This window comes from Durio zibethinus, chromosome 25, assembly GCF_047325235.1.
Source record: "Durio zibethinus cultivar Kanyao isolate XHJ-2024 chromosome 25, ASM4732523v1, whole genome shotgun sequence".
NCBI lineage: Eukaryota > Viridiplantae > Streptophyta > Magnoliopsida > Malvales > Malvaceae > Durio > Durio zibethinus.
The window spans coordinates 11,966,006-12,038,094 of NC_143186.1; the positions used below are offsets into that span (position 1 = coordinate 11,966,006).

Below are 72,089 nucleotides of genomic sequence, written 5' to 3' on the forward strand. Positions count from 1 at the left end.
AATTAATATAATAAATAAATTTTATTACTTAATAATTTAATAATTATAAAATTTTAAATTATTTATTGATTTTATAAATTTTAAATAATTTAAAATTTTTATTACATATATATTTTAATTTAATGTCTTTAATGATAATTTTTTTCTTATTATAATTCACTTGATCGTCACTGTTGTATTTACATCTAAATATATATTTTTATTATTAATTTTAATTTTATTATTATAATAATTAATATCATATTTATCATTATTTTTAATTTTATTAAAATTAATTTAATCATTTATCCAATTGGATCCCAATAGCGGTTGATGAATGATCAGTTATCTACTGGCCAATTTTAGTTCAATTTATGATTGGTTAGTAAATTTTTTTTTTTATCTTTTAGATTTTATGATTATTTTGAAAATATCCTTATACTATTTTTTATTTTAAAATTTTAAAATAATTTTGTTAATTTAATATAATAAATAAAATTTATTATTTAATATATTAATAAATAATTTGAATAAATTTTATTTATTAATAAATTTTATAAAATAAATAATTTTTATAATTTTTAAATAATTTAAATTTTTATTATATATAATTTTTAATTTAATATTTTTTACAATTTTTTTCATTATAATTTATTTTATATTTATATTTAAACAAATATTTTATTCTTAATTTAATTTCACCGTTTTAATAATTTATTTATTTTTATCGTTATTCTCACCGACATTTATATTAAACACTCAATCAAATGGAAGCTGTGTACGATTAGGTCGCATTAGCAAGTGGCCTACAGTTTCCAGGCTTTAAAAGCGTGAAAGAGCAACCTTTTAAGTACTAGCTGTCATTGACAAGGAAAGAATTGATCCAATACCACTAATCTTTCATACGTTACTCGTTGACTTGAAAAACAAAAAGGAAACAAAAATGAACAAGAATTTCTCCCATATTAATATGTAAATGATATTATAACAATAAGAATAAATTAAATTTATATCTCATAGTTTTTGAGTTGATTGTATAAAAATAAAAAAAAAATCATATTAAATCATAATTTTAAATAATTTTATATAATTTATTTTTATCAATAATAATATTTTAATTTATTTTTTAATCAAATTTCAAATCTTGATTAGTCAAAACAAACAAAAAAAATTACTCCAAATCAATCAAGAATTACAATTAATGAAATTTGGTTCATGCAAAGCCTATTCTTGCCCAAATTCATCTCATCTTCTCAAATCTAAAAATATAATTTTAAATAAAAAATTATTTCATTTATTGTTAGTACCTCTGCATTAAAAACTTCACCTAAACTAAATATAACATGATTCTAATAGAAGGTTTTTTTTTTTTTTTTTTTTTTTTTTCATTTATTGTAAGTACATCCACATTTAAAAACTTCACCTAAACTAAATATGATATGATTTCAACATTCTCTTTGTCTCATTTTTTTTTTTTGAAATGTTCTAAAATTATTTTTTTTAACATCTAAATTTTTTATTTTTTTATATTTTAAAATTATTTTTAGTTTTTATATTAAAAATTATGAAATTTTAATTTTATAAAAAAATTTAATTTTAATATTAAATATATTAAAATTAAAATTTTTATCTTAAATTTCATGAAAATGAATACTTTCGTAACATTTTGAAATTTAAGGAGTAAAAAATTTTAAACTATATGGTTTATAAAAAAGTTAATTCTCTTAATAAATAAGTAATTAAAAAATCAATTAACACATATCAATATTTTATTAGTTAGTATGCTTCTCAAATCTAAAATAATAATTTTAAATAAAAATTATTTCACCCTACATTTTTATTTAAAAATTTCACCGCTAAAATTAAATCTAACATGATTCTAATGAGTTTTTTAAACTGCAGGAAAGTTTATTACAATTTAATTCTTTTAATAAAAATGTAACATGTCAACATCCCATTGGCTAGCATTCCTAATCTTAGTATAATCACCCAATTAAAACTTTATTTCTCATAAGATCAATGTAGTCGCAACCTCAGCAAATCATAAACATTTTTGTCCGACACTTTTTTTTTAATTCCCAGCTAACCCTTACCTCTATTGTCGACTCAAGAAATGTATATCACGTTAATAAGGGTACTTCTGTCATTTAGTTTAATTCCATGGCTCCCCTTAACTGTCTCCAGTATTTTACAGAGCTATATGTACATACGTATACATGAAGTCTTCATAATTTCCCTCTCCCTCCAAGCTTTTCTCCTTCTCATAAATCTCTGTCTCTCGTTCTCTTTCTCAAGCCTTCTCTCTCTAGATTTGTGTGCTTCTCTTTTTATATCGGGATTTTGATTGTTTTCTCTTCATCTTGTAAGTCGAAGTTTTTTCATTTTTGGTGTGATTTGCTGCAAGATCAAATGTGATCGATGATTGTGTTTCTTTCAAACTTTGGTGTTTTTTTGGATTAATTGAGGCTATTTTATGATCTGGGTATTTCTTAATTTTCTTAGATCTGTTCTAAAATGTGAGAAAATTTCATGTCTTGGTTTGCTTTTTTAGCCGTTAATTTGACTACATTTATTTGCTTTATTAATTGGATCTGGATCTCCTTCTCTTATAATAGAAATGAAATGAAATTTAAAAGATCTTATCTTTTTCTCACATTTTGAAAGTAATTTTTTATTTACATTGGATCTGGTAATTATGGTGGATCTTGTTGATAAGGTCATGGATCATTTTCTTTGTTGGTTGAACTTTGATTGCAAACATTGACTTGAGGAAAGAAAAGATAAATGGGAGCTTTAGATAGTTTATTGGTCAATTTCTGTGGAAAACGAGATGCTAGAATAGATTGTAGGATAAATTCAAGTTTAATTTGATGAACCAAAGTAAATAAAAAAAAAAAAAAAATGAGGTAACGTCATTTGATTACATTGGATGGCATGATCCACCTATGTCACCAGCAGATCTGTTTTTAATGTTTCTTTTTCTTCTTATTTTGTTTATATAGAATGAGATCTGGTGGAATCTTCTGTTGAGATTGAATTTTGCTAACTCAATTTGTCGGTGCTTTATTGTTTGTTTGTCTTTATTTGCTTTTGGATTTTTACATGTTTATTTTAGGTTTGATCCTGGATTCTGTGTTTACCTTTTATGTATTTGTTTATGCAAGTTGGTGCTGATTTTTATTACCTTTTACCATACTTCTGAAGGTAGGTTGTGTTGTTTCTTATTTTTGTAGAATTGGTTTCACTATGGCTGCTTATACCCCCAAGAACATCCTCATAACTGGGGCTGCTGGGTTTATTGCATCACATGTCGCCAATCGGCTCATTCGGAATTACCCAGACTACAAGATTGTTGTGCTTGACAAGCTTGATTACTGCTCGAACCTGAAAAACCTCCTTCCATCCAAGTCATCTCCAAATTTTAAGTTTGTGAAGGGGGACATCGGCAGTGCTGATCTTGTTAACTACCTTCTCATCACTGAGTCTATTGACACAATAATGCACTTCGCAGCCCAAACTCACGTTGATAACTCATTTGGGAACAGCTTTGAGTTTACTAAGAACAATATCTATGGCACTCATGTCCTGCTTGAAGCCTGCAAAGTCACTGGCCAGATCAGGAGGTTCATCCATGTGAGCACAGATGAGGTTTATGGGGAGACAGATGAGGATGCTGTTGTAGGAAACCATGAGGCTTCCCAACTTCTCCCAACAAATCCTTACTCTGCAACAAAAGCTGGTGCTGAAATGCTTGTTATGGCATATGGTAGGTCATATGGATTACCTGTGATTACAACCCGTGGAAACAATGTTTATGGTCCCAACCAGTTCCCTGAAAAATTAATTCCAAAGTTTATCCTCTTAGCAATGAGGGGGAAGACACTTCCAATTCATGGGGATGGTTCTAATGTGAGGAGTTATCTATACTGTGAGGATGTGGCTGAGGCATTTGAAGTCATTCTTCACAAGGGTGAAGTTGGCCATGTTTATAATATTGGAACAAAGAAGGAAAGGAGAGTGATTGATGTAGCCAAAGATATATGCAAACTTTTCTCAATGGATCCAGAGACAAGCATCAAGTTTGTTGAAAACAGACCATTCAATGACCAGAGGTATTTTCTTGATGATCAGAAACTCAAGAACTTGGGATGGTCTGAGCGAACTGTATGGGAAGAGGGGCTGAAGAAGACCATAGAATGGTACACCCAAAATCCTGATTGGTGGGGTGATGTGTCTGGCGCACTGCTTCCACACCCAAGAATGCTGATGATGCCTGGTGGTAGACACTTTGATTCTGAAGAGGGAAAAAGTACATCATATATAAGTGGTCCTAATCAGACCCGAATGGTCGTTCCAACTTCCAAAAGTAGTGGCTCTCCCCAAAAACCAGCCTTTAAGTTCTTGATCTATGGCAGGACTGGCTGGATTGGAGGTCTACTTGGTCAGTTATGTGAGAAACAAGGTATTACCTTTGAATATGGAAGAGGACGCTTGGAAGATCGTTCATCACTTATGCAAGATATTCAAAGTATAAAGCCAACCCATGTTTTCAATGCTGCTGGTGTGACTGGTAGACCCAATGTTGATTGGTGTGAATCTCACAAAACAGAAACAATTCGCACCAATGTGGCTGGAACCTTGACCTTGGCAGATGTTTGCAGAGAGCATGGGCTTTTGATGATGAATTTCGCGACTGGGTGTATATTTGAGTATGATGCAGGACACCCTGACGGTTCTGGCATTGGGTTTAAAGAGGAAGACAAACCCAATTTCACGGGTTCATTCTATTCAAAAACCAAGGCTATGGTAACTACTTTGGATATCTTTAATTTGATTCCCATTGTCTGTTAATTTATGTCCTAAGTGCGCATAAATTGCCTCTATTTTTTGTTTCAGGTTGAAGAGCTGTTGAAAGAGTATGACAATGTATGCACCCTCAGAGTTCGAATGCCAATCTCATCTGACCTGAACAACCCACGCAACTTCATCACCAAGATTTCACGCTACAACAAGGTGGTAAATATTCCCAACAGCATGACAATCTTGGATGAACTTCTACCAATTTCTATTGAGATGGCAAAGAGGAACTTGAGGGGTATATGGAATTTCACTAACCCTGGGGTTGTGAGCCACAATGAGATCCTGGAGATGTACAAGACTTACATTGACCCCAAATTTCAGTGGGTGAACTTCACATTGGAAGAACAAGCCAAGGTAATAGTTGCCCCTCGAAGCAATAATGAGATGGATGCATCCAAGTTGAAGAAAGAGTTCCCTGAGTTGTTACCAATCAAGGAATCACTGATTAAGTATGTCTTTGAACCCAACAAGAGAACCTGAGCCTTATAAGCATGTTTCAGCTATAGAACCTCAGTATTGACCTCTTCTTTCTGCATTTAGTATTATGGCTAGGAATATTTTCAGTTTGATTCATTTGTTATCGCTGTCTTCCTCCTCATTAATTTTACTCAAACTATAAGGTATTAGGCTTTTCATCTTTCTTACTATCTGCACAAGAATTGTATCCTAGTTTGCTTAGCGTTCCTTCTTTGAAGAAACTTTCTATAGCTACATTACATTTTGTGTCATCTGCAGGCTGGCAGGTGTATTATTTTTGCATTTCATTAGTTGAATATTATGGCTTCAACACTCATGTACTAGTCTTTAATGGAAGAAATTGCATTTATCTCCTATTCAAATGAATGAATAATAATGGATTTGAGTCTTTCAATTGTCTTTTGTGCAGTTAGAACTGAAGTACGGCTTCCTGCTTAACTAGGAAAAAAAATCTTGAAGTACAACATATTAATGAACTCAGTATACTGCACTCCTTTCCCTCTGAAAAAAAAAAAATACACCTTTTTTCCTATTTAAACTTTCATTTGCAAGCCTCTTCCATTTGTTACAATTTATCCTTCTTTCTTTTTCTGCCCACCTTCTTCAACTTTGGTTATAATTTACAAATGGAAGGATATCATAAAGAACAAAGGGAACCGTGTTAACTCTAGAATAAGTAGAAGTAATATGAACTTGAACATTATTGATGCCCATGCAACTTCATTAATTTTGGTTGAAAGTTATTTTCTTCTACTTTTACATCTAAACATTACCACTTTTTAGTTTCAATTTGTTAAACCAAGAGAGCAAAGGAAGACAACCTTTTAACTTTGTCAAATAACACTACTTATCTCCTTTTTACTAAAATTAATTTGCTTAGTCATAGTACTATTTGGTTTAGGCAATGGAAGATATATATGATTGGGTAGCGTTAATGAGTGGCCTACCTGTTTCCAGGCTTTAAAAGCTTGAAAGAGTAACCTTTTAAGTACTAGCTGCCATTGACAACGAAGGAACCGATCCAATGCCAATAATCTTTCATACATTACTCGTTAACTTGAAAAACAAAAAGGAAACAAAAATGAACTAGAATCTGATCAGGCTGTACACAAATACTACATTGATGTTTCATTTTGTTTTCCTTTTTGATGAGATGTTTATCAATAAAAATAAGGCCTTAAACTTATTAAATTAAATACTATGTTGCACATATATATATTATATTCACTTTTAATATATTAAATTTTTTTAATTTCACAATCGAAATTAAGAGACTAATGCATGTTTTATTTTTTAATTTTTAATATACCTTAAAAGTATGTGTCATTTTATTAAATTCGTTTGAATCATCTTACTAGTTTGTAGAGTCTAAAAAGTTTTATGAAATAATTTCTCCTATATTAATATGTATATGATACTACCACAATTATTTTCTATTGCATTTTGGTAGTTGTTTTTTTATTTCAGAGGGATAAAAAAAAAGTAAAGATTAGACAAAAAAAAAAAAAAAAAAAAGAACACACACACACACACACACACATATTTGATTTAAACTAAATGAATGATTAAAATTTAAAACAATTTAATACAACACTTCTACATATAAGTGAAATAAATGTATTAAAACTAAAAGTTTTATCCTACTTCATATTTTTGAGAATAAAAAGCAAGCACTACTCAATTAGCTTTTGAACTTAGAAAAAGCATCATTTCATTTACATAATCAGAGTTTATCATGCATAATTGATTTAGATTGTTAAAATTTTCAACATTTTGGCAGGTGCAGGGAATAGGTCAATTATTTTGACAATTCGAGAAATATTTTGTATTCATCACATCTATGGTAAAAGGGAAAGGGAAAGGATAACCCTATTTTCATGCTCAATTTTTCTCTCATGTAAATAAATCACATTTACTTACATGAAAGTCCCACCTGCCTACTCACATAATAACTTATATTTGTGCAAAAATAGCCAAATTATGCATGGGAAATAAGCTCATCCAAAGGAAAAACTTTCAAACTTTGGATCTTAAATTCAAATCCCCTTAATAAAAACTTCAAGGTTGCTTAGCATCATTTGCTCTAACTGTAGAAGGAACATCAAGATATCAGAATACTAAATGACGCTAAATTATTTCTAGCAGAACAGTAATTAAAATTTAAAATTAAAAAAAAAAATCAAAGTTGTACAAAGGTAAACATTCTCCTTTTTTCAGATAAACCATGCTGATATCATGACATGCTACATATTATATGCTTCTATAAATCTGCTGAAGATCAAATCATTCATTGGCTATAGTTTGATGCCATGCAAATCCCTTTGAACCATGTCTCCATAGGCAGATATGTATAATTACTCACATTAGGCATCAAAATCATTAAAGGTTTTCAATTCCATTGAAGAATTGTACTTGTACACAAGGGAAAGAATTTGCAAAGGTCTTCTTGCCTAATATCAGTTTTACTTGCGTTTAGCACAGTCTTCAGCTCGCGTAAGTGCATCTGTAAGAACATCAATTGTCCAATTCTTCAAGTCCTCCTACATACAAGAAGACAATCAGCAATACAAGCATTTTGGGGTCCCTCTGTTGCAGCTTATTAGCTAATGCAATATTTTGAAAATCATCTTGATGCATTCAATGCAGGCATAAAAAGCTCTTGCAACAACATGCCATAGTCTATCTAGTTGCCATTAAACAAAAGGCATGGACAAAAGCATTATCCAAGGAAAACTTGATGATGCCCGATGCTTATGACTAAGAGTAAAGCTCTCTGGTAGGATATGGCGCGCGCACACACACACACACAGATAAAAAGAAACATCGATACAGTGACAAACATGTACCAATGCGTTGTCAAGGGCTAACATTTCTGTTGAGCTGAGGAGCTGCACCTAAATGCGTGATGTTCGCAAGTGTTCAATGTAAGGGATGTCTACCTATAGCTTTAGACAGTGTAAAGCTTTCACTTTCCTATCACAAATTTGCACTAAGCAGTTGTGTTAAAAGTATGATGTAAAAATTTGATTAGAAAAATCTAAAGCCTGCAACCAATTTCAAACTAAGACTCATAAAAGGTGGAAGAATATGATCAATATGACAGGAAATACAAGCTCAGAGTGTTGTTTATACACAGGTTTCTGAGAAGAACAGAATATCAAATTCACAAGGAAGAATCAGGTTATGAAATCATATCAAGCAGAGACATCATCATCTTGGATAAATGTATTATTTGTGGCCACATATTAGGGGAAAATGTTGAAATTAAGTAGCCATACAACAATTAACAACATAATAAATAAGGTATTTGATAGTACCATCAATAAGAAAAGAGAACAGATTCATAGATTCATCCATAAACAAATTAAGTACCAAACACTTCTTGGCTTACCATATGCAATGGTTCTCCAGTTCTTATTCGTGCATTTGGACGAGCAAGCTTGGATTCAAAAGGAGTTCTTGGTCTCACTTCTCTAATTTCCTCCCACTCCTCACGAGTAAGCATCCTCACAGTGCCTTGACCAGGAGGAGCATTCTTTATTTTTCGCTCAATCATTTCCTGGGACTTTGACTCGTCATGCTGTCAGTGGACAAAATATCAATCAATAATTTCTTTACTTCGTAGTAAGTACTAAAAGAGAGCAGTCCTTGAGACATGTTTCCAGTCAGAAGAAGAAGCATAAACCCTCAAAACAGATAAATTGAAGTGTTATGATGAGTGATTTTGCGAGGCTTACATCCTGCTTCATTTAGGCAAGAGCACTATGTGACTAAAAATACCACATAAATAAAAATCCATTTCTATAATTGGTGTATAATTTCTGGATCCATATTTTTTTTTGCTTGATACCCTCCATTCAGTCATTATGCAGAATGAAGTTATGAAGTCTGGAGGTTTAGCTAGACTGACAACATAATCAATATGAATCTTTGAACTATGAATCAAGAAAAATTTTCCAGAATTAAATGCTTTTAAAATCTGTTATTTAACTCTAAACTGCATTATCCATCTATAACAATATATATTTATATTCAACTTTGCACCTTTAGGGCTGCCAATTGAATCTGAAAATCTTATGAAACATGACTAAGACTAACTAGAAGCAGTCATCAAATTACCAACAATGGGAAGTAAACAAAGAGAATTCCAGTTAAACAGAGAATGAAAGAACAAACCATCATAAGCAGCTTTGCAAAAAGTGCAACTCCAGCTACAGTAAGAACCATTTGCAGTGATGCCGTATCAAGAAAGGATCTCGACTCCGGAACCTCCACAAACAATTGATCCTTCTTGGGATTCCTCTTTTTCTTCCTCTTCTCCATTTCAGCAACCTTTTTCTTCAAGATTTCGGAAGGGCCATCACGGGATAATGCATGCAACAATCTTCGAAACAAGAGCGAATTTTGACTAACCTTGTACATGTTACTAGAAAAACACTACAAAGCTTTATCCCAAATTGAAAAAAAAAAAAAAAAGAATGAAAGTTCACGCATAATAGTCTCAACTCATTGCCACGGAAATTACCCTTCTGTCACTAAAAACCACCTGCAATTGAAAAGCAAGAAATTTTAAAAGTATTTTCTTAATTGTAAATGAATAAAATTATAAAAACCCCATTGCAACATAGCATGATTACAATCTTTGCCAATCAGTCAAGACTCTAAAACTAAAGAATGCAAACTTGAGTAAAGGTTGATCATTTCCACTCTTTGGAAGCAACAGAAACAACCCAATACCCAGCTTTTTTTTTTTTTTTTAACAAATGGGAAAGTGGAAAGTAGGCAAAAAAGGTTAAAAAAAAAGAAAAGAAATACCTGCACAGCTGCACTGCATCCCACCGGTGCTGGTTTCTCGAATAGTTGAGGCGATGGAGAAAATTCTTTGTTTGATGAAGGAAGATTAGCCCACAAACCCGCTATATATTGGGTAGGCTGGCAGGCTTGGATTTCTCTTTATAAATGTATTTGGGTCGGGCTTGGATAGAGAAAAACTAAACTGATAAATCCAACAAAATATTAAACTCAAATTTAAATCCTGATAATTATAAAAGGGATAATGTCCCATATAATCCCTCAACTATTGTATTTGTTTTAATGTAGTATCTAAATTAAAAAAATTTCTAATTTGGTACCTAAATTCTCGATCCCTATATTAATATAGTCCAAGACTTAACTTCATTAGTAAAGAAGTTGACTCGGCCATTTTAGCCAATAAAAAACTAGTATCTAACCATAAAATGACCTTATTTTAAGTGATTACTTGTAATACTTACGTGGCAAAAGATTTGACATTCTGAAGAAAAAAACATAATATTATTGTAATTTACTTTTCCCTTAAATCGTAAACCCCTAAATTAAATACCCATGCCACCGTAAACTTTAAATTCGAAAAACACTATGAAATTTGAATAAATTTGAAGCTATTGGCTTGAGAAATTGAAGCTGTTAGCTTCACGAAATCAATGGCAAACAAAGAAAACAAGATGGCAGAAATAAGATATGAAAGTTTTGTTGAAATTTATCAAAGAGAAGTGGACATTCTAGACAGTCATGATCAAGTTGCAGGTCGAGAATAAAAAATCATTTTACTTCAATCAATTGTTGTTGTGGAGTAATGGCTCTAATTCGTAAGTCAACAACATTGAAGAATCCAGGAAGAAATTTTTATAGATGTGGAAAGTTTAAAGAGGTTTTTCATAAAATTTGCTAATTTATGTGGAGTTGGTCTTGTGTTGATGGATAAAAATGATTTTGTTTCTTTTAACGTTTTGTAAAGTGTGAATTGTGATTTTTTTAATGGATTAAAGATGAGCATTAGTTGGATAATGAAAATGCAAATTAGATTAAGGAATTGAGATTTGAAAAGGACAAATTGTTGATTGAGAATAAAGAGTTGAGGAAAAAAAATACTACATTGAAAGAAAATTGCAATAATAATGAAATTAATAGGCTTTTGAATAATGTTTGGATGCTGAAAATTAAAAAGGAATCATACAAGGATTTGGTAGCAAAGGGTTGAAGACTAATATGGTATTATAAGATTGTGTCGCTGGTATCTTAGATGATTTTTTTTTCATTTTCATTTTAGGTTTTATTTTATGTTAGATTGAACAATTTTAAGAATTTGTGAACTATTATATATTTTGTTCTAACCTACTTTAAGAATGAATTAATGAAATGAAAGCAACATTTCAAGTTGATAGTTTTTTTTATTTAATTTGAGTTATCGAGCATGAACACACTATAAACAAAATGAAAACAATTCATTGATTTATATCCATCATTGATTCATAAACAAGATGAAACCAATTCATACAACATCTAATAGTGTACTTTCATCACTGCTCATTACACAAATAAATTGATCATGAATATAAAAAAAGAGTAGAAACAACATTCATTTCTATCATAAGTAAAAATTACAAAAAAATTACAAAAAGGTATCATGTTCAAAAATAGCATTCGTATTAGTTCTTGGAAGTGTTACTAGATTTGGTGCTCTTTCACTTTTTGTTCCCAACATTGCTTTCTTGTGTACTTTGTATCTCATGTAAAAGAGATAAAGTGTCATCAAGTACTGTTAAAGTTTTTTCTCTTCCTCTTAAGGTCCAGTAAGTCATTTCTTCAATCTTGTATTGAAACCATTAAAATATTACCAAATAATGAATAAAAGTTTGGTATTATAATAACACATATAAATAGGTTACCTTGCAAAAACTAGATTCTTCATCTTCATATCCAATAACATCATCTAAATGGCCCTAAATCTCTTTATTCAAAAAACATCTATAGCTGCTGTTGATGTTGATGCACTTTTAGCACTATTTGAAGTAGAGATCAACATCTGTCCTTTTAATCTTAGCTATTTGATAAAATTTCATTCATTAGCATAGATACATAAAATCCTAAACAATCTAATAGCAAAACAAAAATTACATAATAAAATAGCCTTACATTTAATATCTATAATCTTATTTTTTCATTAACATATATTCTCATTCCTTGTATAATTTTTTTCCCATTGGTTCCAAATGCTAAAAGTTTTTCCATAATTTTTTGTTTTCCTATTTGAAGAGCTAACTTTTGAGGTCGTGTGGCTTTTAATACTACATTGGTTGCTATTATATTTCTCTGTTATGTGACTGCTATAGTCTATCTTGATGGTGTGGCTACTGTAGTCTTTGTGGATGTTGTAGTTGTTGTAATCCATTTGGAAGGTGTTGATGTACCCTTTATAAATGGTGTGGTTGTTACTATAGTCTTTTTAAGTGGTGTGGTTATTGCTATTGCTATAGTCTTTTTAAGAGGTTTGGCTGCTATTGTTGCTATAGTCCATCTAGGTGGTGTGCTTGTTTCTATTGTCCATTTAGGTGGTGTGGCTGCTTTTGCTATCCATCTAGGTGCTGTCACTACTATTGCTACTATAGTTCTTCTAAGTGGTATGGCTACTACTGTGATATGGTATTTTGATCTTCCAGGTGAACTAGGCATAAGTGTATTCCTATTTTCAACTTGTCTTATGTTACTATCTTGTAAGTTGTAAATTAAACATAAAATCCAATAAGTAGATTATAACTTACATTTTTGTGTAGACATTTTTTAAATTGTGACCAAACTTGAAACGGATTCGATACCTTAGCTTTCTTCCTTTTTTTGATAATTTTATCCCATTTAAAATTTTACCCTCATTCCTATTTCTGTTCTTTTTTGCTTTACCAGGCATTTTTCTAGGTAGTGGTGGCTTTATATTTCCTATGTGCATGGTAGGCTAAAATTTATCTTAAGAAATAGGTGGTAGCACACAACTATAACATTTTTTATATATATTTTTCTTATATACATGTGCAACATATTCTTTAATTTTTTCCTTCTTTAAAATTATAACACATATGACATTAAGATATGGTATCCCAGTCAAATCACATGACCTATATATGCACTTTCTTTCACTTATGTCTACCACTTATCTATCTTTACAACACTCAACCTCATATCCATTTGAACCATTCCATATAATATGACAAAAAGCACTAAATTTTCTATGCTCTTTTATTTTCTCACAAATTTTAGGACATAGCAATTTAGTCTACTTAGCACATCTAGTCATATTGTCAATAATTCTTTGCATCACATAATGCTTAATTTCCTTAAACATTGAAATGATGGACATATGCTTAACATGAATAATCATAGCATTAAATACCTCAGCTATATTGTTATCCATAACATCGAACAAACATCTAGTACTTAAATATGCTTTTGACCAATGCTTTAGACTTTTTTTTGAGATATCAGTTAATGTTATACCTTTCAAATCTCTAAGTTCATTTGCTTTTTCAACTTCAGAAATGACAAAACTTATGGCATCACATAAACTTTACAAAAGTAAATGAAAAAAGTTAATTAAACATTTAAAACTGTGACCAACCTTGACAACATAAAATAGTATAATTATCATACATACCTTTTGTATGTCACTCATGATAGTGAATCTAGCATCATCTTTTATTTCAAGTCAACTTTCTAGTTATACAAAAACCATCTTGATGTATGCTTATTATCCACCTATATAAGTGCTTAAGCAATAAGATACATTTGATCATTGATATCTTTATTAATAGCAACCAAAAGTTTAGCTTTTAAAGATCCCTTTAGAGAACATACATCTACACATAGCAAAGGCCTACAATATTTATTAAACATTTCCCCAAGTGCACTAAAACAAACATACAACATCAAAAATCTTGGTTTATGATTTGGTGTAGGTCGTTCAACCACCAAATCTACATGTCTTTTTGGTTTTGCCTTTCTTAGAGTAGCAACATCATCAAACAACCTTGAAAACTTAAAATGATATCTACCATTAATAGTTTCTTAAGCTTTCAATTTAGCATTCCTACAAATTCCTATTGTGACATCAATATTTAACTCTTATTTGGTAAGCCTTTTCATCTCAATCAATTTCAAGTCAAGAATAATCCTAAGCTTTCTAAAAAAATGATCAGCTAGCACTTTATAGTTTACTCTTGAATTTTTTTAGGTAATAGTACACTGATACTCATTTCTTAATGTTTTCAACTTGAACAACCCAACATAATTGTCTTTCATAGCATAAATGAGGAATTGACAATCCTTATGCTTATAAATAACGTTAACCCTATGTTTTTCATTTTTAAGGTATTTATAATCAAACCTTTTTGCAATTGCATGTTTGGTCAATGCATCCTTAAATTGTCTTGGACCATAAATCATGCCAATCTCAAATCTAGGAAATAGATATAAAGGGTCAAAGTATTTCTTACTACTTCTCTTATATATAACCTTTCATATTTACAACTCTCATAACTACCTATGTTTGAAGAGTCCATGTAATTTGTATCATCATCGTCTATAAAGTTTATCCTAGCTCTGTTATTCTCACCTACCTTGTTCTGCTTTGCTTTTTTCTTTTGTCTCTTAATCTCTTACAAAAGGCCTTCAAACTTTACTTTTGATGGGATTTCATTACTCTTCACTGCTTTATTTTTCCTTTTGTCTTTAAACTTATTGTAAGTTATTATAATTGATTGTTTTTCCTCATCATCGTTATCTGATCCCCACTCACATTCTGCAAATGGTTCTTTGTCATTGTTTAAATAGTTACTTTCGTTTGCACTTTCACATGAACCTTCATGTGTACTTTTCTCAACTACTATGAATTGTACAAATGCATATCCCAAATTACTATCACTGTCAGGTCACCCACCTACATTATTATCATCTATCCTATTAATATTTGCACCCTCTTGTAAATTAATGTCTTTATTAATTTCATCCTTTATATTAGATGATCCCTTTCATTGTCTTTCCTAACCTCCCCATTATGCTCTTGACTTAACAATAATGTTATATCATTTACAATTTCAGGTGTATCAATCCCATGTTCCACATATACATCATTATAATAAATGATGCATTATATGATCCACATATACAATTTCAGGTGTATCAATCCCATGCTCTTTCTTATTGCCTTTATATGATCCATCATCATAATAAATGATGCATTATCATAACATAATATTAATCCATCCTCAATACTAGATCCTGGTGTCAAATAATAAAACATACTAGTATTACCATACATAACCTCTTTTATCATGTTGCACAATACAATGAATGAAATCATATCAAGAACTGCATTCCATACATTTACATGTCCACCCACATATCTTACTTTTGAATTTATTATAAAGTTCTCACCCAAATGCATGTGTAAAAGAAGCATTATAAAAGGCATTACTTTAGTTGCATAAAAAACAATAAAAATAGAATAAACCAAACTTTAACAATATAAAAAATACAATCATGCAAACAAACTGGGACCACATCACAACATCTAAACACAAAGTCCAACATGCAAATATTAACTAAAATGAAGTGCTATGCCCGCATAAAGATGAATACGACCCTAAATTAAACCATTGAATATAAAAACATTTGAAACAAAAAATCATCATTTTTCAAAAACGAAACCCTAAAACCAATGAATAAAAAATTCAGCACATCTTAAATATTTTCAACTCCAAATCAAATTTTGACTATGCTCCACAAAATTGAATCAAAATACTCCACAATCTCTTCATACCAATCGATGCTCCTGACTTGTCTTGTTCCAATGAAGAAATCCAGTACTTATATGAGATTTTGTGATCAAATCTAACCTAAAACTTTAAAACTTAACGTACTTTCCATCAAATTCTTAGAGATTATTTAGGTTTTTTTTTTGTTTTTTACTGACAAAAGAATAATTTTGGTTTCTTTTTTTTTTTCAGATAAGATTTTGGTTTTTATTTTTTTTTTACTTCAGTTTAGGGTTAGTAATTGTTTTAATTTAAGTTTTTACTTAATCATTTTTTTACCGCATAAGCATAACATTTAAGCAACCACTTAAGATGATATGTTATTTTGTGACCAGATGTTATGTTTTTATTAACTAAAATGGCCAAGTCAACTACTTTACTAACGGAATTAAGTCTTAAACTATATTAATACACGGATCGAGAATTTAAATACCTAATTAAAAATTTTTTTAGTTTAAATACTATATTAGAACAAATACAATAGTTGAAGAGCTATATGGGACATTATCCCATTTTTAATATTAAAACTTTTATATCATTTAATTTGAAAACTTGTGTCTTAATTCAAATTCTAAATGATGAGACATAGATAAACGTATTAATCTGAAAAGTAATAGTAACTGCTTAGAAAAGTAATGATAAAGTGGTGAAACAATCTCATTGGCTATTAACTAAATTTTGGGTCATTTACAAAGTTCAACAGTTGTTTTTTTTTTTTTTGTCACCACTTGTTAAAACAATTTTAATTCAACTTATGTCAGCTGAGAAATCTCTTGTTTTTGTCATACATATATACTTATCCTCCTTGACATCGATGGTTGTTTGGCAGTACTACATTAGGCATATGAAACTTATGCCATGTTTGAATGAATATTATAGAGTAAAACTTGTCGCTATAGATAGTTTTCCTTCAACATATAGTGACCAAGAACAATTCTGTGGCTCATGTGCCTGAAAACTATTTTTCTATTGTGCAAGTTGATAAGAACAGTTTTCTTCAGTTTGCAGAGTTTGAAGAAGGAATGGTGTCAATAGACTGCAGCATATCTGTCTTGCACCGAGTCTTCAAATGCTAGAGCTGGATCATTACACATATAAACCTGAAAACATATCGCACGAAAAAGAGGCATTTGCTAGTCTGTTCAGAAACGAGACAACATCATCCGATGAACTAAGTAAATATCGAGCACTTGTCCGAGTCCGGCCAACAGCGCAGGAGAAGTAATTATCTCCTTTGAGATCAAGCACGCTCCAGGAGATCTTTTCAGGTGATGGACGCCGCAAACTCCCACTGCTATGACTATTTCCGGCTCTTCTATCAGGAGCTGGTGATGGTCGCTGTGCCTTTGTTTGAGATGATTTTGCCCCACTTCTGCTTGCTGCAAGTTTCAAAGCAGCTCTTCTCTCTGCAGGTAACCTTGGTCCATCAGTTGGCTTGCTTCTTGTTATACTTGTCGCATCAGAAGGCAGCTCAGGCTCAAAAAAGGTGTAAACATCTTCGTCCTAGTGAAATGACCAAAATTATATCAGTAAAGGACGGGAAGGGAAGTTCAATACCGTGCATATGTGGCATTTCCTTCTAGCAACTAAAGTAAAACATTACACTTTCAGTGCTTTCCCCCTATCCTATTATCATAACATAATGAATCAAAGCTAAAATAACCAGTACAGTTGGGTCAATGTTATCTTTTAGCTATTTAGTCGTTCTTAACCAAACATGGGAGCCTCGACGGTCTGGTGAGATTGCTCTATTCGAAGGCAACCTCATTTGAAGGCAAGTTAAGGCTTTGTAAATCTAAATCTCCCACATTTTAACCATTCTTAACCTAACAGGACTTCTAGTTTTTGGCTAGTAGATTTTTCATTTTTACAGACTTTGAAAACATAGGTAGCAAAATGCAAAAGTCACAAGCAAATAAACCTATAATTGGTCCTGATCTCATACAAATGCTGATAGTACTTCTAAACTAGAAATGCAAGGTCTAGAGAACTGCAGAATGGGATTTGTTTTGGGATCTGAGATGATGGACCAATTAAAACAAAACCAACTATATTAACATCAGCCTCATTGCAATGCAAGGTTAAGGCTTTGCATAATGTCTCTCCTAATACCTCATATTGCAAGTGCCGCATTCCTTTCATTTGAACTTTAAGCTAGTGATTCATTCAAATTTCTAACCAAATTAAAGAGCTTATCGTCACTTAAGGTCATTGCTGGGGTAGAAGGGATTCACCATATGACCATATGGTCCAACTAAACTCTTCCAGCGCTTTTGTAGAAAAATAAAGAAATGCTACCAAGCTTAAACTTATTTGTATGCTAATCCTAGAACATAAATTACACCTCAAAAGTGTAAATATAGGTACTAAAACAGCAAACAAATTAACCATTAAAAAAACCAGGAGAGAAGTTCAAAAGTTAATTAATCACATTCTTGCTTTGTTTCTAAAAAGGCATGTTTAAGATATGCTAATATGACACCTCTTGAAGAATTTCAAATCTTTTGAATAAAAATATGCTTAAATCAAGATTGATGAGAATATTACCTTCCCCAGAAAATGTCCAATACAAAGGACATAATCAATTGGTGTTGTCATTGATTTACTGTGAACTATCTCTCCTAAAATACGATCAATAGCTGCCCCCTGAGTAAATATGAAAATATCAAATCTGCATGCAGGCTTCTCCAATGCCATTAAACTAAAAATATTCAAATAAATTATGCAAAATCTAGGTATGGTGGAGAGGCAGTTACCTTTGTAACACCAACTGCTCGCACCTCAACTGATCGACTTCCTTGAACAACATCAACAGATGCATTGGAAATTGGGCCAGTCCAGAGATGCTGCAGCATATCTCTTGCTTGAAGTCTTCCAAATTCAATGTCTGTAGAAAAAAATTAACATGAAAGGAAACATGAGGAAGGGTCAGACTGACAGGATTAGAATCAATGAAAACAAAAACTTTGGAAACCAAACAGACCAAATACCTGCATACTTGTAATTCCATACAAGTGATGTATCACGGGCTTCGAAATGTGATCTTGGTGTTCTTTCTGTGAAATACTCAAAAACATGCTGCCAACATGCCATCAGCATCATTACGAGGCTGGAATAGACAAACTAGATGAAGGGTACATTAAGTACAATTTAATTACCTTCACACTATCAACCCATTCCATATTCAAGTGTTCCGGCATGGTTGTCATCCACTTTCCTTTTGTATGGCGTAGAAACATCCCATTTTCTGCTGCCAACCACATGTCATACTCCCCAAAGTTCTGTGAGAGCAATCAGGAGGTTTTGATAGAGGGCAAGCCAAGGTTAGAAAAGAGAGAAAGAAAGAAAGAAAGCCAAGCATACCTTATCCAAGACACGTCTGTCACTCCCACTGAGGACAACTACCGTTGTCTTTGGATCATTACAAAGAGCTGTTAAGGGTTCTTTTAATTCTGGATGCAATTTAAGTTCTAATTCTTTGATTTGATCACCTCTACTCCCAGGAGTATCCACAGGTTCGGTTAACGTTGCATTAAAACCCTGAGTTTTGGACCATCCCCAAGATGAGGGAAACATGGAAAATATATACAACATTAATGGTATGCATCCAGGAAAAGAATGAAAAGGGGTGGGGGGGGGGGGGGGAAGAAAACCTAAACCTAGCAAATTGCTGAAAATCCGGTATAATGGACTTAGCACAGTAGATTTACAACATCTTTTTTTTTTCTTGAAAAAAAAAAACACAAAGATCATCACATTAAAATATATTGGATTTATCAACATTGGTAAAATACGAAACACAATTTCCACTGGCAGAAGTAGACAACTTAAGATTATCACATTAATAATCGGTGCTGGCAATGGTCAGATTATGTACAATATGTTAAAAGAATAGGCCAGTCAAATATTACTTGCTTTTGGAGACAAGCATCATCTTAACCCCCATGGGCTTGACATGTAACTTATAGTTGCAGGCTTAATGCTTTTTCTAGCTGAGGGGCATTTTAAAATAACTTAGAGATTCTAGATCAAACAATTATACCAGTATCAGCAATCGATTGCAAGACTGCAAATAACGTTCCATTGCATCATTTTGTGGAAGCTCAGGAGGCACTTTGCTTGTCCTTAGTTGTGCTTCAACAATGGTATCATTCAGTTCACTGCAAAGTAGTTACAGGAAACTCAAATCTCTGTGAATCCTGGTAAGTTTTCCATGACATAGTCAGCATAACAAGACGGACATAAATTTCAAAGAGGAAAAGAAGATAACTATTTCATACTTGGTAAGGCACCTATTCTACAAGCAACTGGCTGAGGTACAGACACCCAACTTGGCAATACCAAAGCCAAAAGTTAACCAATATGGATAATAACACTTAAGTTCACCCTTATGCAAAAGTCCAATACCATTGATCTAACCAAATGGGCTGACCACATAAATGCCCAATACAAGACAACAAACAACCTGAGCTAGATACGATGATTAACTATGCAATTGACGAGATTGGCTATAAAGGGAAATGTAACAATCATCACTACTAGTGGGAACCTGAGAACTTAATTATTTAATAATCTTAATTATATATAAATAAATAAAATCCTATATCAAGATAATTTCTAGTCCATCTGCATGTTTGAAAGATAAATCAGTATACCTGGCAATTTAGTTTCCTATATGACCAAGGCTAAAAAAACAAGATTCTGGCTAGGTAGATTTGAAAATAGATTGCATATTTTCATACTGTACATCAATGCAATGGAAGCCAACAGTTGAAGGTTGACCATGGTAAAACCCTATCAACTTCTGTATAAAATTGGGAACAGAACATAGTGCAATGAGCTAAAGAAATGCAGTAAATTCTCATCTTTTAGTTGCACTTGAACATGTGGAATAGCTAAATGCTTCAATTTTCACTTTCACGTGAGGCTTTAAAAGCAAAATTGGTGTTTTTAACAGTAAAATTCTATTTTGCCAGAGTTTTCATAAAGAAAATCCAGACCTGGATTTAGCAAAGGATATTTAAACACTCAAATGAATATTGAAAGTGAAATATAACTAGTTAACCACTAAAAATTGAGAAAAAATTGCCTGGCCTACACGATCATCATCTTCTGGAGAGTTTCAGAGCTCTAATACAAGAGAAAAAGAACTAAATGTTATATTTCAAAATTTGACACAAATATTATGTGCATACCTTACAAATGTTTCAGCCCATTCTTGAGCTGTGTGCATTGTCACATGACGAAAATTATGGCAATGTCGCTTCTCCCTTTCTTCAGCTGACATATTCAAAGCCTGCCCAATTGAAGCAGCCACTTCAGTGATGTTCCAAGGATTTACCAAGATAGCTCCAGCACCCAGAGATTGTGCAGCACCTGCAAACTGCAAGATGCATCGAGGAGATCAAGGTTAGAGAAGGAACTTTTTCACTAACTAAAGGAACATACTGTAATCATTACTTCCAATAACAAGAATGTTCATCAACCTACGGTCATCTATACAGCATGAAAAACAAGCACGGTGAAAACTAGTTTCATTCAACCGAAAAATAGCACAATGAAAACTTTAAGTAGTAAGTAATTACTTCACTGAGAATTAGGACCCCTTTCTTTGCATCTTGGCAAGCAACAAACTCATAACTGACAAGGTTCATGCCATCCCTTAAAGATGTGACAAGTGCTACATCTGAAGAAAGGAGGAAACTTCATCCATTATTTATAGAAAGCAATCCACAACCAAATAATAGTATAATGAAAATATTAGTACTAAGAAGGCCATTTCCTGCAAAAAAATTAGTAAAGTTCATGACCAAATTACTATCATCATATGAGCTTTGCAGGTTGCCAATAAGCCAATATTCTAAAACAGATGTTCACTTATCACATGAATTTAAAAGACTGAGAAATAAAAGATACTGAGGGATACTATTCATCACAATTGCTAATTCTATGATCACATCAATTGACATTCAAGGATACAATATTGCACCTGAACAAGTTTCAATCAATTGAAAATGCAATAGATAAAGTTAGCAATCATAACAACAATAGCTTTATAATAGAATCTATAAATGCAAGTAGAACCCCTATTTTGCACACAATGATTGGATTTTTCCTGATATGACTAACAAGTATCTGCCTCTTTCCCTAGATCCATTGAAAGGAGTCGTCCCAAGTTTCTGAAAAATTGCAGGCATCAAGATTATGTGCCAAAAAACAATGGAAAACATTATTATTTTAAACATTTGTTTCCAAAAATAGCCAATGAACTAATCACATTTTCCATGGATGATAACTTATCAAGGTCTTTTTTACTTGTAGCACCAACAGAAGTGAAAGTGGGATCTTTTGTGTCTTAAGCACTAACTGAAGTTGCAACTGCAACATACAATCAAAACAATCAACATCTGAACCCATAGAAGAAAACTTGAAAGCAAAAGTAGAAGCCAAGTGGGACCCATTCCAAAAAGTTCAAGGGTAAAAATGTTTAGAATCAAACAAATAAATTGAAGAATAGGATAAATCCAATTGAATCAGTACCAGTAACAGCATATAATGCACATAGTGCATGAAAGTCAAGAGAACGATCCTGTGGACAGAAAAAATTGCATTAGAACATTCCCCAGTAACTAAAAATCAATGAGAACAAAGAAAACATAAAATATGATCTATCTTGCTGTGTGAGAACACAATGCAAACTAACACTGGTAGAAACCCACAGATAAAACCAGGAAATTGAAAACCTACAATCATGAATAGATTCAATCATAACAAATTAAGATACATCAAGTTATGGATAAGACAAATCACAGTTTGAAATTTGACCTATCATAACGAGTAGAATTTATTTTATAGCACATACAATATATCATTCCCCTATACATTAATATTTCTCAGTCTAGGTCTAGCAAGTTCACATAAAAATGAAAGTTTTGAACAATGTTATCTCACAATATCCACTAAAGGCAAGTACTTCCTGTGCATTTCAAAGATACTCAATAAAAGTACCTATCTTCCCAAGGCTATACACCACATAATCCAACTAAGAGGACAGAGAATATATCTACAAAAACTTATGGTCAATTTTTATTAGATTTTTTTGAAGGGGTAGGCTATTGAGAATGGAGTGAAGGTAAAAATTTTACTCCCATGTTTTTGAGTTCTTGGGTGGAGGATTCGGAGATCAAAATGCCACCACAAAATTTAAATTTTGTAAGGACTCAAGTTTGGGCCAGACTGTTAATACTGGATAAAACCAATTAATGATAAATCATCCACTCCACTCTACAAGGAAAAAGAGAATTGTTTCCTCTGCTCTGTTCTACTTTCTCTTCCCTTAAACTCTCAAACAAACTGCTACTCTTTAACATTTACGTTGGTCAAGATGTTGCATATTTTCTCTCCCACCTGAATAACAGCAACCCAGCTGTTTTGATAATTTCAAAAGAGGATGACAAAAGATAAATGGTACATTAAGTACAAGGCAACAAAAATCCTACAAGCAAAATGATTCATATCATAGTATCCATGAAGCTAGAAGAAGATAATAAAAACAAAGGATCACAAGCATTAACTATCAATTAGGTTGTCAAAGACAGACCAGGTGATGTATTGGAACTGCAGTCAATGTTCCAAATCGACCATTAATACGCCCAACAATTTCATGAACCTGGCTTGTAAGTTTCTGGTCTGTGACCAACAGTGAGTAAAACAAAGAATAACATTCAGCCCAACATGTTAAGAAGAAAGAAGAAGAAAGATGATAATATTAAAGGTTAAAATAATGTGGCCAAATTCAACATGAATGATGACCTCAAAGAAATCTGCAAAATAATGTTTACAACATTATCTTCTCCCTTGTGCATACACTTCTAGAGTCAATAGCAAACCATATCAAATTCTTTTTTCATTGGAAAAAGAAACATAAACAAGTTTTTTGAAGAATCAGTATCACTGTAAAGATAAGAATGTTAACTATCTTCAACTTTAGTTGGAAAGCAAAATATATATCAGGTAAGGAATTGTGGAATTAGAATCGAAGATTTCAATATCAAAGCTTGAATCTCCAAGGAAGTAAAATGACAGAAATGTTTGATGTCATAAGTTAATTGACCTTTCTCAACATATTTTAGTATGCAATTGATGATATCATATTCAGTACAGCAAGAGAATGAAAAACATAAGCTCAAGTTGTGGCCTGCACTTTTCCCTCTAAAGATTCTATTTGCTAACCAGTACTAGCTCTATTTGCTAACCAATACAGCTAGTACAACAACATCCGGAGTTTCTCTCGATTCCCCATGAGTAAGAAATAGACAATTGACAATCCCCAGGCAGGTCACGTTTAAAAACACCCACCAACTCCTACGTCCTACCCAAGGATGCAAGTCAAAGGAATATTAAAAAATAATAATAGCAAATCATGTAGGATGGATTATACTTCTTGTAAAGCGAAACTAACTCCAGAAATATACTATACCTGGAACCAATACATAAACGGTATTGGAGAAAATAGCTAGAAACAAGAGAAGGAAGGTAAAGCAAGGTGCATACACTCAGGAACATCAGTTCTTGTTGGCACTGCAATTTGCAGCAAAACCACTTGATCACGCCAGCTAGAATTTTCCTCAAGGAACTTTTCAAATGCCAGTATCTTTTGGGGAATTCCCTTAATCATATCAAGACGATCAACACCAAGCATTACCTGTCAAGTCCAGAATGTTAAAAATAAGCATACTAAACAGCAAATAAACAAGATCAAGAAATTGAAGAATATACTAATGGCACAAAGTAAATATAGCATCTACCTTTCGGCCAGCAAACCTTTCTTTTAATTCTTTGATGTGTTCCTGGACCTGAGGAAGCTCAAGTGCACGTATGAACCGATCTGAGTCTATCCCAATAGGAAACTGAAATTTCAAGCAATTAGAGTACCAAAAAAATAAGTATAGGGATAAACTGCAATTCATTTGCAAGAAAAAACATGTTTAATACTAATATTTTCTGTACAAACCAAAAGCAACAACCTAGGAAGAAAATAAAGGCATAGGAACAATCAAGTGAAAAAATCTAAAGAAAGTTAAACATACTGCAGCAACACGAGTCAGCCTCCCTTGATCCTCAACCCCATCAGGTGTCCCCTCAAGTCCAAGGATTCGAGTACAGGCACTAACAAAATGTCTGGCATAATCGTAGGTATGAAAACTGAAACAAAGAATACAAAATAAAAACAATGGCCAATCTGCACCATAGGCTAATAGTGATATAAGTTCTTACAAACACACTCTCAAAGATGATATAATTGAAGGTAACTAACTACTTCGAAGTCAAGCAATTGATAAAACATGAAGACCTATAAGAATCAAACTTAATCCATCTAAAATCCAAGCAACAACTTAACACATATTTTTCTTTGGTCAACTTTTATTCAATAATAAACATCAACTTTTGCAGTAGATTTTCAGAAAGTTCAATTGTCAGAGGTCCTGCAACTCTGAAGCCACATATTCCTGTTTCTTTAAACTACTGCATATGTTAGTTACCCTAAATCAAATTTACATGTTTCCACAACAGCCAAACCTTAGAGAATTTGCAGATTAAAATCATTAAATTGAACAAGCTGAGACAATGTGAGTGCAATAGAACTACCATTGGAAGGTCCACCATACATTCCAAATTGAGAATAATATGGGCCAGGCATAAGTACAAAGAAATGGTAAACAGAAAAAAGTTGGGGGTTAGATAGGGCTATGACTAAAAATAATCTAGCTACACTATGCCTATCCAGGTTATATCAATCAATACAGATTGATAACTTATATTCCAAACAAATAAAATATATCGAGCATGTTGATACAGAGTGAAATAACACAAGTCAGCAAAATGCAGCAGAAACTTACCCAACCAAGTCAGCCGCAAGGACTGAACGTAGCAGCTCAGATCTGGATGGCAATGTCCTATGAATTTCAGAAGAAGGGAATGGTGTATGGAGAAACCAACCAACTTTCATCTTGGTATTGTATTTCTTCAGGCACTCTGGAAGATACATGAGATGGTAATCATGGCACCAGACAACATCACCTTCTTCATAGTGTGTGTTTACAACATCAGCAAACATTTGATTTGCCTTCTTGTATGCTGCAAACTGGGACTGGAAGCTTCTAGTGGTAGCAAGGCGGTCCTCTTGGGGAAGTCCAAGGTAATGAAAAAGAGGCCACAAAATGTTGTTGCAATAACCATTATAGTACTGATGAACAATCTCTTCATCAAGGAAGACTGGGATACACCTCTGCAATGATAAGTGCCTTCAATCTAAATGGCTTATATCACATATAATCAGGTTGAATTCAAAAAGATCTTTCCAATGCAACTAAATACCTTCTCCGCTAAAGCTTTAGTGAGTGCCTTTTGTCCAATCTCATCTGGAACATTTACGCCAGCCCATCCAATCCACCTTGCCTCAAACTCCTTCACACCTGGAAAATTCATCTTAAATGATTAGCTTCACATTATGGAGAATGCAAGAATGTGGTCAAATGAACCAAGTCCACCAGCTAGCCAATATCTTACCCAGGAGAGCGCTAACTAGACCTCCAGCACTTATTTCCAGAGACCACGAGTCTTCACCTCTCCTAACTGCAGAAACTGGGAGCCTATTGGCCACTACCAACAATCGCTGCCTGAAAGGCCTTCCATCTTGTCTTTCGTATCCCTCAGCGTCTTCCAAGTATTGCTCGACAAAAGGAACCCCAGGGTTGTCCCCTTCTCTAATACGTGGGCCATTTTCAGATACAGCACCTCTATGATTCTCAATCACCTCATTTGAATGGGAAGCCCTGCTGCTTTTCCTTTGCTCCCTGTCCCGCAAGAGGCGTTCAACGCGAGATGGTATATGGCCAGAATTACCGTTGTACTTGTTTCCAGGCATACGCTCACTCTAGAACCGAACCACCAATACCAATTTTTACAAGCTCACTGAACAATTGTATGTCCTACATTTTTGTTTTAGGTAAATTAAGTCTTAGCAATTAGCATAAGCCACAGAGAGCTCCATATCTTCCTTGATAGGTACTAAGAAAACAAGATTACGCTGCAAATGATTTTGTACAAACACTTACTAAGATTTCTATTGCAGTTAAAAACTTGTGATTGCCTAAACCTAATAGAATAAGTATCAAACAACATACACGCAAAAAGACAGAAAAACCGAGGAAAAGATAACAAAGAAAATGGGATCCACAGAATTTGATGCAAAAATGGGGTCTACCTTGAAGTCTTAAAATAATTAAAGCCAAAGATTTCTTTTGGAACAAACTCCAATATAGCAAATGTACAAATGTCGTCACAGAATTTAAAAAAAAAACAAAAAATAAGAATTATACATTAGCAGAGCAGAAACATTAGAGAAAATAACATCCATAGCGCTCTCCGCTTCGCTTCATCTAGAACCCATCATTCAGATTAAAATCCAATCTATAGCATAAAGGTAAACATCAAAAGTTTTTTTTTTTTTGGTTAAAGTGAAAACATTGAAAGTTTTAGTAAAACTCAGAGTCTCACTTAACATACTCAAACAGAAAAAAAAAATAGTGAAACAAGAAAAAAAAATCAATCCCTACCTTTACGACCAAATCCTCCGAGCAAAAAACCAAGATTTGCGATATGAAAAGCTGGCCTAGTTATGCTTTACTGCAATACATGAACTTTTGTCTCAATTAAGACTGAAGCAGCAAACGGTTAGATAAGAAAAAAGGTTAAGAAAGATAAGGAAATTTCCAGAGTGGAGGGGTGGGTGGGAGAGATTTATCATAGCAAGAGAAAAAGTAATGAAGGAACGCAATTCTTGTGAAATCTTTATTTGGGTACATAAAACCAGCCATGCAGCTGAAGTGACACCAGGGAGAAAGCAAGATCCAGTTGAAAACTGAAAGAAAATTTTTTACCAACAAAAAAAACCAAGAAAATAAGTACAGTAAAATACTAATCCAAAACCTCGTAAGATGTACTAAAATGGGACATATCAATCAAATAAACTAATTTAATACGATGTTTAAATCATGATTACTAAAAATTCGCTGACGAAAGCAATTAGGAATGATCTTCTGGTTTTTCCTACACGTTCCTTGGTGGGTCCTCATCCGGTAAGACCACATAAACATTTTTCCTGGCCTTATCGGAATATTATAGTAATTCTACAGAAATCTGAACCGCTTCAATTTTAATTTATTTTGGGCAATTTTTTAAGTGAGAAAAAAAGTTGTAAGAAAAGTTTGTATTTTTCAAAGAAAAAAAAAATCATCAAATCTCTTTACATATAATATTTATAAAAATTAAGCTTCTCCTATTTTCTAAAACCAACAACGAAAACAATAGTTGAACCCCTTTTTTTTCTTTTCAATGGAAGCAAACAAAAGCTCATATTTAAGCTTTAGCCATTGTCGTTTGCTGGTTTTGTCAAAAGGTTCACGATATCAACGTACTACCCTTGAAAACACAGCTTTCTCTAGAAGGTAAAATCGAGAGAAAACAGGAGCCGTCACATAAATTAAAAAAAAATAATAATGTGACAAGTACATATCTGTTTGGAGTTCCTGTAATATCGAAGAAAGTGACTCAAGACACAATAGATAGAAAGTAATAACGTTGACATTTACTTTCTGTAAAGTTGCATGCAAAATAAAATATAAAATCTGATAAAAGTCCTTACCGATAATATTACCATCAATACAGCTCGTTTCCAACCCAACATTTTGGCTTTTTTTCATGAGTTATTATTATTCTAATGAAACTAAATGAATGCAAATTTTAGTTCTTTTAAAAAGAAAAACGTGTTAATTAATATTAAAGTTGTCTCTTAAATTCACTATAAATTGTCGAAAAAAATTCAAAACAGTATGCCAGTACAATGCAACAAGCCAACAACCAACAATTTCAAACAAGTCAAAACATCTTATTCCACATAAATATATATATAAAAGAAAAATCTAAGAAAAGGGATGATAGGATCGAACTGTCGGTCCAAGAGAAGGACGACTAGTAAGTCAAATTAGGTATACTCTTACTAAAAAGGAAGAAAAAGGATAAAGAAAAGCGAGAAAAATGATAAACACGAACCGTTCGAGTTGTTTCAAGTTTGAACAGCATTTAATTGGTCTTCATTATATTCAACACATCCAATCCCTCTTTACCTTATAAATTTATATAAAACTTTGTGCAATATCATCTAATAATCCTTTTCACATCTAAAAAAAATCTTTCAACAATTTTAGCCCCGTATTAGGTATCCCTAAAAATGATAAACATGAACCTTTGAGTTGTTTCAACTTTGCACAGCATTTAATTTGTCTTTATTATATTCAACGCATCCCAACCCTTTTCACCTTAAAAAAAAAAAATTATGTAAAACGTTTGTGCAATATCATCTAATAATACTTTTCACATTTTAAAAAAATTCTCAACAATTTTAGTCCCGTACTATATATTATCCTAAATCCTCTTATTTCACTAACTTTCCTAATTTTTTTTAATTTTCCATGTTTATTAATATTTTTATTTAAAGTTAGGAAATTATTAAATAAGTAAAATTTTTTAACTTTACAACTAAGATTAATATGATGATATATATTTTTTTAGTATATATTTAAAAAATAAAAAATTAATTTTAAAAAATAAAATATGTATCACTATTTTAATCCTATTTAAACAATTAAAATATTCTAATATTAATATATCAAATAATTTCTCTTAAGTTATCAAAATTTAAATCTTTTTTGTTGAAATTAAAAATTCAATATTCTATTAACACAATACAAAATTAACCGTTTTTAATAGCAACATTTTAACCTTTTTTTTATACTTATTTTCTTGAAGAAGCTTTACCTTTTGCAATTCTATTTTTCTTTGATAAAATTAATCCTCATAAAAAATGTTTTTAGGGACATACTACCTTTTGCACTTTACATTTACATATTTCTAGTAATATTATTTTTACTTATTTTTATATTGTATTCCTAATTTCCCATTTACTGACAATATATATGTAAATAATACTCCTCATTTCATTCAAAAAAAAAAAAAAAAAACTAGTAAATAAAGTAAAGTAAATGCACAGAAAGAGCAATCGGAGAGCATTTTAATTGTAATTTTTTTGGTTATAATTTTACAATTATTTAATTATAATAAAAAACTATATCAATTACTTATAAACATAGAGTTCATACAAAATCTTAATAGATCTTACATAATTATAAATTATAATTAATTAATTATAATATAATTGTTATATGTGATATGCTCTTAAGCAACTAAAAGTGAATTTTGTAACTCATTTTTCCCGAACTGAAAATGCTACTGCATGGAAAATAAGCAACCAGAAGGACAGTAACAATTTTCTTTGGAGCATTAGGTCAGTTAAATCATGATAATTTTGAATAGGCCCAAAAACCAAAGCAATGAGAAAAGTTCATTGCTGATGAAATGTTAATCCCTGCCCTAACGAGTGGGGAGATACTAGTACCCTTCAACTGCAGGCACCAGACACAGCAAATTTGGCCTGTGGGAGAACAAACAGATGGGGCAACCATTTCTCAATTTGCCTAGTGGAAATTTCTGAATTTACAGACATTTTTCCCACCTTGGGACATTGACACAACTCAAGAACGGTCATGTTTGTAAGTAAAGCACCAAAGAGACAAACCGAATACTTGGTCTGCACGTATTTCTAATGCACTTCCTTGAAAGAAAATTTGAATGACAACCGCTTTAGCTATATTAAGAGATAGAATATAGTAGGAATCTTCTTGACACCTAACCTGACGACGGAAAATGATTTGCCACCAACTTGTACTGTATGACTGGAAGACTGAGACACCTAACATGGTAAGACGTTCAGCATATTATTGCAAGCAAACTTTCAAAGTCAAAAATAATAAGATTCCAAACATAAAAGTTGTTGACTACCTAGATTAAAAATTCAGCAAAAGCAATTCAAGTTATTCCGTTCTTCAACCTTAGGTAAACAATAACAATCAAAGAAACAAGAAAAGAAAAACAGAGACTGCAAAGACAAATGCATCCATGAAATTCAGCATATGGAAAACACAAGCAAAGCAATTTCGTGCTAAGAATGTCAGCATTAATGCTACAGATAGGTAAGCGAATGCCATTACTTACGGTGTAAGAGCAAATACGGAAGACCTTCATTGCCTTGCTAGAGGGGAAGGGAGCAACTTATGGTCTTCAATAGTGTGATAATGAGCAAACAGAAATATCTTGTGTAAATATCTTTTTGAATGGTGACTGTTATCCTTATAAAAAGTGAAGGAAAGACAGGTTCGGGCAAAGAACCATAATACATGTGACTAAATAGATGAGAGGGGGGAAAAGGAAATGAGTAAAGACCAGAAATTGACGGAAAGGACTTGCATGCCGATTTGTTCTTTTCTCTGCTAAACGATTGCAAGTGGAGTTGGTATTATTGCTTGTGGTTAGAGATAGAGAGAAAGATATGGGGATCCTACAGCGTGAGTGCCCTGTGAAAAGTTAATCAGTTGCCAGGAAATTTTCAGTGAGGGCATAAATTTGTCACTCATGCATGAAAGGTTGGTACCCACAATTTGTGGGTCCCGTAAAATTTATGTCTAAGACTACTTGCCTTGGGACAATGTCAGCACTAATGCTACAGATAGGTAAGCGAATGCCATTACTTACGGTGTAAGAGCAAATACGGAAGACCTTCATTGCCTTGCTAGAGGGGAAGGGAGCAACTTATGGTCTTCAATAGTGTGATAATGAGCAAACAGAAATATCTTGTGTAAATATCTTTTTGAACGGTGACTGTTATCCTTATAAAAAGTGAAGGAAAGACAGGTTCGGGAAAAGAACCATAATACATGTGACTAAATCGATGAGAGGGGGGAAAAGGAAATAAGTAAAGACCAGAAATTGACGGAAAGGACTTGCATGCCGATTTGTTCTTTTCTCTGCTAAACGATTGCAAGTGGAGTTGGTATTATTGCTTGTGGTTAGAGATAGAGAGAAAGATATGGGGATCCTACAGCGTGAGTGCCCTGTTAAAAGATAATCAGTTGCCAGGAAATTTTCAGTGAAGGCATAAATTTGTCACTCATGCATTGGGACATTAACCTGGCCAAATCACTTGATGAGATTGTACTAGCCATCCAGTCTGGCAAACACTTTCGTGGAACAAAAATGACCTCATAGCCATGACAAAATACTGTAAAAAGATACCTGAAATTTATGTTCAACCTAAGAAAGAATTTTAATGTGGCCCCGAGGAAATGCCATCTCGCAGAACGTCTAAGAGTAGATTTTGAGTGGAAGGTAAGATCTTAAGATTGAAAATAATGATAATAATAAAATTAAATATTATAATTATAAACTTAAAATTAATAATAAATATATATTTTGATATAAATATAGTAATAATGATAAAATTGAATAAGACAATAGATTATCACACTAAGTGTATAAATTAAAAATGACAACAAATCGATTCAAAATGAATTTTTATTTATTTCAAATTCGATTTAATTTTATAATAAAAAAACTTAAATTCGATTAATTTTTTTTTATTTTTTTATATTCAAATCAGATCTGATTTAATATTATATAAATCGTACTCGATTAGATAAAAATTAATAAAATATTATTTTTAATATATAAATATATAATTATACAATTATATATAAATAAAAAATTAAAAAATAATTTTTAATATAATATTAAATTGAGTCGAGTTTATATAAAATTTGAATTTGATCCAAATCAAATTTTCTCTTAATAATACTCAATTTGATACGACATAAATTTAAATTTCCAAAAAAAAAAAATCAACCTTATATAATCAAGTCAAGTAAAAATCCGTGAAACTCGAGTTGGGCTATCGAGTTGGCTACCAACCTTATGTATAACTGAAAAATATTTGTCTTGTTATTCTTACACTAATATGATTGTTTCACTAAATCCTTTTGTAATGGAGCTAACTGCATCGCAAGATGATACCCTTGCAAAATACATCCTACAACGCAATTGGGCTTTAAAAAGGACTGAATTCCATCGCACCATTCCAAACTTGTCCTAAAAGATGACACATACTGTTGGTTGGTTACTTCAACAAATTTCCGCAGTTTTCTTGTAACGAGACTGACGGAGAAAAAAATCCTACACTCTGTTTCTGAAATTCCTTATTATTTTCCTTTCTCCTGGAATCAGATCTATTGATCTAAGCACGTTATACAAAAACATTCCAACCTCACTTAATAGGGCGGTAATGTTTACAAAGGCCTTTCCCTGCTGAGGTGCAGCCTTCTAGCTAACTTAAAACTAACAATCTTCGGCTAAGTTAAAATGTTTTAAAGATGAAAATACCAACTACTAAATTCTTTAGACGATAATAAAGAGAAAAACAGAGTGAATCACAGAAGAAACTCAAACTACATGCACCATTGAGAGAGAAATGTAGCTTACCTCATTTACGATTTCACCATACAAGTTTTCATTGAGTTGGAAAGAGAAAGAATGTGCTCTGCTTTCAAGTTCTAGTTCTAGTTGTTATGAAGGTGGGATACATACTATTCTAGTCTAACCAGTCAGGGCATCTCTGCATACCAAATGAAGACACGTAACTGCTTCAATTCCATTGGTGTTTTTACTCCCTCTCTCGCAATCAGACCACCTAAAATTAGTGTCATCTTATCCATATTCTTGGAATAGCAAGATGACAGCATTTTAGCCAGTTTGCTAAAAGAATTGTCATTTTCCTCACTAATCCTTAAACTACAATTATTGAGCTGATTTCCAAAAGTTAAATTACACTGTAAAAGTTGCAAGGTTAAAACTTAACAATAGTCTCCTGGGTCTCAAGGAAACATGCCTCTGGCAGTTTATGCTATTTGGAAGTTTCAGATTCAATTGGGTGAAAAACCCATCTCTGCTATAGCTCCTTCAAAGCCACATCGATGACCACATTGTGCTTATCCTCTATTTTAGCTGAATATCTTCTAGCAAATGTTTTTCCTAATCTACAGTGTCTCATTTGTACTCCGCCTTAATGTTCAACTTTCTCTACTTTCACATGACATGGAATCTGAATCAAATATTCCGTGTTGATATTCGGTTCCTTTATGATTAAGTTTTAACTTGAGCCACATGCTTTCACTGTCAACTGTCAATTCCCACATCTATAAAAAGCAAAAGTAAAACCAGACTGGCAATTTTCATTCCTGGCCATCCGTACTGGTGCATTAAACAGCTTCAACATTATAAGCACGTTCGGATAGGCATAAGATTTTTTCTACGAAATTAACAATAATATGATAATAAAATAAAATATTATAACTTCAAAATTAAATACTGTACCAATAATATTAAAATTAATAACAAAAAAAGATATCTTTATATTAAACCAATGATTATTATAAAATTAGATATAATAGTCTAATGCTCCTTATCCATAAAAAAGATTGATTGTTATAATTGAAAAATATTTTTTATTTTGACAACAGACTTTTCACTGGACCTATCCCTTCAATTTTTTTCTTCAACTGCACTATTAAAATATTAGATAAAATTTATATAAAATTTTATAAGTGAATTAGTAAAATTTTTTATTAAAAATAAATAAATAAAAATTTTAATAAAAAAATTTTAATTAATAAATTGATAAATTTTAATATAAAAATTAATAATATATAAAAATATTATTACAAATATTATTTTTAATTTAAATTTGATTAATATTTTTTAAACAATAAAAATTTTATTAATATTTTTATTAAAAATATTTATTTACTAAATATATAAAAATTTATTAAAATTTTTTTGAATTTTACATATTTGATTTATGTGATAATTTTTTTAATTTTTTAATTTATCTATTTATTTTTAATTTTTATTCAGTTATTTTTAATAAAAATTTTATCAATTTTATTTAAAAAATTTTGTGTAAATTTTTTTTCCAAAATACTACTCAAATAGCTTCGATTCCATAGAACGGGATGTCATGGAATCCAAATGAGGCCGTCTTACTAGTTGACAAAAATGAGTAAAGTCTTTGTCATCAATTAAACCTGCCGCGTGCTTTATGGCTGCCTAAGAATCTAAGAAAGTCTAGGCAACTCAGATTCCACGGAAAATATCTAAATTCAACTTCATCACAGACGAGTCATACTTGAGCCCCAAGCAACTTGGGTAACGCATCAAGCCGAGTTTGAATACCTTCATAAATAATTTTCTACTCAAGTATTCGCTTATATCTAACAAGTCTAATACCATACGATATTTTTTAAAATATACACCACTACAATATTTTTAATTTTATATCTTATAATTGAAATTATCAAAGATTAAATTTTTATTGCTAAAAGTGTAACACTCTTCTAGCATATTAGGTAATTGTTGGTATTATATGATTATATTATATATAATAAACAAGTCTAATTGAGTTATTTTTAATTTTTTATCATATTTTAATGCACTGGTTTTATTATATTAATAAAAGATTATATATTTTAACAAAATCTAATTTAATACATCTTGTTGAAAATATGAATCTTAATCAATCTTTTTGTTCAACTCAATTCAGTTAGTCTCTTAATAATTTCTATAAAGCAGTCTAATAGAGACTTTTTTTCTTCAAAAAAATAAAAGTTTATATATCATAATTTGCAATGTCACCTTAGTGAATCTGACAAATTTCCTATAACTACATATCATTCAAACGAACAAATAAGTAAACGATACTAGTAACAAGTTCTAACTCACAACTGAAATTTGCTTTAAAAGGGTAAATCAGCCATTTAAACAAACAAAAACAGAATTATTAACAGTTCAAAAAATAAATAAATTCAATAAAAGAAAAACACAATTCTTTTAAAAAATAAATGATCAAGTATCGATCTTGAAAACAAAGACACAAAAATTTTCTCTCTATATACTCCAAAATTTTCCTCCCTCGTTTCATAGCAACCAAACAGAGCAGGCTCGAAAGAATGAATTTCATTTCATTTCTCAAGAAAGTTCTAAAAAAAGAAAGATGCGCAAGATGACGATGAAAATCAAGCGCATAGTATCTCAAGTTTTCGAAATTCTTAACCAAAAATGATCAAGATTTTCGAAATTCAAACTCGAAACAGATAAGAAAAACAGAAAAGAAACGAAAAAATGGAGAGAGAAAGAGAAAACTAACCTTGAAAACTGTAGGAGTAGATCTGAGACTTGAAGAACCGCTAAAATGCTAAGGAATTTGAAGGGAAAAGTATTTATCGGACCTTAAAATGAGAAGCGCATTTTATGAAAAAGAGAGAGAAAAGAAAAACAGAGTGAGGGAATTTTCTGGAGAGAAAAGAAGGAAGAGAAGAGACAGGGGGTATTTATAGGAGAGAATCAGAGGCTTTTCGGCGGGGGAGAGAGAGGGAAGGGGAATGGCGATGGCAATGGCAATGGCTGGGGACTTTTCGCTTTGTTTGTGCCCAATCATTTGGAGGGAATTTGTTCTTTCTTTCTTTTCAAATTATTTTTTTTAAATTATTCATAAATTGAAATAAAATTAAAGATAAAACTGATTAGGCCGTGGGTTTAAAAAGTAGATTCCACACTCCACGATATTTTCCACTAACAGGGATGAAACAAATGATCAGTCCACATGTGGAATTATTTATCTTACCCGCGGGTTTGGTTTATCCTCAACGTAAGTTTTAAAACTCAAGTAGACCGAAATTTTATATTTATTTAATTTTAAAATATATTTAAAATAATAATATTTTCATTTTTTTATATTTTCAAATATTTTAATTTTAATATATATTTTTAAAAATTTAAGCTTTTTGCGAATTTCAAATTTCAATTAAAAGTGGGGTTTTTTATTATTTTTCAAAAATGTATGGTTAGAATATTAAAAATTAAAATCTTCAAATATTTATAATAGTATAAACAATTTTTTAAGTATTTAACATTTCCAATGCCCTAATCCATATTGTAATACGATCATAATAATTTTGAATTAAGTTGTAGGGGAGAGTTTTAACTTTGAACATCAAACTTAAACTCCTTCATGGATAATAATGTATGCTGTGATTACAATTAAATATGAAAATTGTTAAAGATTGAAAATTTACCAATTTGAAATTTTTGAAACGTGAGATGTTAAATCTTTATTTTTAAAATTTATATTTTTTAAACACAATTCATTATTTTTATTATTTTTATTTTTAGATTATGATCATTTAACCCATCCTAAAATTAATATATATTTTTAGATTCTTAATCTACTCTTAATAAACTTTTTAAAGATATTAAGCATTTAAATGCATTGGAACCCATAATCTCAAAAAATATAACCAGCATGCATATAATTTAAATTAATATTCAATGAGCTTAAATTAATATGTGAATTATGTCGATTATTTTTTGAATCAATTAGTATATCATTAAAGTTGATACTTAAAAATTATTAATTTTTATTAGTTTAAGTGATAAGAAGTTCAATTTCTCTTAAGTAGGATTTCAATTTCGAATCTTATAAATGAAGAATACAGATTTAAGAGAGCTTGTTTCTCTTATCGAGTTTGATTTGACTGAACTTCAAATTAATCGGGACTCAAAGTGATTATCGGATGCCTAAACAAAAAAAAAAACTTAAAACTTACGATTTTGAGATAATTTATACACGTAACATCATCTTCAATTAAATAAATAGTGAGATAAAGTATTTAAGAATAGATTAAAAACTTAATATATATATATATATATATGTGAATCATTGCATTAAAACCTATTGTCATGTACATATTTCCCAACGTAGCAACCCACTATAATAAGGAAGCATTTAACCATGTGTCGACAAATTTTAGGTATGATAAAACTAAACCATAAATAGATATTTACCAAATTTGATTGCATATGCATTATCCACATATTTTATATACCAATTAAGATTGCTTTTTCTTCTTTTGGGGCCATCATATCCTGTTCTTTAAATTGAATTCTTTCCCCCTCTATTTACCAAACCAATTATTACAAATGTTCCTATCTATTAACTAAATTACATATCTCTTTATCAACTTCACCTCCATACCACAAAATATAGAATTTTATTTTTTAAATTAAACAAAAATAAATATCACCAATTTAAATCAACATTTGCAAAAATTGATAAAGATGTTTCAAATGAAACACTAATAATTAAAACTTAAAATTCCAACTCCAAGTTATTAAATTTCTTTTTGATAATACGTTCAAAATTTGTCAAAGATGATTTTAAAGATGAATTATTTCATATTAATTTAATGTCTATAAGATTGTATTTAATGGAATGCTTTATCCAAGAATAAAATGAACTTCCTATGGGCCATGCCAGTTGTACTAGCTTTAATTGAATTGGATTTGGATGCCATCACACCAAAGTTGCCACACCATCCCGACATGAAACAGATTCTTTGATGTTTGCCCAGCAAATTCTCAGGTACACCTGATTGCATGGCCACCCTACAATTTTTTTTTTTTTTATCAAATTAGAGCAAACAAGTTTGCAAAGTCATCTAAAATTAATGCTCTCATGATATAATTAGCACTTAGAAGCCAAAGGGAGTATTTATAATTTCGGGACTAAAATCAAATTTGTTACAATTTTATGAGATTAATATTGAATTTTATTATTATATTTCATTTTATTCAATTTTTTCATTATATATGGGTCAATATTATAAAAATTTGTCACTCATAACAATGGAATATTATAATTTCGTTACTTTTTATTTAAAAATTAATAAAATTAAAATTTAATGACAAAATTTAATATTAAATCATAACATAAATATGTTAAATTTGGCATTTTCTATAATTTCAATACCATACAAATAATTAAAGACTTGATCTATTAGTTATTATGCCTCCTCAAATATTCAATCTCAACTTTTGAACTTTCTCATTTATTAAAAAAAAAAAAACCAATACAATTCAAGTAATGTATTTTTTAAAATAAAATTTTGACAAATAAAAGAAAATGTTTGAACTTAGGACTGTTTTCCTTCTCATAATTTATAAATATTCCAAAAATTTCATAAACAAAAAAAAAATTTAAGAGATTGATATACCTTGATAGAATTATGATGTTCATAAAAAAAAAAAACCCTTTTTTTTTCATGACTCCCCATGATATCATAATAGTGTAAAGGTTTAACCATTATTATTCAAAAGTGTAAAGGTTTAACCATTATTATTCAAAAGAAAAGGAAAAAACTCCCCATGATATCATAATAGTGTAAAGGTTTAACCATTATTATTCAAAAGAAAAGGAAAAAAAAAAAACAATTTTCTACACAAATTTCCTTTCCTCATATGTAAGAAAAGAAAAAAAAAACTATTTACACATAAATTTAGCTGACTAATACATAACTTTTCACAAAAGATGTGCTCATAGTCATAAAACCACTACTTTTCTGAGTCACAAAAAAAAAAAAAAAATCAAATTTAATTTAATGTGTGATAAGAATTAATAAAAGGAACATTGTTGAAAGTTTTGTGATTCAACAATTTTTTTTTTTTTAAAAAAAGCAAATTTCTAAAAAGCTGAAAATTCTAATGGCACCGAGTCTGGTTTGATAACAGCAGCAGCACAATTGAAACTTTATGCATTTTTATATCTCTTTATTATTTATTATTATTTATTATTTTCTGAACAACTTTATGTCTATTTGGCTGTCAAGTGACCTAAACCACTATTTTTTCCTTTGACTGCTAAAAAACAAACAGGGTTTTGCTTGCCTTTGCAAAAAAGCTTTCGTCAAAATTCACTTTAGTCACCACTAACTTTGTAAAATCCATGTGATTCCAAAAATCCACTTAAAATAAAGAGGGAAGGATGCTTGTTTGTAAATAGATTGCCTTAGATTTGTTTCTTATGGTGCATTTCTGCCGCAAAGAGAGCCACATTCCTGAAGTAGAGAAAAGGGGGGGGGGGGGGGGGGGGGGGGTTAAACCAGCCTGCTAGTTACACTTACTTTTATCCAACTTTCTTTTTTTTTAAAGTCAGCCTAGCATGCCTAACTTAATTGTTTGGAGGTGTTCATAGATCGAACATGATTTCAAATTTATAATTTAAGTATTATATTAAATTTTTTTTTAAATTTAAATATTATATTAAATATTTTATTATAATTTATAATTATTCGTAATATTAACTTATTTTTAATTGTATAATTCAAAAATCCTTATGAGTTTTTGCATGTATTAAAAAAGAATTAATAAGAACAAGTTCACAAATTTGTTTCTTTTGTACATAATTGTAAGAAATAAATTGTGAAATCTAGTATTTAGGCACCTAAAAAGTAAATCCAAATTTTTTTTCAAAAGTATCTATTTATAATATATGTGAAAGTTTGTAAACAAAAAAATTAAAATAATAAATTGTTATATTATTATAATTATCCATTAAGTTCTCATATATATCTTAAAAAAAGACATAATTGCATTACTACTAATATTATCAAATACATCTTTATTAATATATGTAAATAAACAATCATCCAACAAAAAATAAAAATTTTTAAAGATGTCCAGAAAAAATAAACATTCAAATTTTATTATTTTTTAATTTTTGGGCATCCATGAGCACCTTATATCAATACTTGCATTTGCTATGCACCCAAGTTTCAAAAGTTTCAATACTTTTATATATTTTGTGAAAAAAAAAATTAAGTAGATTTTTTTTTTTTATAAAAAAGATTGGAGTTTGAGGATAAGAAAATGATTTATAAATATTAGGATTTGAATTTTAAACATATTATCTAAAAAATAATTATATAATTCAACTAAATTAAACTTTCGACCATAGATTAATTGATTTTCCTATGGACTTAAACGTTCAAAATTATTTATTATTGAGATAAAATAACTTATCAATTCAGTGAAAAATAAAAAAAAAATCAATAAATTAATGATTGAGTAAGCTTTGAGAAAAGAATAAAATTGGTGAATGGGGGAAAAAAGGGTAAGAAAGATACTTTTTAGTTGTGAACAACAAATATAGTTCATAGAATCAATTGCATTGAGAAATATAAAAGTAGTGTCCCGCGACAAAAGAAACCGAAACGGACCCCTACACCATAAAGGGACTCGATAGAAAAAAAAATTGGTTTGATTTAAAGAGAAAATTTTCATGCACGGAGCAATCGTATCGGCTTTTTGGGATTCCCTTTGCCGTACTTAAGATTTTGCATCTTTTGCAATTTTACGCTATTCGATGAAGACATTTATCAGATAAGAATTTTAGAATTTTACAAAAAGGTTTACAAAATTGTATTAATTTTTTAAATTTTAATTTAATGGATGTATCACATCTCTCCAGCTTTCTCTTCAACTTTAATTAAAAACTTTACAAACAGTTTATAGAATAATTTTATTATGAAATAGGTGAAATGCTCCGAAATTTATTGAGAATTTGTGAGAATTCATTATAAATATATGTGTAAAGACTTTTTTTAAAAATATTTGTAAACAACTTAAACACATATTAGTAAACTATTTTTTGTGAATAAAATAATATTTTTCAAGTTATGAATCTTTACAATTGATATCAAAATAATTATCAATTGAAAGTATGCATCAAATTAAGTGCAACATGAGATAAGGTGTTACATTGCTCGCATGCAGGGGGAGTTACCTCTTGAATTTGTGAAAATCACGCTTATATGATTTTTATATTGTTTAATATGATCCTATGTGGATGATGTATTAAACTTGAGCAAGATATCAATGCTTAATATAGTGATATTATAGCATATTCTTAAATCTTATATTGAGAATTTTGTGAGAATTGGCGAATAAGAATTTAAACTTATACTTAAAATTTGTGTAATTATTAACTAATTCAACATCTGCTATATCCAATTAAACTAAGAAAATTATATTCAATTAATAAAATTCAATACTTGATTGTCAATATATTTTAAGAGTGAAATGGAGTGAATTTTCAAATCTTCATTGTTATTGGAAAAAATCATTTTATACATTGACTATAACCAATGAGTTTATGTCATACAAATAAATTAATTTATAATTAAAAACTTATTATAATTACTATCATAACATATAAATTCGTAGATCTATTACTAGACATAAATTAAAAGAGTTATCACTAATTTTTTTTATCTAGGCGTGATTGATCACTTAATTGAATTTAACTTATTTTAAATATGAGTCCCAAACTTGGTTTGGGTATTTTTAAAAGATAAATTTTAGTTTACAAAACTAGATTTTGGGTTTGAAAGTGAAGTTACGCGTGAGAAAGGTTATAGCACCCTCACAGTGCCAATTCAAAATATAGTACCAGTTTGATTTGAAATTATCCAAGTCATAAAGTCTCTTTGTAATTTTACCAAATAATTTAATTATTGAAAATTGATTTTAAAATTACTTCAATAGTTTGGTAACAATTTAAAATAATTTTCTCACATCAAGAGCATTTATAGAGACTAATTTTTTACTTTGAAGATGTTTTATCATCAGAATCATTTTAAAAAAATAATTTATTTTTAAAAATATCTTCCAATATGTTAATAAGATTTTCTATTAAAGATTATCTTCTAATATATTGGTAGGATCAAAAAATTAATTGTTTGTGAAAATAATTTATTTTAAGAAATATTTTCCAATATGTTGGTAAAATTTTTCTTTAAAAATTATCTTCCAATATGTTAGTCAAATTTAAAAAAAATATATTTTTTCAAGAAAATTGATTAAGTCCTCCAATAATTTGGTAGGACTAAAAACAAAATCTTTTTTTTAAAGATTAAGTTATGAAATTCTCTAATAATTTGGTAGAATTTATAAAAAAATAAATCCATAAAAAATCTTTCAATAGTTTGGTAGGATATCATGGATTAATTTAAAAATATATTATTATTATATATATTAAAATATTCATAATCAAATAAATAATACACAAGAACATAGGATAATAAAAATAGAAAAATAAACAAGTTATTGGACCAAGTCCAAGTTGAGATCCAAAACCAATTGAGTTTGTAATGGCCCAAGTTTAATTCTGATTGGGCTTAAAATGATGGGCTGGCAAATTGGGTTAAATACTAGGTCTCCGAACCTAGCGCATGGGTTAAAAGTAAACAATGGATCGAGTTTTCAAGATGCAATCCTTTTGGTGCAAAAAAAATAAAAAAAGGGCACCATTTGGTTTGTATATTCCAAAATTAGCTTTCTTTTCCCTATCTTTCCTCATCTCTATCAAGCTTCTCCTCTTTCAAACTCAACCAAGGCCAGAGAATAAAAAAACCTAAAAAACAATCGTTGGATCTTCTTTTTGTCATCGTAAGTCACTAGTCATTGCAACTTCTTTAATCTTCTCTTTACCAAATGAAATAATATAGTCCAAGTCGAACATCGACTGGACACTGAACCTAAATCCTAGCAGCTTAAAAAGTCACAAACCAACGCCTCATTGACTTATTGCCACCACTAGTCTCTTCCTTTCGCTTAGTTCTTTCTTTTCTCTAAAACACTAAAAATAAAACCAGAAATTGATTGAAGACCGCCACTTCTTCTCTTTGGTAGATTTTCAAATGACCTTCTACAATTGCTTAAATAAAATGAGGTAGGTGATGGTGGTTTTAGGATTGGATTGTGGGTATTTGGGATTTTTTGTGAATTTTCTTTCTTTGTCTTGTCGATCGTCTCTCTATTTATAAGAATTTTAACACCAAAATGTCTGCACAACATACAACTTAGGCTGAGATTAAGGCAGACTTATTAAAAAATAAGATGAGCCTATCTTTGATCCAAATTCACTAAATAAATACATAAATAAGATGGGTTAGAATAGAGAGATTGTATTCACACTAGCTAAAAAAAAAGAGTATAAATATGGGTGGGATTGTGGTCAGGTTCATTATCATGTAATCTACAAGAGCAAATAGGCAGATTATGTTCACATGCAAATCTCATGGCACGATTTTAGCAATGCAATCTGAAAGTTTTCATATTTAGAGGGATATCTCTAGCCTATATAGTTTCTATTATTCTTTAGTAGAAGGTAGAATAGAGTTTTTTTTATCCTTAAGCAATCTTTTAGACTGTTTTTTGAGTTTTATATCCCTTAGGTAAATTTTCTAGAGTGGTGAACTTTTATTGTTCTATATCCTTGATTAGAATTCTTATGATGGTGTTTCTGTATCCCTTAGTTTCTAGTCTTGATGGTGAACTTCTATTATTCTGTATCCTTGATTAGAATTCTTAGGATGGTGTTTCTGTATCCCTTAGTTTCTAGTCTTGATGGTGAACTTTTATCCCTTTTAATTTAATAATCATTTCTGTCATTATTTAAATTCTTATAAGTTATCTTATTTGTGAGTTTTTTTTATTTGTAGTTAATCTCCATATTTCAAACATCAATTTTTAATATCAAATTGGTATTAGAATTATGGCAGGTTATCATCGTCAAGCACCAGTAGAAGAAGTTGAAACAACACCGACTTTGTAGCAACTATCAATATTAACCTAAAGGATGCCCTCATAGAGGAGATGCAGTAACAGATCCTTCAACTACAACATCAATTGCATATACAAGAAGAGAGAGAAGAGATAAGGAGGCAACGAAAGAGGAATGAAGAAGGTAAAGGAGAAACCAATCCAGACTGTGGAAATAACAATGATTTTGATAATAACACCCTATCTTACTCATAGCAAGTTAGAAACTATCTACGCAGAAACCAACTTCAACCTGGCATATTTAATTCGAAGATAAAAATTTTTGAGTTCGAGGAGAAAATGCAACCTGAAAAATTTTAGATTAGCTACACATGGTGAAAACGTATATTTGAATACAATGATACCCTTAACATCGCAAGGTGAAGCTAGTGGCCATCAAACTCAGAAAGCATGCATCTTTTTGATGGAAAAATTTAAAGAAACAAAGAGAAAGAGAAGGCAGGATATGGATAATAAAAAATCATTTACTGGCTTAACTTTCGATGTCTCCAATGGAGTTACCAAACTATCACAGCATATAAATCTGTAGACTTATCACTAGATATGGATTAAAAAAGTCATCATCAATCTTTTTTATCTTGGTGTGATTGATCAGCTAACTGAATTTGTATCATTTTAAAGATGAGTCTCAAACTTTATTTGGATATCTTTAAAAGGTAGATTCTAATATACGAAACCAGGTTTTGGGTTCGAGAGTGCTGTTATGTATAAGGAAGATTATAGCACCCTCACAATGCCTACACAAAATATAGTACCAATTTGATTTCAAATTATCTAAACCATAAAATCTCTTTGTAATTTTATCAAATAATTTAATTATTAAAAATTGATCTTAAAATTACTCCAATAGTTTGGTAGCAATTTAAGATAATTTTTTCACCTCAAAATATTTATGAAGACTAATGTCCCACTCTTAAGAGGCTCCATCATTAGATTCATTTAAAAATATAATTTATTTTCAAAAATATATTCTAATATGTTGGTAAGATTTTTTATCAAAAATTATCCTCCAATATGTTGGTACAATTGAAAATTTATTTGTAACAACTTTATTTCTTGCCTCCAACAATATCCAAAAAAGTAAAACCCAAATCGAGACTTCAAAGAAGAAATTCTTGCCTAAAAATTTTCTTTTCTTTTTTATTGTTTGTGTTTGATTGCTGCTATTTTCTGATGATTGTGTTGTGGATTTTAGCCATCAATTGAAGGTCTTAGGATGGATTTGGTTTGCTATGAAAATCAATTTTTTTGGGTTATCGGGTTTATAGCTTGTTGATTGGAAATTTAGGCTTTGAATGCAAATTCTGTTTTTGCTTAACTATTGCTTTTTACTCATTGCTTAATGCCTGATCTACAAACTTGATTTGTGCTTGTCTTGTTTTGCTTCTATTGGTTGGTTTTGGGTTTACCGGGAATTAAGTGTGTTTTTTGGGTTTTGGTTTCCTTACTAATTTGTATTGTTTGTGGGCTTGGTTCTAGGTTGATGTAAGGGAAATTTTAGGTTTAAACAAAATAAGGTAGGTGATAGTGGTTTCAAGATTGGATTGTGGGCATTTGGGATTTTTCGTGAATTTTGCTTCTTTATCTTGTCAATTACCTCTCTGTTTATGGGGATTGAATCCTTTATCATTTGAAAAAAAAAAAAAAGAACCAAATGAATGTGATTTTATTTATGCTAATTTGATTTTAAATAAATAATGCCCAAGATCATCAAATTATGAATTCTTAAATTTGATCAAAGATCTATATCCATAAGTTTCTTTTTTCATAATAATCCCATTTGTTTATTTCCTTTCTTGTTTTACTTTTTTTTTTTTTACTTTTGACTTTTTGAAAAAAAAACATTAAATCAAAATTAAATCAAATTAAACTTAAAATAAAAAATTTCTTATTGGACTCAAAGCTTCACAATCGGGCTTAACTTATGGTCGAAATTCATATTTGATCTTGAAAAAATTTTCAAACAAAATGAGATATCTATAATTATCAAACAAATATATAATATTATTTTCTATATAATTACCAAATAACATATGAGCTAATAAAATTAATAACGTTTATGTTTATATAAATTATTATTTTAAAATGTCTTTTCCTCAACCACAAATAAAAGATCGAAAAAGAGGAAAATGTACCTTATCTAAGTGACAGAATACCCTACAAGATTCCTCTAATATGCCAACATTCCATTTTATCTTGGTGAAAAATGGAAACTAATTTAAGGGCGATGGGATAAAATTGGGACCATTTTTTTTAATTAATCTCATTGATTATGACATGACAATTTACACCTCATTAGAAAAAATAAAAAAATAAATCAAATTAAAGAAAATTATACCCAAAGTTTTTTTTTTTCTCATTTTTGACTATGACAATTAGGGAATATGCCTTTTATCATTTGTACACTATTTGAACAAGATCATTGGAGAAAGGGAGGAGTTGAATCATAAATTTTGATGATTTAATTAGAATATTAAAAGTTATTAAAACTATACTTGAATTATTAATTATTTGGAATATATTTATTTTCGAATATAATGAGCACTCAAATTCGAAAGTCTCATAAATTTTGATCACAAAATAATATTTTATATTATGATAATTCTAGTCTACAATCAAAATAAAACATTTAAGTTGTGATTTTAATTTCTTTCTAGGATGAAAAATAAAGGGGAAGAAAAAAAGAGAAAACAAAAATAATGAATGAGAGGAGTGAAAATTATTATTTTTTCCTTATGTTTGATACAAAATATGAAAAATAAAGGAAACAATTTTAAATAAAATTTTAAATTTAATTAGAAGAATGTTTTCTTCTTAATTTAAATGGATTAAATTTAGAGAAAAAAAACCAATTTATTTATTTTTCTTCCTTTTTATTTCCTTTTTATCAATAGGAGGAAAAAGAAAGAAATACTACTTTCTTTCCAATTCCTTTTTTACTTTGCTCTTTTCCTACTACTACCAAACATGGTTTAAACAAAAATAAAACTATACTTTATCATGTTTAATGAAATTCTTCATATTGAAATTTTCATAGCAAGCTAATGACATAACTTCACGACAAATTTTTTTTTTTAATAAAAAGAAGTCATAATCTGAGAATAAAAGAAATGATGAGGTTTGAATCTCAAATTTATCAGATACCATCTTTTAAAAGTAATTATAAATCAAATAAGTTAAATTTAAAATTTAACATATATTTTATTTATATGAAGATTAGCCCAAAAAAAATTTCAAAAGGAATCATCTCTAGCATATGATAATTTTCACTTTCAACTTGCCAGCTAATCAAAGAGATGGAAATTTACTCCTCAAAACCTTTTTTTTCTTGAAAGAAAATGTAAATATTGCTTAATGGAAGTAGTAACATATATTTTGGTCCATATATATTAATGTCAAATTAATTAGTTTTGTTTATTGTATGTAGATCTCCATCACTCGTGGACAAATTAAAAAGTGCCTATCACGTCAACATACGAAATGTTTGAGGATTTTGACTCATTATCCATGTTGTTTACGTCAATAAAAAGATTGAAATTGACATATTTTTCAATGGTATGTCATCGAGATTGAAGGGTTTTTTTTTAATAGTTTATTTCACTACCTTGTTTTAGCTCATTATTCACTTTTTTTATTAATAGTATTTGAGACTTGTTAAATTTTGGTTTTAGAAACTAATTAGGAGTTTAAGAAAAACAATGGGACTGTTGATTATGGGCATCAAACTTAAGATTTATAAATAAAATATTAGATTTTTACTAATTTTATTAGCTTCCAAACTCTCCTTTCAATCCCTTAACTTCGAATATACATATACACACACATATATATATATATATATTTCTTAGTCTTCTTTTGTAATTATAAAAGTTGATTAATACTTATTTTTTGTATCTTTATTAGTTATAGTGGCAAATCTTGATGTTAAATTTTGCGAGGACCAATTAATATTATTTAGATTTTTTTTTCAAACGTATATTATTATACTATTAATATAAATATATATATGAAACAAATATAATAAAAATAATTTTCAAAATTATAAATTTTATTAATTCGTAAGTAAATATACAAACAAACATAATATATCAAATAAATAATCTTACTTGAAATTGTGAATGATTTAAAACATAAAAGTATAAATAAAAAAATTATTTAATTAACTTAAAACATGACACAAATATATGCATTAATATTTTATACGATACAAATTCATGAATTGTCAGGTTTTAGTTACCCAAGAAAAACCTTTAGAAGACCAATTTTATTGATCCTCCTCACACCTATACCACTTGGAGTTCAAAATATTTTTAACCAAATATCATTAGATGGTTTAATTAAGTTATTCAAGCATAAGGTATTCACATGGGAGCAAGAGCTTTTAGATTCATTAATTCTATAAGCAAACACCTATTGTTATTTGGGGGATTCTAAAATTTTAAGTGTGCCAAAGCCTCTTCTAATTTGTATTAGGATTTTTTCTAATTATTTACTGATTTATTTCATTTCCTAAAAAATTTGAGATTGGAGAAAGGAAAAGGAAAATTAGGTTATAAAAGATAAAAACATGATTGAGGCAGAAAGATGATCATATATAATTTGCCAATCTATAGAAAGTAAAAGAGGTTTAAAGAAAGCTAGAGAAGAAAATAAAAAATAATAACATAAAATAATGTTAATTTTTTATTTTTTTAACCCTAAAAATAGTTAATAGGTAGTGTTTTATTTAACTCTACCAATAACGTGTATATATATATATATACATTGTTAAGAATGTGGCTCCAGCCCTATTCATTTTTACCAATCAACAGCCATGGGCCTTTGACCTTCAACCTAAAATAAAGCCTTAAATAATAAAAAAAAGAATGTTGTGTTTTAGGTGTAAATTGGAGTGGTGTTGCAAACCTAGAAAAGAAAAAAAAAAGCCAGAAAAGATAGAGAGAAAAGAGAAAAAAGAGAATTGGTTAAATGAAAGTCAATTCGTGATTTAATTGAGCTAAAATTTTATAAGTAGGTTTATGATTCAATGTTCTACAATTGGAACGATGGAGATCGGGTTTGAAGCTCTTTAAGAACAAATCTATGGTGTATTTATTGAGTCACCTATTTGGTAAGATTTCTTCAATTATTTTTCTAGTTATTGATTAGCTCTATTTTAACTAGAAGAGAACTTTGTATATCCATTATTTAATAGGTAAATTTTTTTGGTGATTCATGATTTTTTCTTTCTACACTTGAGGGTTTTTCACGTAAATCTTGGTATGCTTTATTTTTTTTTTATGTTGTTGATTGTTAATTGTTGTCTATTTTTATGTGTTTATTGTGATATATAACTTCTGCATTGTTATATTTGTTGCTTCAGGTGTAACAAACGGTATTAAAGTAAGGGTTATTTTGAGATATTGATACAAAAACAACTTAGGATAGAAGTAAATTCTATTTGAGATCATGGAGGGTGATATAAGTTTCATAATAAAACTAACAGCATCAAATTATTCAATTTGAAAACTTACAATGGAAGATAATTTATTTTGTAAAGATTTGTATGAGCCGATATTAAGTAATTCGACTAAACAAGTAGATATGAAAAATGAAAACTGAAATAAGTTAGGTAGAAAAATGCTGGTTACAATAAAAAAATATGTTGATATTAGCGTATTTCATCATGTAATATAGAAGACAGATGCCCACACTATTTAAAAAAAATTGACAGTATTGTATAAGAGAAAAATAAGCATGAATAAAGTTATGCTTATTAAAAAGCTTGTAACTTTACAGTACATGGATGGAAGATTGATTATAGAACACTTGAGTGATTTTTAAGATATATTTAATCAGATAATTACTATAGAGCTTAAAATGAATGATGAAATAAATATGTTATTTCTTTTGGGTTCATTACCAAACAGTTGAAATACTCTAGTTGTAACTATTCTAAATTCAACTTTTGATTACAAAGTGATATTGGAAATGTTAAATGACAATATGCTTAATAAAAAAGTAAGGCGAAAAGATTTAGACTCTGAGAATCAAGCTCTTATCACAAAGAATAAGAGTAAAAATATTGATAAAGGTCAAAACTCAAAAGACTGTAGTAAGTCTAAACATAAATTCAAGTCCAGAGATAAAATGAAATGCTTTCATTGTGATAAACTAGGTTATATAAAATGATACCGTAAAATCTTAAAGCAAGAAAGAAAAGATAAGAAAAGTAAGAGTTCAGATAATGATAATATTGCTACAATAAATTCAAATAGTGATTCAATCACTTTAATTTATACACATGATGATTGCAATCATGTTAGTGATCCTAGTATTAAGTGGATAGTTGAAGCAAGAGTGACATATCATTATATTTTTAAGAGGGAGTTATTTATAACTTACAAAATAAGAGACTTTAGTTGCATCAAGATAAAAAATAAGAGTATGTCACAGATTATTGGGATCGATGATATTATTGTATAAACTAGTACGGGTTGCATGTTAACTTTGAGGGATGTTAAACATATTTTAGATATGAAAATAAACTTACTTACTATTAATGTCTTTGATAAAGAAATATATGAGAGTTGACAAAAGAATAGGCAATGAAAGCTTCTCAAAAGATCTATGATAATTATAAAAGAAAAACTATGCTGCATAATGTACAAGCAATTAAATGACAACCAGATAAATGTCGTTGATGATGATGCTTCAGCAAGTATGTAGTATAAGAGGCTGGCACAAATGAGCGAGAAAGGGTTACAGATTTAGGCAAAATAGTATCTTATTACCTTAATCAAAGGTATGTCTCTCAATTTATGTAATCATTATTTGTTTGACAAGCATCGTAGAGTTTATTTTTATAAGCATTCTAAAAAAAAAAAAGATTGAAATTAATTCATTTTGATGTACATAGTCCCATTGAGGTTGAATCATTGGGTAGTAGTAGGTATTTTGTTACTTTTATTAATGATGCTTCACATAAAACTTAAGTATACATGTTGAAAAACAAGAGCCATGTATTGTAGTATTTTTAAAATTTTCATGTTACAATGGAAAAGATAATAAGGTTACCCTTGAAATGTAATTGGATTGATAATAGTGGATAATACACATTCAAAAATTTTGAAAAATATTGTTTAAAACATGAGATTAGGCATAAGATGACAGAACCTATAACACCGTAATATAATGGTGTAGCTGAAAGAATGAGCAGCACCTTTGTGAAAAAAATTAGATATCTGTTAAGGATGATAAAATTATCAAAGCCATTATAGGGTGAAACAGTCAACATAACTTGTTATTTGCTTAACAGATCACTATAAGTTCTTTTGAGCTTTAATATTTTTAAAAAAATATAGACAAAAAAAGATGCTTCATACTCACTTAAAGATTTTTGAATGTAAAGCATTCATATATGTGTTAAAAGAATAAAGGTCAAAATTTAATAGTAAAGTTGCACAGTATGTGTTTGTAGATATAGTGATGAAAAATTTGACTATAGTATATAAGATCCAGGGAAAAGAAAGACAGTTAGAAGTAGAGATATAGTCTTTCATGAAAAAAAACCATAGTAGAACTTCAAAAAAATGAAAAAACTACCAAGTTACTATTAAGTATGATATTTGAACAATGATAGAGATTTCACCGAAAAAGTCACAGATGATAAAAATGAGCAAGAGATAGAACTTGGGGATACGAATGAGCTAGCCACTTTTAGTGATAAGCCAAATGTAATTAGTTTTGAGTAGGGTAAGTAGTTTTTTTCCACCAGAAAGTGTTAAGTAAGAGAAGCTACCTTAAAAATCAAGTAGTGTAAAGTTTTAGCCTAATAGATCTATCAGATAGCATAGGCTATCCACCAAGTATTCAAGTTCAGATTTTATTTTAGTTACCAGTAAGGAGAAGCCAAAAAGCTTTCAAGATGTATAGACTACTCTAGATAGAAAGCACTGGTTAAAAGCAATAAAAGAAGAGATGGTGTCATTAAAAAAATGGTACATATGATATTGTTAAACTTTTGAAAGGGGGAAGGCTATTGAAAAATAAATGAGTGTTCAAGTTAAAAAAAAAAATGGTGACAAACTAGTAAGGTACAAAGTTAGATTAGTGCTAAAAAAATTTTCTCAAAAATTCGACATCAATTTTGATGAAATCTTTTTTTTAGTTGTGAATATGAGTTCTATTCGAGTAGTATTAGGATTAGCAACTAATTTGAATCTTAAGCTTAAACAATTTGATGTTAAGACTGCATTTTTGCATAGTAACTTGTAAGATGATATTTATATGAATCAATCTAAAGGTTTTAAAGTGAAAGAAAAATAGCACTTAGTTTGCAAACTAAAAAAAAAAACTTGTATGGCTTGAAACAAGCTCCGTGATAATGGTGCAAAAAGTTTGATATCTTTATAGTCAGCCATAGCTATAAAATAATGGTAGCGGATCCTTGTATGTATATTAAAAAATTTTTTGATGGTAACTTTATTATTCTTTTATTATATGTTGATGATATGTTGATTGTAGAACAAGACGCTGATATGATTCACAAGTTGAAAAAATAATTATTTAAGTCTTTTAACATGTAAGATTTAAGTCCAGTAAAGCAGATTATTGGTATGGATATTTTTAAGATAAGAGAGCTAGAAAGCTATAGTTGTCACAAAAAAAAAATGTTGAACGGGTACTTAGTAGATTCAACAAGCAACATGCTAAATTGGTTAGCAGTCCATTTACTAACTATTTTCATTTGAGTAAAAAATCCTATCCAGTGACTAAAAAAGAGCAACTAGATATGTCTAGTATTTTTTATTCTTCTGTAGTCGATTTTTTAATGTATCTTATGGTTTACACATAACTTGACATTACTTATGCAGTTGGTGTAGTGAATAGATTTCTTTCTAATCTTGAAAAAGTTTACTAGGAAACAATGAAATAGATTTTTAGATATTTGAGGGACACCTCAAATATGTACTTGAGTTATAGGTTTGACAACCAATTTTAGAAGAGTTTACTAATGCTGACATGACAAGTAATTCTGATGGTAAAAAATCTACTTGAGGATATTTATTCATTTGTGCAGGAAAAACTGTGTCTTGATAGTCTAAAATACGTAAATGTGTTACTTTATCAATTATAGAGGCTGAGTATATTACAGCAACCAAATCAAGTAAAGAAATACTTTGGATGAAATGTTTTTTTCTTGCATTAGGGTTAAATCAAAAAGAGTAATGGTGTTTTGTGATAGTCAAAGTACTTTAGATTTGAGTAGGAATGCCATGTACCATGTTAGAATAAAGCACATTGATGTTACATATCACTAGTTACATTTGATGATAGAGGAATAGCAAACGTAGTTAAGAAAGTTCATACTAATGAGAATAAAATAGATATTTTAACTAAAATATTTCTTAAAGAAAAGCTTGAGCTCTGCATTAACTTGGTCGGAATGGATTCCTTGACCAAGGTAAATTCTAAATGAAACTGTTATGGTGATGAATCTCCTAATGAGGCTAGAGGGGGAGATTATTAAGAATATGGGGTCTAGCCATATTCTTTTTGACCAATCAAAAGCCATAGGCTTTTTAACTTTTAACCTAAAATAAAGCCTTAAATAATAATAAAAAAAAGGGTTGTGTTTTAGGCATAAATTGGAGTAGCACCACAAATTGAGAAAAAAAGAAAGAAAAAAAGCAAAAAAAGATTAAAAAAAATAGAGAAAGGAGAGTTGGTTGAAAGGAAGTCAATCCATAGTCCAATTGAGCTAAAATTTTGCTAGTAGGTTCATGATTCAATGTTCTACATTCTGAACAGTGGATATTGGGTTTGAAGCTCTCTAGGAATAAATTTAGAATATATTTGTGGAGCTACCTATTTGATGATATTTCTCTAATTGTTTCTCTAGTTATTGATTATCTCTAGTTTTAACTAGAGGAAAACTTTGTATATCCATTATTTGATAGTAAATATTTTTTTTATGATATGTGATTTTTTTCCTTTACAATGAAAGATTTTTTATGTAAATTTTAGTGTACTTTATTTTTTCTGTATAAACATTTATCTGTGTTTGAAGTCAATTAGGTCAATTTTTATTACTGTTATTATCTTTGTTAGTATTACATTACTATTGTATTATATTATATTTTATTATTATTATATTGTGTTATATTATATTATTATATTATCATTATATTATTATTATTATTATTATTATTATTATTATTATTATTATTATAGCATATTAGTATAGTATTATGTTATGTTATATTTTATTGTTATTATTTATTTTATTTTACTTCATTTTCATTCTTCCCTCTTTAACCAACGATCAAGGAAACTAAAATTTAGAATTGAATTCAATCTACCCAGTCAAAGGGTCAATTAGAACCAAAATCAAGAGATTTTTATTTAGTCCAGATAAATTAGCAAAGAACTTAGACCTAAATTGAAGTTCGAGTATAATCTAATTCCCGGATTCAAGCCTGGATTGGTTCTGTTCATTTCCTAAAAACTCTCCTAAGGATGCCTATAAATTGAACTAAAATTCCAAAGAACATGAGGGGTTTTGATTTTTAGAAAGGGGATGAACTTGGTGTTTTCTGAAAAAATTTTTGGACAATAAGGAATTTTTGGGATTTTTAGGTTCGATATGAAGTTTCAAGGTTTATATTTGAGTTTTTGGAATTAGGTTTACATTTCTGGAGGGTTTATAAATTAATTTGAAAATTTTTTAGGTTTTTGGGATTTTTCTAAAAAAAATTAGGCTTTAGGATGAACTTTGAATTTTTTGGTTGAATTTTCTAGCAAGGTTTGAATTTTGCGATGGGATTCTAGCAACTCTTCTAGAAACTAACGAAGAATTTCAATTTTCAATTGAATTTTTGGGTCTTTTCTAGAGAAAGATCAGATTATTTTTTGACTAGAGAGAGAAAACATAGGCGTTTAAGGAAAAAATATAAGCATTTTATTTTTATAGGGCTTCAAAACAATATCGTTTTACTAAACCCAAATCCACGCATAACTCGACTGGGATCTGTGCACCACCCGTGGTCTGACCCGACCCGATTACATATTTTTTCTATTTTAATTTTATTTTTTATTTGATGTTATTTTATATTTTATATTTTGATTTTTTTATTTTATTTTCATTTTTTTATCATCTTCCTATTTTTATTACTTATTTATTTTATTGAATGACTTATTATTTATTAACTATTTTGAAAAAAATAAAATTTTTATTTCTAGAAAACAGAAAAAAATATAAAATCAAAATCTTTTAGAAAACAAAATTATAAATATAAATATTTACAAAATAAATTCATTAATTATACCAAATCATTGGAGAATTTTTATGTATTTAATTTTAAATGGAATCCACCAAACTATTGGCAAATTCCATAAATCATTTTTTAAATAATAAAAAAATAATTTTTATCCTCTAAACTATTGGAGGATTGCTTCCTAAATTAAGTATTATTAAACTATTTAGAGATTTAATGAATTTTTTCCAAAGAATAAATTTTTGTAAATATTTTCAAATAAAATCTCACAAAATTATTGGGAGATTTACCTCAAAATAAATCTCACCAAATTATTGAAAAACTTTACTAATTTTTCTAAATAAAATAAATCTGATGGTAGAGTTTTTTTAGACTGAAACACTAATCTCCATAAATACTCCTGAGGTGAAAAAATGATCTTAAATTGCTATCAAATTATTGGGATAATTTTAAGGCTAATTCTCAATATTAAATATTTTGATAAAGCATAAATATTTTTTAAGGCTCGGATAATTTGGAATCAAACTAATATCGTTATTTAAATGGGTATTGTAAGGGTACTATAACTTTTCTCAGGCATAACCGCACTCTGGAACCTAAATATGATTTCGTAGATTAAATTCAATCAAATGACCAATCATACTTAAATAAAAAAGATTGATAGTGACTCTTTTAATCTATGTCTAATGATAATTTCATAGATCTATACGTTATAATACCTTGCATTGTTAATTATTATCTATTACTATAGATTTATTATGATATATTATTTTTTTATTATTGTATTTATCACGTTAGGTCCAATATATATATTTATATATATGATAATTTTCTTTCTTTTTTATGAGTTTGACATCATGTTTCTTATACTTTAATTAGTTAAAACCTTTTACACATTCAACGAATCTAAAAAATTCTCAATTTGTAATATTTCATTTTCCTTTTGTTTATTTTCTTTCATAAGTTTCCACTCCTTGATCATTTGCTATCCCAAAGTGCATTGTGTACATTGGCAACTTAAGAGACCTAACCCTAGGAGAGTCTAGGAAAACCCACCCACCTCCCCTCCCCTACCTCAAAAGGGCTAAAGGCTGTCAACTTGATTTTGAGATCATGATGAAAGGGGAACCCAAAAATTCAACAAATTTCATCACTCTTTGGACAGAAATTGACAATAATATATGAAACATGAAGCAAAATGATAGCAAGTGCTCCTCTTGTCTAGCCAAAATTACTACTACCTCTATTGATTGTAAGCAACTTTATTGCACAAGGAAACCTCGCTAATGTCTCATTTGTCCTTTAATGCCCTTTTTACTTTGAATTTAGAAGGCAAATTAAGACATCAATTATATGTACCACTATCATATATATCATGTGATGAGTTACCAATGCATTTTTCTTCTTTAATTTTATTACGAGACAATAATTTCAAAAAAGTAGAACAATTTAGTATAACTCATTTTAATGAATGAGAGAAAGATGCATAGATGTGGATGCACGAAATGGTGGGAAAAACCTATACCATTATGTTCTATTTTCTTTTGTCCACTTGACACTTCTTTTGAAAAAGGTAAGAAAATAGGGAGAAACAGACCGAAAGAAGGGAAGTAAAAAATCAAGCCTCTCTTCTTTGGTTTTAATAGAAGACATGATCAAAAGGTAGTGTGAAATCAGAAAATGGGGGACTTTTTTTTTTTTTACATATTCAAAAATTTGATCATTGGATGAATGGGAGAAAAAAGGTAAATATTTTTTTACTTAAAAATTTCTGTCCAATTATTGCTTTTGTGTTTATGTACAAAAAAAAATGATATACTTCAAAATGCAATTATTTTTCAAATGCACCAAAAGAAAATTACAAGAAAAGGGTTGAGAAAATGAATTTGACTGTATAAATGGATACAATGTTCACGTGGATAATTGATTAAAGCCAACAAACAGTTTCCCCAAATCCATGTCGTACGTCCAACGATGCAATCTGCAATAAAATATAGTCTGATAGTCTCATAAATAGACCCCATGTGCTTAAGAGATTCTAGACCAAAGAATCATATCACCACCCCCACCCCCCTCTTTATTCCTATCATGTGTGATTGTCTGATGCAACATTTCAACAAGAGGCAGGGAAAAAATTTGGGAAAAGGGGAGGAAAACGAGAAAAAGGAAAAAAAAAAAAGAGAAAAAGAGAACTTTATGCTTGTCTCCTTTTTCGCTTTTATCACTTTTTCTTTTTATAATAATTTAATAATTTAAAATATGATATCATGATAAGTGATACAATACAAAACAATAAAAAATATATAAAGATAATATGATTTAAATTTTTAATTAAAAATATATTTATTATTTTTCATGTCGATATAATTGTAATATATAATTTTTGTATAAAATTTAATAAAAATACATAATTACTAATATTTTATTATATATAAATATACGAAATGCTAGAGACACTTCATTGTGTTTTCAATTAATTAGTATTCAAAGATAAGTTGCTCCAAACTTTAGGGTAGAGCTTAGTTATTGAAAATTATCTCTTTAAAGGAGTTTATTAGGTCATACTCAGCATACCAAATCAGGCTTTACCACAGACTATTCGATCTATTGGACAGCTCTATTTCTTTATATCTCATTAGTAAAACTCGAATTTAAATTCACTTTGTATCGAGGTAAATGCTCCTTTTTTTTTCATTATGCTGTTGCAATTTACAACCTTATTGCTCATATTTACTAGACTAGTGGACTACATGTAATTCTTTTTTTTTTTTTTTTTTTGGGAGGGAGGGGGTTATCTAATTGATACATAATATCAAAGAAAGGTATCGATAAAATTTAATTTAAAAGACAAACTATCTTACTTTGAACACTTCATTTTGCTCTTAAGAGTTGCAACATTGTTCTTCATAATAATGAGGCCAGTAGGCTTCATGTTTTTCTAAGTTTTTTGGGCCTCGTTATCTTTTTTTTTTTTTTTTTTTGAGTAAAGAAAATGGTGTGACCAAATGATGTTGGGTTCAGTTTGCATGTTGTTGGTGTTAGCGCTTTAAAAAAAAAAGATTTCAATGGGGGGCAGTTGCCCCATAGACACATTGTAAATCCAGTCTCTGGTTAGTGCTAAGGTAAAAAGTCATGGAACCCAATGACAATACAATAGCCCTCTATACACAACTTCTATTTCAACTCTAACTCGCAATCAAAATAACTACATCAACCATAACAGAGTCGCTTGAACTGAGCCATAACGTTGAAGGGTTTAGTCGTTATGCTAAAATGTACATTTAATTTAAGCTTCTAGAGGAAGAACTATAACACCAAAGCCACACTGAAATACCAAAACAATTAAGCAATTTACCACACTGATATAAGAAGTGAAAATAGCAGCTTATCCGACTTTTGGTTTGAGACCAAGGCGTAGGTGCTAGATGCAATCACACCATCTTATCAGCTTAAGAAAGATCTATGCACCTTGCATGAGAAAACCATCAAAATAAGGGCACTTGCAAACTTAGTAACATAGAAATTGTATTCTTCACTGCGATATAAAGGAAAGAATTTAGCAGACTTACCCCGAGGGCAAATCAATTCGCTTCAACATAAAGGGGTAGTGCATAATGACTTGAAGATGGACTAGGGTCTATCACATTAATAACAATGGGATATCGTTAGAGATATATAATGAATTAGAAATGATTGTATAAAGAGATCAAAGGTAATGCACGCACCATCTAATTGCATCCACAACCAATCTCGTGTGCATATCAAAGCCTCTCGAGTATCAGGAGTCAGTGAACTTCGACAGCTATCAAGCACCCTACCTCCAGCATTGAATGCTGACTCCTGTGCAACAGTTGACATAGGTGTTCCTAGAACATCACGTGCCATCATTGACAAGATTGGATACCTTGGTGTGTGAACTCTCCACCAATTCAATATACTGAAATCACAGTTACGAGGAAAGACTGGCTCATCTAAATATTTTTCCAAGTCTGATATTGCACCTTGACTTTGAGATGTCTCATGGAGGAATTTATCAAAGCCCTTTAGTCTATCTCTACTATCATTACTGCTGCTAGGTAAGCTACAGCCAGGCAAAGCCGAACCCTGATCAATCAAAGTTGAGCAGATAGAGTATGCATTAAAGAGTTCCTTAATACCATCAGACACTTCTTTGATTCGTTCCAAGGCAGTACTGCCATAAATCTGGGAATAGTAATACTCCACCAATTTCATCTTAAATCGGGGATCTAAGATACCCGCCACTGCCAAGGCCAAACTGCACTTGCTCCAATATTTATCAAACTTAGCTTTCATCTTTGCTGCCAATGAGCTAAGAAAATTATTTGGGCTCTTGCACCACTCAATCAGTTGGATGTGAACATGACAAATTTCAGGAAAATATATATTTGCAGTAGGACATTTGTTGCCAGAGAAGACATTAATGATTTCAATAAATAATTTCAAGTAGCCAGTAATGGAAATTGCCCATTCCCACTCTTCATCACTTAAAACAAGATCAGGATCAAGCTCTGGCAAGTGACAGAATGCATTCCTGTATTCTACAGCCGTCTCAAGCATTATGTATGTTGAATTCCATCGGAGAGGACAATCAAGAACTAAGCTCTTCTGGCTGTTGATTCCAGTTTGCTGGGCAATCTCATTGAACTTCCCACGTATTGATTGTGAACTTTTAACATATCTAACAGTTTCTCGAATCTTTTGGATCACCCCTTGGAGAGCTTCCATGATATCTTGAACAATTGAATTTAGAACATGTGCAGCTGAGCGCACATCTAATAATTGACCATTGCTTAGACGAGGCTTGTTTTCAGAGATCTGCTCTTTTATTCTCAGGATATTATCATCATTAGTAGAACAATCATCAAAGGTCATGGCAAACAACTTACTCTCTATGTCCCATTCCATCAGACATTTGATAATTACTTCAGAAAGCATGTCTTCAGTATGAGAAGCATCAAGTGTGACAAAATTAAGAATCTTCTTTTGTAGTTTCCAGTCATCATCAACATAATGTGCTGTCAAGCATAAGTAACTAGAGTTCTCGGGTGAAGACCACATTTCAACAGAAAGGTTAATTCTGCATTGCAATTTACGTAACATATCATAAACTTTCTGTTTCTCCCTCCCATAAATTTCCATACAAGACAACTCAATGGTGCTATTTGGAGCAACATCAAACAATGGCTGCAGATTCTTGACAAATACCTTGAATCCAACGTGCTCAACCATGGCCAGAGGGTAGCCATGTAATATAATCATGCGGGCAAGATCTAACCGACTCCGATCTTGATCGAATCGGCTGCTTCCAAGGTTGAAAACTTCATCCTTTCTCTGATCCTGTTCATACTTGACAATCGTGGGCTTAATATAATCCTCTTTTTTTTGCCCTTCATCATAACTGATATTTGCAATGGTAAGGGTGCTATCCTTTTTCCTTCTCTTTGCTGCAAGTAGTTGGGAAACATCATAGTTAGATCTTTTCAAGCACCGCATTAAGTGATTTCTCAGATGGGTTGTTCCACTATTACTTGATCCACTTAATCTCTTGTTACAATGAACACAAACTGCATAACAAATGTCAGCTTTCCTAACCCTTTCAAAGTGGTTCCATACAACAGAAGTCAACCTCTTTGGTTTCTTAGTAGCTGATTCATTAGCAACTTCCATCGCATAGGCTTCAGATGAACCAAAGTCTGCATATTAAATGTGAAGTCATATGACAAAATAGTTGCCTTTTTGAAATAAAGAAAATACATATTAATTCACAACATAAATTCAGGACATGAATCATCAAAAACACAACAAAGGAATTGTTGAACATTATCAATTAATCCTGAAATGCAATCATAATTATGACATTGGGTCTTAATGAACATTAAGATTAAATATCAATAATAAGTTAGTGAATAAGCACAAGCAAAATAGGACAAAATGCCATGTTTTATTCTCCAAGCTGTTGCAACATGCAAATTGGTGTTGCCTTAATAGCATTTGAGTTGCCTTCAATCTTGCAGAAGCAGTGATATATTGCAAATTTGCAACTAGGATTGGTAGGAGCAGAAAAAAAAAAAAAGAAAAGAGAAACTGTAAGAGAGTACAGAAAATAAACAAAACCGAAGGAGAGAAGTTATATGAAATGAATTCAAAATCGAATTGTTCAGATTGTAAACAAGTGATATCCAGAGAAACCATGATTTTACAATAAGAGAATTTCTGAACCATGATTTATCCAAAAAAAAAAAAAATCAATGGACATATTGGCAAAGTCATACAGAATTATGTCATTTCCAGATGGAATGATGGGTAAGCCACTTTATCTCTACATAAAAAGACCCTGACCACAGTGACATTTGAGGATATGGAACAAAGAGAAGTATCAAAGAGGAGGGTAATAACAACATGCCAAAGGAAGAGCTTACAATAACAGCATTAACTAAACATCCAGCACATACCAACCGAACTGAAACTTCTATAGTTTCCCATACAATTGAAAACCATTAAACTTACTGAATTAAAAGAAAAGCTCAAAAAATTCCAATTAATTGGGGAAATATTATTTTCCCAATAACATGTTTTCATTGTAATCTATAGATTGATATTAAGACAAACAGGCAAATCTCCTTTTTTTTTTTTCCTTTCTCACAATGATATAAATATGGCCAGTTAATCACAATAAAAAACAACATTAAAAAGTCCACCTAAAAGGGGAAAAAAAAAGCAACGCTTACAAAAGCAAACTTTTAGCCAAATTCCCAAAAGAAAAAGTAGTTTTGTTGATGGAAAAAAAAAACGTCAATTTAAATTCTCTAAATTATCATTCCAAACAAATGGTATTATAAAAATCAACCAATGAAATATTAGAAATGCAACAAAAACCCAACAAATATAAATGTAAAAAGCCACCAAATTCACCCTCAATTCTCAATAAACAATTCTCACTCAATTCAAGATAAACAATTCTCTAAGGAAACCAAACTTTTAATTGAATTCATTTGAGAAAGGTTCTTCTAACGAATTAAACATAGATATAGCAAAACCCCAACAAAATTAAATGCTAAAAAACACCAAAATCACACTCAATTCAGATGAATAATTCTTAAAAAAAAGCTTTTTAAATAAAAAAACCCATCAAGAAAAAATGATTGTTTAACCAAATACCCAAACGAGTCTAATCAAAATTCCCATAACTAAAACACATAATAATAAACCCAGCAAAAAGAAAATCATACCCAGATTGTCTAACAGAGAAAAAGCTTGGCTCCACAGGCGGGTCCGATCGGAGGATCCGAGAAGGTATTAGGGTTTGGATTTTGTTGATCACAGAAAAAAAATTAAAAAAAAAAAAAAAACTGAGAAGGAGTGACTGGATCCGAGTTTGGATTGTGGAGGAGAATTTGGGTCAAGATCCGAAGAAGAGTTTGGGTGGTCAAAATTGCTAAGAGAATTTTTTTTTTTTTAATAATTGGATATTTTTATGGTACCAATCAGAGAGAAGGAAAAGGATGAAATGGACCGGGCTAGAATTTGGATCCGGTTTTGGGTTAGGTTCATTGTGACGTGTCATGGCGGGTTGGTTACGTTTGGTTTGACCCTTTTGAGTTTCTCTTTCATTTCTAATTTTCTACATTCAATTCATTTTAAATTGAATTTTTATTTTAGTTGGATTTATTTATATAATTATTTTTAAAAATTGATATTTTATAAATTTAGAGTTTAAAACATAATTCAGTAATTTTTTTTATCCATTAACTGTGATTTTTATAAAAAAAAAATTTTGAGTTGGTGTTTAATTACTATTTAAGTATTGAATTTTTATTTTGTACCATCAAACTATTGAAATTTATTTTTGTGGAACACAGAAGCCATGTCTAATACGTAAGATTTCATAGTTTTTGTGGACAGTTATATCATTTATTAATAAAATATTAAAATTTTAATTTTAATAATTTTAAATATAAAAAAATTCTTTTTTTATTGACAAATATTTGACTCTTTGTTATTTATTATTATTTATTATTATGACTTTAGGATCTAAAAAGAGGGCTCGTGCCCTAAAACGAAATCTAAAACCATTTACAACGATCATTTAATTATCCAGGCGTTCTAAATAGCTTCGAAGGAAGAGTTTTCTTTTTGGCTAAAATATCTTCCATCACCCCACCCAGAATCCGTTATCTTCAAAGTTTCCTTAGATTTAAGCTTCAAGTGATCCGATAGTTCATCAATTTCTTCCTTATTCCTATGCAATCTTTATCGTAAAACACCATGGGAGTATTGAAGTAACTGAACATCTTCAAACAATTTTGTATCAATTTCTTTGGTCAGAAAGCGAACAACTACCGATCTTCTTGGCCTCAAAACAAAGAATGTTGATACTATTCTTTTCGGGGATATTGTTTCAGAGTGGGGTAAGCTATGGTTGACATTTTCTGCATATGATGCTAATTGTTGATGGTGTTTTGGGTTGATAGGATTGATGGTGATTGGGAGACCATATGAAAGATTATTTGGCCTTGCAATAGTAAAATATGGTCAGGATGTCGGAATTGATTCTCTTAGATGTATTCTGACGTTTTAGTCAATTACGTATTTAAAATTTTTTTTAAGAAAAAAAAAACAACAAAGTGTTTTAAGAAAGTTTAAAGGAGAAGGTTCAAATTTCTTATTGTATTTGAATTTTTTTTTATTTTATATATGAAATAAAGAAAAATGATATTATTTTAATTATTGATAGTTGATGATAAATTCATGTAAAATTTAAAAAAGAATCACAAGAATGAGTATGAACTGCATTCAATGATTTTAAGTTAATTAAATTACTTCTAATGATTTTAAGTAAGTTAAAAATCACTTAATTAATTGTAAAATAATATTTTAATGAAATGTTAATGAAAATAGTTAAGCATGTTCTTATTAGGCAAGAGCAAGTCCATTTGTGATGAAGTCATCAACTTTCTTTACTCAGTGATGTAATAATCAAATGTATATTAATTTGATGAACATAAGAATTAATCTTGTTAATTGAATGAATAAATATAATAAAAATAATTCGTGGACCTTACCAACTTAACGTGGTCACACAAATTATAAATAATATTTATACATAATTGCATATATATATTTATATATATGTAATTATCATTATCAACATTAGTAATCTATATTATTCATTATCAACATTAACAGTTAACGTCTTAGATAACCGAAAATGGTCAACAAATTCAGAATACACTTCCTTTAAAGCCTCTTTGGAGATGAAAGTCCGTTAACGCACCAAATGCACCATTTTAACCACTCTTATCCCTGTAAACAATATCCAAAATATTTTGTATAGCACTGCTGCCTGGAAGAATCATTGGATATTGTTTATAGGCTTGAGAAGAATGCATCTTGGCTTCACCGGAGCCGTTGGTTGATGAACAATCTTGCTGATGCATCAGCTTTCAGCCTTTCATTCATAATATCATCAAGGTCTCACCCTTTGGTTTTTCTTGTTTTCTATTTCTTTTTTAGACATGCGCACGCTCAAACCCAGACATCCAAACGTGCCTGACAGGCATGTTGACACAAGTTGGAAGCTAACAGGATTTGGTTTTATGGGTGGCGGAATTCGGTGGTTTTGTTGGATTTGACTTGTGGGTTATGGGTTGCTTGTTTTCTATGTAGGTTTTAATTATATTCAATTAATGTTTTGTTTTCAAGGACTAATTATTTGGAGCTTAAATGGAGGGTATTAATGATTTTATTTATACTCCAAATTGTTCATTGATTTGTTTTTTCAGAGGTATTTTGTTGGTCAAGAACAGGTGACAGACAAGCAACAAGAATAAGAGCCAGATATTTGAAAACGGTCTTAATACAAGAAGTGGGATACTTTGATTTGCATGTTACACGCCGGCTGAAGTTATCACAAATGTTTTAAAAGATAGTCTAGTAATCCAAGATGTTCTCAGTGAAAAGGATTTTTTTTTTTTTTTTTGTAAATTTGATTGATAATTTCGCTATACAAAACAAAAATGGTAAGGGATATTTTTTTTATGCAGCTGCCAAATTTTCTCATGCATGTTGCAGTATTTGCTGGGTGCTACGCGGTAGCTTTGAAAATGCTAGAAACTAGCAATAGTGGGATTTCTTTTGCTGTTCGTTTGGTGATTCCCAGTTTAATGCATGGAAGAGGGTTGATGGGAATAGCGAACAGGCAATATCTTCTATAAGAGCAGTTTATTCCTTTGTTGGTGAAAGCAAGACCATTGCAGAATTTATCTCTGCAGCTTTGCAAGGGTCTATGAAGTTGGGGTTAACCCGCAGGGCTTGGCTAAAGGTCTGGCAATTGGAAGCAGCGGGGGTGGTTATTGACATCTGGTCTTTCATGTCTTACTAAGGCAGCAGGATGGTCATGCACCATGGTGCTCCAGGAGGAACGTACTGTTTTCATTGTTGTTGCCGCCATAGCCATTGAAGGCCTAAGCAATATCCAGTGATTCTACCAGAATATGGCAGCAGTGCTCCATCATCTCAGGACTAAACTTTGGTAGATCATTACTTACTTTTCATCTTAAACTCTCTAAAAAATACGTAATGTCCTGTTTAGGAAGAAAAATGGGCATAGCTAGTGAAACCCATTAGTATAAAACCAAGTCGCTCAATGGAAAGCTGTGCCTGAGTCTTTGCCTTCAACAAGTATTCTGCAGTTGTTTTCTCTTGAGCAATGCTTAAGTGGATAAAGGCCCTTTGCACGAACCAAAATTTAGGAGCTTATGGAAACCAGTTACCATGATAATGTTTCCAACTCGATATCTATAAAGGTCTGAAGAATATATATATATATATATATATATAAATTATGAGAAAAGATGTCATAATATTAAAAACAATTAGCTTATAACTTATTACTTTATAAGATAATATGATAACAGAATGACAAATAGCTATTTTTCAAACCAATGATACTTCACCAAATTGATAATTTTATTTCTTCCGTAATTTTCTTTGAGACTAAGTGGGAGAAGCAAATCTACGTATGCATTTGAACAACAAGAGGAAAATACAAATTATCTTGATAAGTTGTAACAACTTCATAGTACCGCCGAACCCTTACATCGAAAACGACTAACTCAACTATTTTCTCCTTTAGCTTCTTCTTTTCCTTTTCTAGAAAATTCTAAGGGTAAGCACCTTTGGAATCATAGACATCTTTTACCAATTTTCTATCGTTTCCTTTCGAAGGAAGGAACTCATAATATGCCATATTGGGTAGAACAAAGAAGGCTTGCATAGGGATTCCATATTGATTCCGAAATAGCATTAGCAGCAGGCATAGTTCGGAGGGACCAGTGGAATACCACCACTAAAAAATTTTGAGGATATATAGTGCCATTGCACTTATGAAAATATCATCTATGTATTTTGTTTTGGGCCAAAGTTTTCTAATAATCCCTTCCTATGATTCACAACTGCATGCACTTTCTATTGAATCTGTCATATTTGGGTTGGTTTGGTAGAGCATTAAGGACAAAACATTTCTGCAGCTAAGATTAGTGACCCAGTCACTGAGCTTACCAGTTCAAACGTGTCGCATAACTCTCTCTGGTTGTTTTCTAAAAACCTCATGGCTTGATCTAGAACTGAAGAAAAAATGGTCCCAATCCTGATAATTTCATCCCTTTTTAAGAGTCCAAAAAGGAATTGGCTGTCCAAGTAGAAGGTGTTAACATAGGACTAGAATAAAGAGTAGAGAGCTTTGCAAAATCAGCGCACGTGAAGCAGATTGACGAGACTGTTCTTGCTTTCAAACCTGATGGAGTTTGAATGTCTCCTTTAAAAAATTAAAATTACATTCCTTTACTTTGACTTAAGCAATGCATCTATAAATCTGCAAATATATATACAAGTATATGCATCAGTCAACCCATTTGCGTCTCTATAAGTTTGAGTCAAAATGGACAAGTGTTTCCAAGGTCTAGCTTCCTTTCTATTACACCAGTTTAAAGCAATCAAAATCAGATTCAGTCATTAGCTGGACACCAACATCCGTGCCATATCCAGATGTTTAATAACTTCATCTCCAATGAAATGGTTAGCAAATCTTTAAAACAACGTCTTTTATCATAGAGAAAAACTTGAGTGATTTCGTGAAAAAAAGTGTGATCACGAAATGACGAAAATAAACAGATGTTCAAACGAATGGCCAAAAACTTATGATTTCTTGGTTGATTGATTGAATTTGAGATTGGTTGAGTGATCTTCAAAGAAACGGTCCTTGAAACTTAATGTTTCTCTGGACACCGGACTTAATGTTCTTCTGGACACTGGTTTGATTTTAAGAGATGAATTGATAATTTAGAACTTGGAAGAGACAGCCATCAATCTTGGAAGCTTGAAAATCTTTGAAGAGGCTAGGTCTTCTTTTATTTGGGATTGCTTTCCAAATGTCTAGGAAGTTTCTATTTATAGTGTTTAGGTGATATTATGTAAGAGAGTTTCAAGAAAACTTAATTACCTTGATTTTATCTTTAATTATTTTAAATTAATTAAAGATAATATTAAAGATGACTCATGGACAAAATTTAATTGGATAACCCACGAGTTTTTGAATTTTAATTGGTCAAACTATGTATTTTCATCTTAATTTATTAAGTAATTTAATAAATTTCAATAAAATGTATTAAATCAACTAAACATTTAATTTAATTGATTAAAATGTTTTCACCAAAATTTTGATATCAACAAATGCCTCCACTCCAAGACATGGATGTGTGAGTTGGCCACGCACTAAAGCTGTTTTGGCAACTAGCTGACCTCCAACATGTGATTTTTGGAATATGTTTGTCTCATCTTTTGGTCACTAATCTAGCACAAAATCAAATTATTGTCATCAAGCAAAACAGAAAACTCTCTTTGCCGAAGCAGAGGTTTTTCCTGTCGGGATCGAAAAAACTTCATAGACTAGCCCAAAAAATGCTAAACAAGTAGACGCACGATGTGACTTCCCAAAATACTTCCCTAACGAGGGGCCGAACCAATCTCCACTCAAAAAACTTGGAAAGCTTTTGATGCATAAGGGTGTTAGGAAAACGGGGTCCAACCTTGATTTTGGATCAATCAAAGGTCATGGGCCTTGGTTTTTATTTTTACATAGTGCCCTAATTACTTAATAACAAGAGGGAGCTGTTTTAAGGTGGTGTCAAAAATCAAGAAGAGAAACAAGAAAAACCAAAAAAAATAAAGAGAAAAAAAAAAAGAGAGAATTAGTTGAACAGAGGTCGATATGTGGTCCGATTGAGCTAAAACTTTATTAGCAGATTTATGATTCAGAGTTCTACATTCTGAACGGTAAAGATCGAGTTTAAAGCTCTCTAGGAACAAATCTAGAGTATATTTGTTAAGTCACCTATTTGGTGAGATTTTTTCAATTGTCTCTCTAGCTGTTAATTAGCTTTAGTTTTAGTTAGAGAAGAACTTTTTATAACCATTATTTGATAGTGTAGATTTTTCTGGTGGTTCGTGATTTTTTTTCTCTACACTTGAGGATTTTTCACGTAAATCTTGATGTGCTTTATTTTTTCTGCGTTGTTGATTGTTGTTTATTACTATAGGTTTATTGCGATATATTATTTTTGTATTGTTGTATTTATTGCTTAGGCCCAACAACTAGTATCAGAGTGAGAGTTATTTTGAGACAACAATACAGATACAACTCAAGATAGAAGTAAATTTTATTTGAGATCATAAAAAGTGATACAGATTTCATGATAAAATTGACAGCATTAAATTATTCAATTTGAAAGCCTATGATAGAAGATCATTTATACTGTAAAGATTTGTATGAGCCAATATTAGGTAATTCGACTAAATCAACAGATATAAAAAATAAAAACTAGATGGAGTTAAGCAAAAAGACGCTAGTTACAATCAAAAAATTAGTTGATATCAGCATGTTTCATCATATAGCGCAGAAGGCAGATGCCCATATTGTTTGAAAAAAATTGACAGCATTGTATGAGAGAAAAACAAGTATGAATAAAGTTATGCTTGTTAAAAAGTTTGTAACTTTATAGTACAGGGATGGACAATCTATTATAAAATACTTGAGTAATTTTTAAGATATATTTAATCAGATGACTACTATGGAGCTTAAAATGGATTATGAAATAAAAACGTTGTTTCTTTTGGGTTCATTGTCAGACAGTTGAAATACTCTAATTGTCACTGTTCTTAATTCAGGTTCTAATTATAAGGTGATATTGGAAATAGTAAAAGACAGTATGCTTAATGAAAAAACAAGATAAAAAGATGTAGACCCTGGGAATCAAGTTTTGATCACAAAGAACAAGGGTAAAAATATTGATAGAGGTCAGAATTCAAAAGGTTGTATTAAGTCTAAACATATATCCAAGTCTAGAGATAAAGTGAAGTATTTTCATTGTGGTAAAGTAGGTCATAAAAACAACACTATAAAATCTTGAAGCAATAGCAAAAATATGAGAAAGATAAGAGTTCAGATGATGGCAATGTTGCAACAATGAATTCAAATAGTGATGTAATTACTTTAATTTGTACACATGGTGATTGTAATCTTGTTGGTGATCCCGGCATTGAATGGATAGTTGATATAGGAACGGTATATCATTGTGTTTTTAAGAGAGAGTTGTTTATAACTTACAAAGTAAGAGATTTTGGTTGCACCAAGATGGAAAACAAAAGTATGTCATAGATTGTTGAAATTGATGATATTATTGTACAAACTAGTACAGGTTACATATTGACTTTGAAGGATGTTAGACACATTTCAGATATGAGAATGAACTTATTTGCTATTAATATCTTTGATAAATAGGGATATGAGAGTCGACAAAAGAATAGGCAGTAGAAGCTTCTTAAAGGATCTATAATAGTTGCAAGAGAAAAACTATGCTACATAATGTATAAGATTTGGATGCAATTAATGGCAACTAAGTAAATACTGTTGATGATGATGCTTCAACAAACTTGTGGCATAACAGGTTGGTACACATAAGTGAGAAAAAGTTACAAGTTTTGATAAGGTAGTCTCTCATTTCTTTGACCAAAGGTATGTCTCTTGATTTATGTAATTATTGTTTGTTTGGTAAGCATCGTATGATTTCTTTTTGTAAGAGTTCTCAGAGAAAAAAATAGATTGGAATTGATTTATTTTGACGTATGCGATTCCATTGAGGTTAAGTCATTAGGTGGTAGTAGGTATTTTGTTATTTTTATTGATGATGCTTCACATAAGACTTGGGTGTATATGTTAAAAAAAAAAAGTCAGGTATTACAATATTTTCAAAAATTTCATGTCATGGTGAAAAAGATGATAAGATTACCTTTGAAGTGTATTCGGACTCATAATGGTAGAGAATACACATTTAAAGATTTAAAAAGTACTGTTTAAAGTATAGAATCAGATATGAGATGACAGAACTTGAAACACTGTAACATAATGGTGTAGCTGAAAGGATGAACTACATTATGAAAAAAGTCAGATGTATATTAAGGATGGCAAAATTATCAAAGTTATTATGGGGTGAAGCAATCAACATAGCTTTTTATTTGCTTAACAGATTACCATCAATTCTTTTGGGCTTTGACATTCTAGAAAGAGTGTGGACAGAAAAAGATGCCTCATAATCTCACTTGAAAGTTTTTGAATGTAAAGCATTCATGCATATGCCGAAAAAGTAAAAGTCAAAGCTTGACAGTAAAGCCACACAATGTGTGTTTGTAAGATATGATGATGAAAATTTTGGTTACAAGGTATAGGATCCAGTAAAGAGCAAGATAGTCAGAAGCAGAGATATGGTCTTCCATGAAAAAAAATCCATAGTAAACTTTGAGAAAAATGAAAAGACTACACGGGTTACTATTGAATATGATGTTTTAATACCGACAAGGGTTTCATAAGAAAAAGCCATATACGATGGAAATAAGCAAGAAACAAAACTTGAAGATATGAATGAGCTAGTCACAATTAGTGATAAGCTAGATGCAATCAATTTTGAGCAAAAAGAGCAATCTTATCTACCTGAAAGTGTTGAGCAAGAGAAGTTATCTTCGGCATCAGGTGATGTAAAGTCTTAGTCTAAGAGATTTACTAGAGAGCGTAAGTTATCTATCAAGTATCTAAGTTTAGATTTTATTTTAGTTACCAGTAAGGGAGAGCCAGAGAGCTTCCAAGATGTGCAGGCTACTCTGGATAGAGAGCACTAGTTAAAAATAATAAAAAAAGAAACGAAGTCATTGTGAAAAAATGATACTTATAATCTTGTTAAACTTTCAAAAGAAAAAAGGCTATTGAAGAATAAATAGGTGTTCAAGTTGAAAAAAAGATTGTGAC

At 30.4% G+C, this 72,089-nt stretch overlaps 4 protein-coding genes across 25 annotated transcripts; 1 reads left to right on the plus strand and 3 right to left on the minus strand.

The window, feature by feature from the left end:
- Positions 1 to 2,171: 2,171 nt before the first annotated feature.
- Positions 2,172 to 5,710, plus strand: LOC111275968 (trifunctional UDP-glucose 4,6-dehydratase/UDP-4-keto-6-deoxy-D-glucose 3,5-epimerase/UDP-4-keto-L-rhamnose-reductase RHM1). The gene is made up of 3 exons (XM_022861634.2): positions 2,172 to 2,341; positions 3,213 to 4,785; positions 4,876 to 5,710. Exons 2-3 carry the CDS (start codon positions 3,226 to 3,228, stop codon positions 5,317 to 5,319), a joined length of 2,004 nt encoding a protein of 667 aa, XP_022717369.2. The 5' UTR covers positions 2,172 to 2,341; positions 3,213 to 3,225; the 3' UTR covers positions 5,320 to 5,710.
- A 1,982-nt stretch (positions 5,711 to 7,692) lies between these two features.
- LOC111276567 (cytoplasmic dynein 2 light intermediate chain) lies at positions 7,693 to 10,260 on the minus strand. 4 transcript variants are annotated; one of them, XM_022862315.2, is made up of 5 exons: positions 10,132 to 10,260; positions 9,842 to 9,862; positions 9,493 to 9,742; positions 8,708 to 8,896; positions 7,693 to 7,856 (listed from the first exon to the last, which is right to left on the minus strand). In XM_022862315.2, exons 3-5 carry the CDS (start codon positions 9,736 to 9,738, stop codon positions 7,779 to 7,781), a joined length of 513 nt encoding a protein of 170 aa, XP_022718050.2. In that variant the 5' UTR covers positions 9,739 to 9,742; positions 9,842 to 9,862; positions 10,132 to 10,260; the 3' UTR covers positions 7,693 to 7,778. The 4 variants fall into 4 exon arrangements, with proteins under 4 accessions (XP_022718050.2, XP_022718049.2, XP_089610851.1 ...); XM_022862314.2 differs by having other exon boundaries at positions 9,493 to 9,700; positions 10,132 to 10,233; XM_089754725.1 differs by having other exon boundaries at positions 9,493 to 9,862; positions 10,132 to 10,257.
- A 6,311-nt stretch (positions 10,261 to 16,571) lies between these two features.
- Positions 16,572 to 36,429, minus strand: TPS1 (trehalose-6-phosphate synthase). Of its 18 annotated transcripts, none has more exons than XR_016333725.1 (20): positions 36,145 to 36,284; positions 30,749 to 30,807; positions 27,557 to 27,626; positions 26,508 to 26,929; positions 26,316 to 26,413; positions 25,838 to 26,226; positions 25,028 to 25,142; positions 24,746 to 24,847; positions 24,492 to 24,642; positions 23,539 to 23,627; positions 22,479 to 22,527; positions 21,524 to 21,624; positions 21,134 to 21,321; positions 19,981 to 20,098; positions 19,302 to 19,478; positions 19,097 to 19,219; positions 18,929 to 18,994; positions 18,695 to 18,825; positions 18,486 to 18,584; positions 16,572 to 17,441 (listed from the first exon to the last, which is right to left on the minus strand). XR_016333725.1 is itself a non-coding variant. In XM_089754556.1 (20 exons), exons 4-20 carry the CDS (start codon positions 26,863 to 26,865, stop codon positions 17,025 to 17,027), a joined length of 2,793 nt encoding a protein of 930 aa, XP_089610682.1. In that variant the 5' UTR covers positions 26,866 to 26,929; positions 27,557 to 27,626; positions 30,749 to 30,807; positions 36,145 to 36,292; the 3' UTR covers positions 16,572 to 17,024. The 18 variants fall into 18 exon arrangements, 14 of the variants coding, with proteins under 14 accessions (XP_089610682.1, XP_089610684.1, XP_089610683.1 ...); XR_016333726.1 differs by lacking the exon at positions 36,145 to 36,284 and adding an exon at positions 31,110 to 31,272; XM_089754556.1 differs by having other exon boundaries at positions 18,929 to 19,016; positions 36,145 to 36,292.
- A 22,428-nt stretch (positions 36,430 to 58,857) lies between these two features.
- On the minus strand, positions 58,858 to 63,163 carry LOC111275966 (zinc finger BED domain-containing protein RICESLEEPER 1-like). 2 transcript variants are annotated; one of them, XM_089754449.1, is made up of 4 exons: positions 62,965 to 63,163; positions 59,440 to 61,428; positions 59,284 to 59,351; positions 58,858 to 59,174 (listed from the first exon to the last, which is right to left on the minus strand). In XM_089754449.1, exons 2-3 carry the CDS (start codon positions 61,400 to 61,402, stop codon positions 59,296 to 59,298), a joined length of 2,019 nt encoding a protein of 672 aa, XP_089610575.1. In that variant the 5' UTR covers positions 61,403 to 61,428; positions 62,965 to 63,163; the 3' UTR covers positions 58,858 to 59,174; positions 59,284 to 59,295. The 2 variants fall into 2 exon arrangements, with proteins under 2 accessions (XP_089610575.1, XP_022717363.2); XM_022861628.2 differs by having other exon boundaries at positions 58,858 to 59,182.
- Between the last annotated feature and the right edge of the window lie 8,926 nt (positions 63,164 to 72,089).

Coding starts and splice junctions, on each gene's coding strand:
- LOC111275968 (XM_022861634.2), top strand. CDS start 3,226: ATGGCTGCTTATACCCCCAAGAACATCCTCATAACTGGGGCTGCTGGG. Junction 4,786..4,875: donor ATTCAAAAACCAAGGCTATG/GTAACTACTTTG, acceptor TTTTTGTTTCAG/GTTGAAGAGCTGTTGAAAGA.
- LOC111276567 (XM_022862315.2), bottom strand. CDS start 9,738: ATGTACAAGGTTAGTCAAAATTCGCTCTTGTTTCGAAGATTGTTGCAT. Junction 8,897..9,492: donor TTGCAAAGCTGCTTATGATG/GTTTGTTCTTTC, acceptor GTCCACTGACAG/CATGACGAGTCAAAGTCCCA. Junction 7,857..8,707: donor CTGGAGAACCATTGCATATG/GTAAGCCAAGAA, acceptor TCTTGTATGTAG/GAGGACTTGAAGAATTGGAC.
- TPS1 (XM_089754554.1), bottom strand. CDS start 26,865: ATGCCTGGAAACAAGTACAACGGTAATTCTGGCCATATACCATCTCGC. Junction 26,227..26,315: donor CTAAAGCTTTAGCGGAGAAG/GTATTTAGTTGC, acceptor TTATCATTGCAG/AGGTGTATCCCAGTCTTCCT. Junction 24,643..24,745: donor AAAGGTTTGCTGGCCGAAAG/GTAGATGCTATA, acceptor TGGACTTGACAG/GTAATGCTTGGTGTTGATCG.
- LOC111275966 (XM_089754449.1), bottom strand. CDS start 61,402: ATGGAAGTTGCTAATGAATCAGCTACTAAGAAACCAAAGAGGTTGACT. Junction 59,352..59,439: donor GTTGTGGATGCAATTAGATG/GTGCGTGCATTA, acceptor TTAATGTGATAG/ACCCTAGTCCATCTTCAAGT.